Source organism: Panicum virgatum, chromosome 9K (genome assembly GCF_016808335.1).
Source record: "Panicum virgatum strain AP13 chromosome 9K, P.virgatum_v5, whole genome shotgun sequence".
NCBI classification, from domain to species: Eukaryota; Viridiplantae; Streptophyta; class Magnoliopsida; order Poales; family Poaceae; genus Panicum; species Panicum virgatum.
Window position 1 is genome coordinate 37,061,698 of NC_053144.1, and position 72,089 is coordinate 37,133,786.

The following is a 72,089-nucleotide window of genomic DNA, read 5'->3' on the forward strand; positions in this document are numbered from 1 at the left end:
CCCGAGGGCGTCTTCGAAAGACGGCTACTGAGACCTACCGCCCAGCCTACCGAACTGGGTGAAGGGGGTCAAGCTAGCACCTCGAAGCTAGTGGTCCCGGCGGCATACCACCTATGGTGCCCGCTCTGGGTTGAGAGCTCTGTCGAGGATCCTGGAGACCTCGTGGAGTCACTCCCACCTGCTCAGGGAAGCCCCGATGCATGGATCTCCGAGATCCAAGGCTACCTGAAAGACAACATCCTCCCTGATGACGATGTGTCCACTGAGCGCATAGTCCGATTGGCTAAACGCTACGCGGTGGTAGAAGGGGATCTCTACCGTTGTGGCGCTAATGGTATCCTCATGCAGTACATTTCTCAGGGAGAGGGCCGCGAGTTGCTCGCGGAGATCCATGGAGGCAAGTGCGGAAGTCATTCCTCATCTCGCACGCTTGTTGGCAAGGCCTTTCGGCATGGCTTCTACTGGCCGACAGCACTCCAGGATACGGCTGAGCTGGTAAAGTCCTGCAAAGCATGCCAGTTCCATGCAAAGTAAAAAGTTCACAAAGTGGGCGGAGGTTACCCCTGTGGTGAATATCACTAAAAAGTCAGCAGTCGCATTCCTCAAGTCCATTGTGTGCAGATTTGGCGTCCCAAACCGCATCATCGCGGATAACGGGACCCAATTCAAAAGCAGACTCTTTCAAGAGTACTGCGAGGACATCGGCATCCGACTATGCTTTGCGTCCGTGGCACATCCTTGCAGCAATGGACAGGTTGAGAGAGCGAATGCAAAGATCCTCAGGGGACTCAAGACCCGCACATACAACTGCTTGAAGAAGCATGGTGCCAAATGGGTTGATGAGCTTCCGTACATACTATGGGGCAACCGGACCACACCCAACCGAGCCACCGGGGAGACTCCATTCTTCCTGGTCTACGGGGCTGAAGCATGCCTTCCCCCAGAAATTCACCTGGGCTCACCACGGGTCCAAGCTTTTGATGAGTCCATGCAGGAACAGCTGCGGCGCGACGATGTGGACTTCGTTGATGAACGAAGGTGGCGAGCAGCAATCCGAAATGCACGCTACAACCAGGCACTCTGGCGCTATCATCAATGGTTCGTGCACAGTAGGGAGCTCCGGGCAGGCGACCTCGTCCTAAGGCGGATTCTAAACCGAGAAGGGCTCCACAAACTCTCCCCCAGCTAGGAGGGGCCCTTCAAGGTTACAGAAGTATGCCGGCCCGGATGCGTTTGCCTTGCCACAGAAGATGGAGTGCTGCTGCCCAACCCATAGAACATAGAGCATCTGCGTAAGTTTTACACTTAGGCAGAGCGGGGAAATGAATTTTTCCTTTGTAATAACATAGAATCAGCGTGCTCCCCAGAGCGGTTGGGGTTCGCCCTCGTAAACCCGGCCTCTGGCATCCATCGCACCATCGGCAAGCATTAACGCGCGCCCAGAGCGGTAGAGGTCCGCCCTCGTAAACCCGGCCTCTGGCATCCATCGCGCAAGCCATGTACATCAAGTTGCAAAGGAAAAATTACCCCAGTTCTGTCTCTGTGTCAAAATTTAATTTCGCATTTCAATTCTCAAGATTTTACCTTCCTAACCCCCGCGCGGACTTCCACTCTGATCACTACAAATGAGATCTGTATTGAGTTGCTGGACTCCCGTATAGGTCCGGACCCTCTTCCTGCTTGAAGAGGGGTCCGGACCCCTAGGGACCTGCTCTGGAGAGGGGGTACTTGTTCCTGGGGTGGTCCGGAGTCCTGTGTAGCCGCTTAGCCGGTTCCGTACCCAAAGCCTACACACTCCACCACCCTGTAATGGGTGCCCTAGTACCTGGAGCTGGGTAATTAGGGGCCCGGACCTCGTTCTAAGCTCAAGGGTTGGCTTCCTAAGTCCTACACGGCAGGTCCAGCTCCATATCTCAAAGGATCAAGTGCGACAGAGTGACCTCACCCACTGCTAGGAAGAGTCTGGAGCGTTGGAGCCAGGTCCGGAAAAGTCGTGTTGTTTCCTGGAGTGGTCCGGAGCCCTGTGTAGCGCCTTAGCCTGGTTCCGCACCCTAAGCCTACACACTCCACCACTCTGTAACAAGCACTGAATTGCCTGGACCTGTGCATCTGGAGCTCCGGACCTCGTACTAGCCTGGGGGGTGGTCCAGAATAGGTCCCGCGGGCCTGCTACTAAGCTGTAACTTTTGAAGTGGTACACAGGTTAAACCTTGACTGGTGGTGCCTAGTCTCAAATCATTGAGTCTACCTACCAGGGGGTCCTGGCATCCGCTTTAAAGGTTTCATGCAGATCGAGGTCCAGTCTCGGTGGTAGATAGACTCAAAACAACTGAGTCTATCTCCCAGGGGGCCGGGGCGTTTGCTTTGAGCCAGACACCAAGGATCAATCCTGCATGCGTCAAACAGCTAAGTCGCAGTATCATTACTACCAAACAAGCGAGTTTGTTTGTCCTATCTGTAGTTCTTTCTGCTACACAGCGCTTGCAAACTATGCTACACCTATGCGCAAGGACGCTTGCCCAACCTCATACGGGGGTCCGGAGTGTCTTCTACGGCTCGAGTGGCAGATAGGTCCAAACAACTGAACCTATCTGCCAGGGGGCCAGGGCGCTGGGGTGCTACATACCGCAAGCTAGCAACTGACAAACAACTAAGTTGAAATTTTCCTCTATTTAAAATTTCAACCATTACGGTACAATGTTTTGTTACATGACTCAAAAAACAAAGCAAAGGTACAATGTGCAGCTTAGGAGTCTGCAGGCTCCCGCTTGAAGTAGGCGGCTATGAAGTCGACGACCTCCAGCACGTTGTCCCGAGCGGCGTCCTCCGTCTCTGCCATAGGACCATCGAGCACGGGGGCTAGCGAGATGGCCGGGTCGTGGCTCCGGAGGCACGTCAGAATGTGCTCCGCCACCATCCGGATCATCTCGCGGCCCTCGACTTCAAGCTGGCCAGCAAGGATCGGCTCCAGACGCCTGAGCCTATCCGAAGCGGAGTTTAGCACTGGAAGGGCATCAGCTATCGAAGCTGGCGTGTCTGCCACTTGGATTGGGCTCATTCCAAGTGGCACCAGTGCTAAGCTCGCTTCGTTCGCCCAGTCGGCGATCCGCTAGGCCCCCAGGCGCTGATCCTCCTGCAACTTCCGGACCGCCTCCTGGACCGCCTCCTGCACCCGGGTGTCCAGAGCTGCCTTGGCCGCTTCCACCTCGCGGGAGCTCTCCTCGAGCTCGGCCTTCCTCTTCTCCGCCGACTCCTTCAGCCTCTTGAGGGAGTCGCGCTGGCGCCCAAGCTGCTTCTCCATGTTGGCGGCGTGGGACTCCCACTTATCAAGGGACTTCCGGTCCTCCTCCAGCTCCGCCTCGGCAACAGCCAGCTTGCTGGCCCTCTCTTGCAGCTGCTCGCGCCATCCTTGCAGAGTTGCAGAGAGATTGTCGAGCTCCTACTTCCGGACCTCGAGACCCTGGCTGCGAGTCTCAAGCTCAGACTGTTGGGCCGCGAGGCCAGTCTCAAGTTCGGACCGCTGAGCCGCGAAGCTGACAACCTCCAGTGCAAAAGCCTCCTCCCGCTGCGCCAGGGATTTTTCCCGGCTCGATACTGCGAACTCCCGGTCAAACACCTTCTGAAGGTTGGCTCGGTAGGCCTCTTGGTCGGCCTTGAGTTTGGACCGAGCTTCCGCAGCATGGGAGGTTCAGCCTTCGTGTGCGCCTCCAGGCGGGTGTGCCAGTCGGAGAGGCGCTGGCGTTCACTCTCCAGGGCAGCCCACTCCCGCCGGAAGGCCGCCTCGGCTGAAGAGGTTGCCTCCTCTGTCGACCGCCGGACCTGGACCAGGACCCGGGGGAGGGGAGTCGCTTCCTTCTCCAAGGGACCCTGCAAGAGCTGCCTGCCAAAGACCACCTCCAACTCCTCCTCCGCTACAGGATCGGAGCTGGAGGTGGGAGCTTCCGGCGCAAGCATCGGGGCCTCGGTAGCCGTTGTGTTCATCGCTACAGCACTTGTCGCCGTCGCGCTCGCCGCCGCCGCTGCATCGGGTGCGCCTGCGCCTAGCGCTGGCGCCTCCCCCGCCGCTGCGTCGGGTGCGGCTGCGCCTAGCACTGGCGCATCCGCCGCCGCTATGTCGGGAGTGGCTGCACCCAGCACTGGCGCCTCCGCCGTCGTTGCGTCGGGTGCGGCTGCGCCCAGCACTGGCGCATCTGCCGCCGCTGCGTCGGGTGCGGCTGCGCCCAGCACTGGTGCCTCCGCCGCCACTGCGACGGGTGCGGCTGTGCTCGACACTGGCGCATCCGCCGCCGCTGCGTCGGGCGTTGCTGAGCCTAATGATGGCGCGCCTGCCACCACCGCATCGGGCACCACCGGGATAGCAGAGGTTGCTGCACCCGTGGTTCCCGCACCCGCCGTCGCTCCCACTGTCGCCGCCGAGGCCCCGGTCGCCTGGGCACCATCCGACGAGCCGGCGTTGGTGGAAGAACTCCTTGGGCGAGAGGCCCTGGCAACAAAGAGAAGAAGCCTTCAGCAAAAAATAGAGCATCTAGAACAAGGGGAGTGAGCAGAATAACACCAACCCAGAAGCGCCGGGTATCCAGCGACCACGGAGGCCCGACGACTGCTTCTGCTGCTACCGCAGCTCCCGTGGCGGCGACGGAGGCGCAACCCGGGACTGTTCCTGCTACTGCTGGTCCTGTTGTTGCTGCTGCTGCTGCTACCGGAGGGAGCTATCTCTCGGCGGTGATGGTGGCGGCGCGGTCGCCCCGGAGGACCCGCGAGGGCCGGAGGCCCGGGAGCTACCCTGGCCAGCACCCTCAGCGGTCCTCTGGGGTCCCGTCTCCCCTGTGTAACCTACGCAGGCCTGCATCTCCAGACGACGCGCCGGAGCTGCTCCGGACCTGGCTGGGACCGCTTGTGGCGGCGCTGCCGGCCACGACCTGCTTGCCCTTTGAAGTGGGGCCGGACCCCGCGGCGCTTGGCATAGCTAGATCCCCGGACGCACTAGGGATCCGGAGCCCATGGTTCGGGTCGTCTCCGGTCTGGCGTGCGGCCAGCCCATCGTCGTCGAGAGTTGGCAGGGTAGCCGGCACCGCCGTCCTCAGGCGCGAGTCCTCGCAGAGGGGGACGACGCCCTAGGGAAGGATCAGGTGCTCCGGGACGAAAACTTCCCCCGTCACCGCCCGTACCAGGACCTCCAAAGCTTCCTGGGTCAGGTCGCTCCCCTCTCCGCGGTGGGTCCTGCTGCAGTCGTTGAGGCTGGTGAAGCTCCAAGCAGGACGCGGCCGCTGCTTCAGGGGGGCGATCCGGCGCTTCAGGAAATCTCTGAGCACATGCAGCGAGGTGAGGCCGCTCTCCGCCAGTGACCTGATCTTGCCCAGCACGGAGTCGAAATCCGGTGGTAGGGACGGCTTGGCCCTCCAGGATCCCCGGTCGGAGGCGGGTCTCTCGGTCAGCATGACCAGGTGCTCGTTGGCTTCAGTGGTGGCGATGACCCACTCCTTGCGCCACTCCTCCCACTTTCTGCCATTGAGCCTGGGGATGTACGGTGACCGCAGGTCGCTCCTCGTTTGGAAATAGTATGCCCCCACTTCGTCTTTGCTCTTCCTAGACTTCACCAACTGGAAGAAGTGGCGGAAGAGGATGACGCAGGGCCGCACCCCCACGAACATCTCGCACAGGTGCACGAAGATGGCCACCAGGAGGATGGAGTGCGGCGTGAGGTGTTGAAGCTGGAGGCTGAAATCTTCCAGCAGCAGCAGGAAGAAGGAGGAGATCGGCAGCCCCAAGCCGGTGGAGATGTGCGAAATGAACAGCACAAACTCCCCAGTGCATAGGTTGCCGAGGGGAACCGAGCCTGCTCGAATCCCCCAAGCAGTCTACTGTGCACTCCACCCAAGCAGGCAGCACACTGTGCTCAGCTCTTCTTCAGTCTGGAAACGGCGGGGATGAGCAAGGGATGCCATTTCTCCAAGGAAGTGAAATCTACGCGGGGGAGCAAGGGGCGAGGAAGCTCGAAGGCAAAGGGGCGCAAAGGCTGGAAGGGAGAAGGTGAATGTGGGAAAGTAACCGCGGTATGCGGTTCGCCCCTTTATGTAGCTTGACCCAACCGGCGCACCCCGGAACCGTCACTGGAACCCAAGCGACGCCCGCACCTGGTGTTAACCGCCCAGTCTATGACGAGGGGGCCCAGACCCGCCTGTCAGGGAGAGCGGGTAACAAACAAAGGTGTGAAAAGGCAGGATCTGAACCGTCGCCCGCGCGTGAAGCGAGGCAGAAGCTGAGCTGACGTGTGCGTATTAAGCGCTAGCATGACCAAGCTTTTCAGGAACTACGCCGGTAGTAAATATCCCGTTTACTCCGGCCGCAACAATGCCGAGCATCGCGCGCGTGACTAGGGTAATCACTGTGCGTGGGGGCCACAAGTCAGTAAGCCGTTGCGATGTGATGAGGTAGCAACCAACCCGATGGATGGTCAAGGCCGGTCAAGACCCATGCAGTGAGAGGCTTTAAGCTATGCAGGGCCAAATCGCAGTAGTGGCCCCACCTGCGGGTTCGAACCTCCCTCGAGGTGGCCCCGGGGGCCACTGTCGGTACCCTGTAGCAGGGATACCCACTTCTACTGCAGCAAGGCAGGACCCGCGTAGTCATCCGTAACTACGCGGTAAAGGGCGGAGCAACTGGGGCCCACAGGAAAGGCTCTTACCTCACCGGGCCAATGGCCCCGGGCCCGCTCCCCGCTCTGGGATGGGTCCAGAGACGCCACGTGTCCTCGTGGAAGGGAAGCTCCGAGCCAGCCACTGAGATCCCGGACCTCCCGTTGGGGTCCGGGACCTCCTCACACCCGTCCGGACCTCCCACGCGCGCGTAGAGCTAACATACCACCGGCGGGGGTCCGGAGCCACCACGTGTTCCGTGGGCGCGGGCACGAGTCTTCCGTTGGAAGGCTCGCCCACCCACCGCATTCAATGCGGATAGTTGAGACGTGCCCTGCCGCCGCGGCACGCGGGGCAGTTTTTGTCAGTCCTCACTGTAGACCGCGTATTACCAAGGTACACAGTGCAGCCGCCTGCGCCGCTCCCGCACAGAGCCCGTCTGCCACATTAATTGGATACGACGGCACGCTGCCACCCGAGTACTCACCCTCTGGGCTTAGGCGGGTGCATTCCGCCACCCGGCTTGCCACACCACGACAATAATCATATCTACTCAAGTCATCAGTAAAAATTATGAAGTGTTGAAATCCTCCTCTAGCAGTTGAGCTCATTGGTCCACACACATCAGTATGTATGAGTTTCAGCAAGTCCGATGCTCTCTCTGTAAAACCTGTGAATGGCATCTTGGTCATCTTGCCTAGCAAACAAGTTTCGCATGTTTCGTATGGTTCAAAATCAAACGAAGTTAGAAGTCCATCCGAATGAAGCTTCTTCATGCGTTTCTCGCTTATATGACCGAGACGACAATGCCACATGTAGGTATTATTCAAATCATTAAGCCGAGATCTTTTAGCACTTATATTACAGACAAGAGAATCATCAAGATTTAAAACAAATAGCCCATTCTTAATGGACGCAAAAGCCACAAACATATTATTCTTAGATATCGCACAACCATTGTTTTCACTCGCAAAAGAATAATCATCCTTCATCAAACATGAAGGAGACACAATGTTTCGACTCAAATTAGAAATAAAATAACAATTATTAAGCTCCAAAATAAATCCTGACGGTAGGTGAAGTTGCATCATCCCGACGGCCACAACATCAACTATTGCATTGTTGCCGATGCGGAAGTCAACTTCTCCTCTTTCAACGCTTCTACTCGTTGTCATTCCCTGCGTCGTATTGCAAATATGAGCAACCGATCCGGTATCAAATACCTAAGAATTAACATGAGAGTCTGCGAGAAATATTTTGTAATATGAACAACAAGTGTACCTGAATTGGAAGAACGGGTTTTCAACGAGACTAGGTACAGCTTGCAGTTCCTCTTCTAGTGTCCTGGTGGAAAAAAAAATAGCGCGCTATCAAATTTCGCGTTTGCCTGATCTGGACGCTATTGCCGCTATAGCGGCACTTTCACCGCGCTATAGCGGCAGCTACACACAGTAGCGTTACCATGCTTGCCCCGCTATAGCGCACTATTTTATTTCAATCACAGGAAAACATGATTCACAGTCATAGTTCACAATTAGTTCACAGTTCACACTTGATACTTCACAGTTCACTTGAGAATACTTGTCAGTTCACACACATAAGCAGCATACAATACAATTATAAAGGCGTAAAAGCAAATAAGTTCGCATTTCACATCCATAAAGTTGATTAAGTTCACAATTTGCCTTAGCGGCTGAATAGCAGAGCTATACTGCTAAAAGGCCTTAGCGGCGCTTTAGCACGCTATAGCGGCAAAAGCACGCATAGCGCAAAAATGAGCAATTGCGTCGCGCCAGTGTGTTTTTGCTGCTATAGCTCTGCTATAGCGCGCTATTTTTTTCCATGACAGTGAAAACACTCTTTATCTGCAGTTGGTCCAGATTTAGCCTTGAGAGTTGGGTTTGGCTTGGGGTTCACAACCTTAGCATTGCCCTTCTTCTTCCAAGAAGAACCTTTCTTCTTGAAGTTAGGCTTATTCTGGACAGCCATCACATGGCCGCCACCGGTGCTCTTCTTGATGTCACTCTCTGCTGTCTTGAGCATGCCACACAGCTCATTCAGGCTCTTTTCAGCCCCGTGCATGTGGTAGTTCGAGATGAAGTTTTCATAGCTCGGCGGCAAAGAGGCAAGAATGAAATCAGTGGCCAGCTCTTGGCCAAGTGGGAAGCCCAGCTTCTCCAACCTCTATGATTAACCAACCATCATGATTACATGTGGCCCCACTGTTGCACCTTCTGTCAGCTTGGTCTCGACAAAGACTTTGGACACATTGAACCTTTCAGTCATGGCCTGAGTATGGAACATGTCTTGAAGTGCCACGATCATATCGTGCACTTCATGGTTTGTTTCAAACTACATCTGCAGCTCTGGTTCCATCGAAGCGAGCATAAGGCAGCTTACTTCAAGGTTAGCATCAAATGCTCTCCTGTAGCAGCTCTTTCAGCAGCGAGTGCATTTTCAGCAGGCTCTTTTGGTAATGGGGTATCCAGAACCTCTTCCTTTTTATCAGCCCTGAGAACAATTCTCAGGTTACGGATCCAATCCGTGTAATTATTCCCATTCAGTTTTTCCTTCTTAAGGATAGAATGCAATGAAAAAGTGTTGGTACGTGCGGCCATTGATCTACAACAAAATAATAATGCAAAATACTAAGACAAACGTATTCATGATGGAGTAAATGACAATACACATTTAACATAATTTACTCCCACTAAAATCAATATCCCTCTTTTGATTCTTAGTGATTCAAAACCCACAACTATCAAGTTAACTAGTGAGCTTTAGTATCACCGCTAGAAGACAAGATAGATTGGTAAGCAACTCCTTACTAATCATATCTCATATGACTCTTGTTGTTGGGTGACATCTCTATTTCTCGGCTCCCAACCTTTTTGCCACTTAACCGTTGAGATAACCTTGTCAAGATGACCAAACCTTATGCATGTAAGTATCCAATACGAACCTGTCTAGTCAAGAAAAATTGATGGCGACCTAATTTCATAGATCCACCACCAATCGTACATGACTTGGGACAGTGCAAGGTTTAGTTGGTAGGGCATTATAACTTAAAATTTTTGAGGGATCGACCGTTCTACTTCTACCGTATGCATAAAACTCATTATCGCATAATGAAGTAAAACGACAAGAATGGTAGGCATATAGTTGTGAATCAGTATAGCCCAAGTTCTAATGGCGATCTCCATCTCCATGTCCTATGTGCACCATCCTCCGGATGATGAACTCTCCAAGAACTATAACTACCTCAATCTAGTTACATTGTTGGAACAGATCATCACAAGTTGGCACGCAGACCATTACATCAAATGTAACAATTCATATGGCTCCTGCCAAATTGTTATACTCACGACACGCAGACCATGAAACAATTACACACATACATCTCATACACATAGGGGCCATACCGATCACAATATCCTGCAAAATAGAGTTAAATGCTTCCAACGTCTAAACTTAAAACGCAAAATACTCGATCTTCCAGGTCGAATTTCGCAAATCTAAATTCAACGGAACTGCCCATGGCTGTTTCGCAAATCCAAATCACGTGTACAATTTTCTGTAGATGAATTTTCATATAAAAATCGCCTCAATCCGAGTCCGTATGCAAAAGTTATGGCTGTTTTACCGAACAACATATTTTTGCCTCTCTATCACAACTCGGTGAGCAGATCCAATCTGCCTTGTGCATCTCATGTATCTGGCGAACCATCCTATATTTCAATATGATCAATCTCATTGATCTCCTCATGCTGTGACTGGGTTTACGTGTGTCACTTAACTCAGATGGCGGATACCCGACCGATATGAGTAATTCGTCACACGACCATCGTAGCCAAGACATGAAACAAGGATTAGGGTTTCATCTACGCCATGCATATCTCCATATGCATGCACCACTGTAGGGATATGGGCAGCGAAAAACAAAAATTTTCTGCCCATAACAAGGAACTACTGCTGTTATAGATCACGAGATTACCACTAGACGCGCAGGTGCGAAACTTCTGAAGCGCGTTGGTGTCGTGCGGATGGAAGCCAGCAGTGCAATTGCGAGAACCTCCCCACATACGGCTCGTCCTTGTGCAGTAGATGCAGCACTTCCAAGGTATCCACACGTACGGGAAGAAGCGTCGCGCTCCGGACTGCTAGATCCGCGAGAGCGACCTAGGGCTTGGGCGCGCAGGAGGGGCGGCAAGCAAGAGGGGGCGGCAGCCAAGGAGAGGGGCTAGGGTTAATCCCTTGGGCGCCCCTGCTTATATAGCCCCTAGGGGTGCCCCTTATATGGGCTCCCTTTGGGCCCCACCTTAGGCGCCTCCTTTGGGCCTGACGAGGCCTATTAGTGCACCAAATGCCAGTCTAATTTGGATCTCATTCTTATCAGGCTTCTTTCCCTTAAGTGTGTGACCCTATGGGCTCAGATGCGAATAGACATGGCCCGAGTACTCTTACACGGCACAATAGTAGACAGCGGCCTCTTGCAAGACATGTCAACTCTTATACACATGCAAAGATCATATCCGACGAGCTGTCACAATGTCATATTGTTGTCGACCGAAACCCACCGGCGAGCAACGACGGGCAACACGAAGAGCCGGGAGGTTGCTGATGCGCTAGAGGCACTGCTCCCTCGTCGACGGCCCGCAATTTCCGTCACGCGCCCGGAGGAGGTGTCAAAACCGGGCGTGCCACCTGACCTATACCCGATCAGGAGGGTGCAGACGTGCTCCGAACAGTTTCCTGCATACAAAGACACGTGTAAACATAAGTCCGAGCCGTGGTCGGCTCCCCGGGACGACTCTTGCATCGGCTTTGAAGAGCCGATCGAGTCCCGGTGTCAGATGGGATCTGATTGTATCCGGATATGATAAATAGAGCAAATTACTATAAAACTGCTTCAGTCAAATCTAATTAATCTAACCCACGATGGTAACAGCCTCACTGCTAGATCGGAACATCCTACACGTGATTGGGCCTAGCGAACGTAACAGACAACTAAACCACAACCTAAAACAGAGGCCTAAGAACTAGCAAGAGCCGATTCCCGGAACAATCCCTATCAAGGCTAAGATAAAGCATCTACTACGCCACTGGATCATCCAATCCGTTTGCAAGGCCTAACCTAGCAGATATTATGCCAACTCTTAAGATAAGAGCAAACCATAACAGATCGGATCTACTAAACATGAAAGAAGCAGAGTGTTGTCCCTGTGCGACTAATTCTATGCGATAAGAACTAGTAAGAGATTGAAACATGATTGCACAGAGACAACATGATATTCGTAGATGATGAGCAACAAAGTACAATGGATCTACTAAAAGCCATGCTATGAACATCATGATAACTAGTACTACTCGCCATCAAAAACGCTTCAGTACGAGTAATACCAAGGTAAAAGCAAGAATAATTCTGCCCTGATCGCAAGAAGCGATCAGGGCTAGCATGGCACTTACTTGGTTGAAACCCTAGGATTAGGGGTGGCGATGCGCCGGGAGTTGTTGTTTGCGAGTCGTGATGACACTCCTTTTTATGAATAACAAAGGGTACATATTTATAGTCCGGAGACTTGGGAAACAATCTAAACTAATCTTGTCCCGATTGGACTCTATCTCTAATCTTGAACTAAATCTAAGGATACACGGCCAATGTGGCCCATACGCTCACGCAGGAGCCGATTTACAAGCCTTCCTCATCTTTTGCTTTAAGCCCATCTTGATTTCGGCCCATAAATTAACCCTGTTAATTTACCCTGTTAATTTATGGCGATAACACATGCCCCCCTGGTTTTGGCAATGATAGTTCCAAAACCAATCCGTTGCTTCATCTTCCCGTTAATGTTCATTAACCACATTGCAACCACCAAGGAAGACGCAACGTCTCTGCAACTAGCTCCTCGCAGAACGTGAAAACTGCCGATCCATCTTCCACCTTTTCACTATTTAACCTCATCCGGATCGGCTCTTCTCCACAGCAAACTCCTTCTTCTTCCCAAAGCCAGTAGCACAGAAACCACCCCAATCCTCCAACAGCCATGGCCATCTCTTCCTCCTCCGGCTCCAACTCGTTCGGAGACTCCTCTTCTTCTTCCTCTTCCCCTTCTTCTTCTTCTTCTTCTCTCTTGGCCTCCTCCATCGAATCTATCCCAGAGAGCCGAGAGCCGACCCACGAGTGGGACCCAACAGCGGCCTACGAGGCGCTGGCTCCTCTGCACTGGGACGCAGAGGAGTTCGACTTCGGGGTCGCCTCCGAAGAGGACGAACCCATGACCGAAGGAGAAGACCTCCGGCTCTTGTTCCAAGAGGAATCGGAGAAAAACGAAGAAGAAGACCCCTCTTCGGACGGAGTCGACTCTTCCTCGGAAGAGGAGATCGACTCCCCCTCCGATGACGATGAGCCGATGGGCGGAAAGCCCTTCCGGTTCCTCGGGTCCTCCGAAGAGGACAGCGAGGAGGAGAACAGCGGCGATGACGATGGCTGGAGTGACTCCGGGTCTGAAGGCGGCAGCAGCGCCTTCAGCAGCGACGACGACGACGACGGCAGCGACGACGACGGCAGCGGGGATGTACCGGCCCGAAGCCCCAAGCGTCGTAGGTACTAGGTACCTACAAACAGTAGTAGTAGTATCATAGGGATAGGACCTCAAAGCCGAAGGATTAATTCCTTTGTAGATTCGGCTTTCCTTGTAATGATCTTTCCTTTTAATGAAATCGAGTTTCCCCAATTTCGTGTCTTCGTTTACTTCCCCAAAAGCCGATGGCAACGCATCTGGCTTCCATAAATATCCAAGAGCCGATGAAATTCAAACTAGAAGCGACCCACAGAAGAATAACACTTCCAGTCTGAACCGAACTCGACGAACCCTCAAACTCGAGTGCAATTCGAAAACCAAGCTCTACAAATCCGAGCAAGAATTATCCAGGCAACCGGAATTCGAACCAGAATCTCCAGCAATCAAACCCTAAGTCAACAGATCTGACCATGGCAGATTCTACAGCTCAAACGACAAGCTCTACAGTCCACGATGCGGAAATCCACGGCCTAAAGGTAATATACGGCCTAATCTTTCAGTTTTCTTCAGCTCACTACGCTTCTGAAACTGAAACTCTGAAACATGACACCAAATGCATATTTCTGAACTTCTGAACTTCAGGTGTCAGACATCCTTCTGCCGCATCCCTCCAATCCAAAATCATTCTGTCTTGGCCCACAAACCCATGAAACCCCCACAGATTTGATCTCTTGTGAAGCGAATAGGATCCCTTTTGTGAGTCAAAACATTGACTTGAACCTCTGGGCCGACTGCTTAAGAGCCTGGCCTAATCCACCTGAAAGCTGGATAACATGGTAAAACAGAGTAGCAAAAGCCCACATGCCCTTGTGGCAAGATTTGAACATAGCCGATGCACTTAGCTTATCACTGTCACCCCTTGACAAAGATGAAAATCTTCTGAAAACCATCGGCTATTTCTGGTCTGATGCTCTGAATTGTTTCCTTTTTGGTCATGGACCCATGACCCCTACTCTGCTAGATGTTGTCATGATCACCGGACTAGACATTAGCTCTCCTAATCCTGCTGCTCACAAAATGGCAGAAGTCCCCTTTAAACTTTCTTCCAAAGTCAACTACACAAACTGGGGTACTTACATGAATCAGCACATGAAAACAAAAGGTCCAGCGACTGAGAAGGAACACACAACATTTTTAAATCTTTGGCTAGAGCACTTCATCTTCTGTGGCCCTTCTTTAGCTCCAACTAAGAACTATCGCCCCTTGGCCTATCACCTGGCCCATGGTAATCACACTGGCCTAGGCAAACTTTTTCTTGGAGAAACATATAGATATCTCCACTTAATGACATCCCATCTGCTTAACCACAAGAAACTGAGAACTGGAGGCCTTTGGTGGTTCATTCAGTTATGGGCACAGCTGTACTTCCAGCATCATATTCCCAACTTCCAAGGCCTGACCAAGAACTCTTTCCCAGATGAGAGTGGCAAACCAATTAGATGCACAAGCTACGGCCAAGCTTTATTCAGTCTTCCTGGCAGTAAACTAAATTCAGCAGATGCAGCAAACTGGTTCAGAGTCTTCTACAAAGGACTAGATAATCCCCTCTACTTCCCATTTACTGAATCTGAATCCTTCGAAAACCCAACTGCCTTTAGATTAGATAACTTTGCCGATGACGACAGCACTCGGCATCTGTATTCTTTGAGGATTCGACCTAGCTTCCTTCCTGTTGGCATCAGCACTTCTAACAGAATTATCAAGCCAGGCTATGAATCTTACCAGCCAGTCGTAGCAGCTCGGCAACTTGGTCTAGGACAGGTCCCTCCCCACTTCCATATTTACCACTTGGTGGAGAGCAGAGCCGATCTGCCCGATGGTCTCACCAGTTCAAGATGCTACAGCATGTTTGATGACCTCCACATTCCAATACCAGCCGATCTGTTCTTTATCTCTTCATCAATCGGCTTTGATACTTGGTGGAACATGTGGAGAACCCATGTTTTCAGAAAAGCTCTAGGTCCTCGACTGCAGCAAATCGATCTTGAATACGTAATCCTCGAGGAAGAGGTACTGAATTTGTGCATTTAATTCCTCCTAAGTCCTCTACTCCTTTCTCTTGGCTTAACCTGCTCATCCTGTCAGCAGCAACAAGATGGCCCAGAACCCATGACCAGCACTGGGGAGCCATTTCACTTTCTTCCAACTGCTCCCGATGTACTTTTCTGCAAAGGATCACCACCAATGAAGAAAGTGATAATGTCTGTTCAGCCAGACTTACTTCAGTCAGCTTTCAAACGAAGACAAACTTCTGCAGTAGTTGCCCCCCGAGTCTTGACCAAGAAAAGGAAGATGATCACCAGGCGAGTGATCAAGAAACCAATACCAACTTCTCCGAGCCCATCAGAGTCCAACACCAACCAGGTAACTCATCATTCAAGAACTCCCTCTTTATTTCAGACATATATACTCTGGTTGACTGTAATTCTATTTTCAGGATGCAGCTGAAGAAACCTTCAATGCAGAAGGCCTGAATCAACATGAGACGACTGCAACTCCTGATGCACTGATGGATACAAACGAAGAACAAGCTGATACAGTCGATGCTCTTGACGCTAATACTAGCTCTGATGGGACGATTGCTCCTGAACCGACCAACACTTCTTCTCCAGAACAGGTGACATCACAAAACCAATTCTGAACCAGCCGATAACTTCATAAATGCACCTTGTTCTAACTCCAAAGATGTCCATAGAGCTTTGACATTTCAGGTTTGCTTTCCTTTGACCCGGCATCAATGGGTCTGATTGTCCCTGGAGCAGAAACATTATCTCTGCAGCAATCGGCTAACTTGACACATCAGCTTCAACTCATCAAGGATCTTCTATCCGCTCCAATCACCGCTCTGGTTGACGATTCCAGCAAAATAAAGAACATCTTCAAGCAAATAGAATCCCAACTTCCAGAGCCATTGCAAATCAAGCTCTGGTCGGCCAGCAACCTCCCATTCTTTCGAATAGAAGTCAGTAAAGCACAACAAAGGATGGAAGCACGTCGCTCTCAAGCTTCTCTGAAAGCTGACATTACCCAAAAGTGCAAGGCCCTCAACCAGAAGAAGGCAACTCTAGATATCAAAGCTGACGTGTCTGCCAACGTGAACCGACTCAACCTCCTGAAGAAAGAACTGGCGGAACTCGAAGAAAAGGTCCGCACTACCAAAGAACTCATCCAGGCCGAAGAAACCTCCATCGCAAACTCCAAGCAAGAAACCCAGGAAATAGCCAAGCAGATACAAGCAGAGTTTGCAGACATCAGCACCTTGAGTCGGCAGATAGTCACAGGCGATGACAAGGATGACGAAGCGATTGTAGCACGAGCAGACGCCGTCCGTGCTGAAGCCATCCATGCCATAGTGGAGTTCCTGAACCAGTAGATAGGCTCAAGAGAGAATTAGTATCACCTGTTAATTTGAGACTTGTAACTGTTCTTTTAAAACATCTTAAGTCGATGGTCACACATCGGCTGTTCGCTTTTTATATATATATTTTTTTACTAGCCAACTCAAAGTGTTGGCCTATCACGATTTTTCTTTTTTTTTTACTGGCCAACTCAACGTGTTGGCCTTTCATGACTCTTTTTTTTTACTGGCCAACTCAACGTGTTGGCCTGTCATGATATAGCCAGATGGACGTCATCGGCTTTCAGTACTCGCCTTCCCACATGCTCAGGAAATACCTCTTGAGATGCTGACCATTGACAGCAACAGGAAACTTGACACCATCCAATTCCTTGAGCATGTATGCGTTCCCAGGCAAAACCTGATCAACCTTGTACGGCCCATGCCAAGTTGGAGACCATTTACCAAACTTTTTGTCTTTAGTTCCCAATGGCAATACCGCCTCCCAAACCAGATCTCCAACTCGGAAATCCTTAGGCTTGACCTTCTTGTTGTATGCACGGGCAACTTTAGCTTTGTTCTCTTTGATTTTTTCCAGCGACCAAAGCCTTAGCTCTGTCAGGTCCTCCACGTTATCGTTCATCAAGGCTGCATACTGTTCAGCAGATAGATCATTCTGAAACTCGACACGTCTTGATCCAGCCGTGATTTCCTATGGTAGCACAGCGTCCTGGCCGTAGACTAGATGGTACGGTGACGTCTTGGTAGACCCATGACATGAAATACGATATGCCCACAAAGCTTCTGATAACAATTCATGCCAGCGCCTAGGATATTCATCGATCTTTCTCTTTATGAGCTTGATAAGGCTCTGGTTGGATGCTTCAGCTTGTCCATTAGCTTGGGCATAATACGGAGATGATCTGATCAGCTTGATCCCCATGTCATCGGCAAACTTTCTGAACTCCTCTGATATAAAGACCGATCCTCCATCGGTCGTAATGGTCTGAGGAATCCCAAATCTGTGAATGATGTGTTCTTTGACAAAGCTGATCACATCTCTCGATGCTACTGACCTCATGGGCACTACCTCTACCCACTTTGTGAAATAATCTGTGGCAGCTAAGACCCATTGGTGACCCTTGCTAGACGACGGGTTGATCTGTCCAATCATGTCCATGCCCCATCCTCTGAATGGCCAGGGTTTGATGATAGGATTCATCACTGATGCTGGCACTATCTGAATTTTGCCAAACTTCTGACATGCTTGACATCCCTTATAATATTTGAAACAATCCTCAAGCATAGTGGGCCAGTAATAACCCGATCGCCTAATCAGCCATTTCATTTTATGAGCCGATTGGTGAGTACCGCAGGCTCCTTCATGCACCTCATGCAAGAGCCGATTTGACTCTGAAGGCCCTAGACATTTGAGCAGTAGTCCTTCCAAGGTCATGTAGAACATGTTATCCCCTATCAGAACATACTTCATGGCCTTGAGCCTTATCCTTCTGGGTGCCCCCCGAGCCGAATCCTTCAAGTAATTGAAGATATCGGCTCTCCAGTCTCCGGGTTCTAGAAACTGAACCTCCACATCGACTCCATCGGCTGCTTCCCTGTACCCGGAAGCCATCTGTGCCAAATCGTTGGCTTCATTGTTCAGAGTCCTGCGTATCCAGTGGAAATTGATGTATCTAAATTGTGACATCAACTCACGGCACTGCATCCATATCGGGAAAAGAGCCTCGCTCTCACATCTATATTCCTCCGTGAGCTGAGAAATCACCAATTTTGAGTCCCCAAAAATTTCCACCGCCTCTGCTCCAGCTTCAAGGAGTAGTTCCATCCCTTTGTGAACGGCTTCATATTCCACCAAATTATTGGCGCATGAGGCGGTCATTCTGATGGAAAAAGAATATGTCGCCCCACGAGGCGAGACCAACAGAATTCCCACACCGCACCCATCATCACAAGCCGATCCATCAAAGAACATAGCCCAAGCACGAACAAATAACGCAGCAATATCAGTGCTGATCCTGTCCGCAACAAGATCCGCCAGTGCTTGTCCCTTGACTGCTTTTGCAGGCTGGTATTGGATATCAAACTCTGACAATGCAAACATCCATTTTCCAAGTCGGCCTTTCAGGACAGGAGCCGACAGCATGTGCTTTATGACATCTGATTTGCATATAACAATTGTTTCCGCCGAGAGCAAAATATGACGAAGCTTTGTACATGTAAAGTATAAGCAAAGACAAAGCTTCTTGATTTCAGGATACCTGGTCTCGGCTGTCTAACATGCGTCTGCTGAGGTAGAAAACCACCCTCTCTTGGCCATCATGCTTCTGGACTAGCACCGAAGCAATGGAAGTGTCACCAACGGATAGGTACACATAGAACGGCCTATCCTGCTGAGGAGGAACCAATACTGGAGGCTTTGACAAATATTCTTTGATTTCATCGAAAGCTTGCTGTTGTTCTGCCCCCCAGCGGAACTCATCATCGGATTTGATCTTTACTAAACCCATAAACGGCTCAATGCGCCCAGACAGATTAGAGATGAACCGTCTGACAAAGTTGATTTTACCGATGAGCTTCTGCAACTCTTTCTTCGTAGTAGGTGGCTTCATCGTCTTCACAGCCTCTTGACTTTTTAGGCCGATCTCGATTCCCCGTTCATGCACCAGGAATCCCAGAAATTGACCGGCCGATACACCGAAGGCACACTTCTTTGGGTTCATTTTGAGCCTGAACCTTCGAGTCCGCTCCAAAACTTGATGCAGATCTTCTAAATGCCCCGCAACTGACTTGGACTTGACCACAACGTCATCAATATAAATCTCTACCAGCTTGCCAATGAGATCATGAAAAATGTAATTCATAGCATGTTGGTACGTTGCACCGGCATTTTTCAATCCGAAGGTCATAACCAAGTACTCAAACAAGCCAACTGCACCTGGTACTCTGAACGCAGTCTTGTTCACGTCCTCTGGGGCCATGAAGATCTGGTTGTAACCGGCGTTGCCATCCATAAAACTCATTCATTTTGTGGCCAGCAGCGGCATTGATCAACGTCTCTGCAACAGGCATTGGGTATTCATCCTTCGGAGTTGCTCTGTTGAGATCTCTAAAATCGACGCAGACACGCCATCGGCCATCTTACTTTTGTACCGGCACCACACTGGAGATCCATTCTGCATACTGGCACGGCCTGATGAACCCAGCATCCAGCATTTTCTCCACCTCTTTCTTAACTTCTTCTAGGACTTCGGCCTTCATCTGACGTGCTGGTTGCTGAAACGGCCGAAACCCCTTCTTGAGCGGGAGCCGATGCTCGACGATCCTTCTATCCAGACCGGGCATTTTAGTGTAGTCCCATGCAAAACAGTCCCGATACTCTTTCAGTAATGCAATCATCTCCTCACGCAAAACCGGATCCAACTTTTTGCTGATAAATGTCGGCCGTGGCTTATCCCCAGAACCGATGTCAACTTCTTCCAAATCGTCAGCTGACATGAACCCGTATCCTAGTTTGCCGTCGTTTGAGAAACCAGCTGCGAACGCAGGCGAGTCTTCATTGTCTGCAAGATCAGCGGCAATCACAGGGAGATGACAAGAAAAATTATTTGGCCAACCGCATGGGCTGGCCGCCTCTATACTTCCATTATAATTCGAAATCAAATAGTGGATGAGTGGCCAACTGCCAGAGCAGGCCATCGTGTGTACATGATGTAACAATTCCAAACCCAAACAGGATTTTCCTATTTTTTGGGGCCGATCGCTGGGATCGGCCTCTCTATTTCTATTACATCCCGTGGCATGCCAGGATGCATTTACTCTGTGAGGCCAGTGGATAAGACTAGCCTCAATCCGTTTTTTGTCGCCCCGATCCGATCACAGTCTTCAAGGGTGATCCCTAAGATCGGCTCTTGTCCTTCTGCATCCCAGGCGTTCATATCTGCGACCGAGACCTCGCTGGAATCATCTGCAGGTACCACTTCTACTTCATTACCATCCCATTGGACGAGGTACTGGTGCATTGTGGAAGGGATACAACAGTTGGCATGAATCCAGTCTCTTCCAAGCAGCACCATGTATGTGCTCTTGCTGTTAACGATGAAGAACGATGTCGGTACAGTCTTGCGGCCCACTGTCAGTTCCACATTAAGAACCCCCATCGCCTCCGATGGCTGTCCATTAAAATCATTGAGCATCACATTGGTCTTGATCAAGTCGGCAGAAGAACGACCCAATTGGCGCAGCACAGAATATGGCATCAGGTTAACTGCAGCACCAGTGTCGACCAACATCCTGTTCACAGGTTTGCCGTTGATGAAGCCCTTGAGATATAACCCCTTCAAGTGTTTGTAGCTCTTCTCCTTGGGCTTCTCGAAAACGATTGGCCATGGGCCGAGATCCAGCTGCGCGACGGCCAATTCCTCGTGTTGGGGTGCTCGAAACTCTGACGGGAGCACGAACACCATGTTCACGTCAGCCGATGGCTTTTCATCGGCTTTTGTCTGCTTGGGGCGCCACTCCATCCTCTGGGGCGCCTCTCTTCCCTCTGCGGTCGCCTAACTTGCTCCGCAAGATCCGGACGCGTTCTCCTGAGCACGTTAAGATACTTTGCTTCTGCGTCTTCGAGGTTGCGCAAGCGCTGTATTCTGCGCTTCTGCGACCGATTGAGCCCGTCAGGACACCACCGTGGGCGATGGTACCTGTCTTCTTCCTCTAGCTCGGAATCTCCTCTGGATGGTCGCCTCACATGATTGTCCTGACGTGTCCTGCGCCCCAAACGCCGGAACACCGATGTCTTGTCCTGTTGGTGCCCTCGCGGCCTGCACTCTAAGCAATCATCTATAGTAGGTAATCGGCTCATGCCGGAGTTCCAACAGTACCTGAAGAACGGGCAGTGCCAGTGGTCTCGTACAGCCTGGCGCCTTCCCAACGTCCTTCCCGTGCGGTGCTCATACTCGTCTTCTTCCGATTCGCGTCGGCGGCGCAGGTTGTACTGATACTGGTATTTCTCCAGAAGCCGATTAGAAGCTGGAAGCTGATTGCGGATGTGACGCACTTGCTCTTCGGTCACATGCTGCTGTTCCAACTCGTGTTCCTTCTGCAGGCCGCTTGCCAGAAGCGGCCTCTCTCCTCTGCTTGTCATGGCGGCGCATAGGTCCCACCATGTTGATGTGGAATGCCAAGTCCTGGCCCTTGGACCTGAAGTCTGACAGTTCCACCACGTTAGCTTGTGGGAAGGGCTTCGTGTCCACCTTCATAGTGTGCTGAGCCAGGATTAATCGGCCCTGCTCGATGGCCGATTGGATCTGGTGACGCAACTGCTTGCATTCGCCAGTAGCATGAGTAAACGAGTTGTGCCACTTGCAGTATAGTCTTCCCTGCAACTCTTGTGCCGTCGGCAGCTTGTGATTTTCTGGGAGCTTCAGCTGTTTTTCTTTGAGGTGTAGGTCGAATATCTGCTCTGTTTTGGTTATGTCGAAGTCGAAGCCCTTCACAAGCCCCTGCTGCTTGACCCACTTACATGGGACAGGATTTGCCCCCCGGGTCCACTCTGCCACGGCCACTTCTTGCTCTTCACCAGAGTCGTCAGATTCCTTAGCTTGGGTCATGTTTACATGGCGCTTGAACTTGTCCTGGTACAGCTCAGGATGGTAATGCTCGTACGCTGTAAGCTTCTGCACCAGGTGAGCCAAAGATGTGAACTCCAACTGGAAAGCCGCATCTTTGATCGGCTTAGCGAGTCCCAGGACAGCCAGATCGACTGCCTCCTTCTCTGTGATGCGTGACGAGTAGCATCGGTTCTTGACCTCCCTGAAGCGTTGTATGTACTCTGACACGGTCTCTCCTCGCTTCTGCCTGACTTGGGCGAGGTCGGCAATCCCGGCTTCTGCAGCTTCCGAGTGGTACTGGGTATGGAATTGATCTTCAAGCTGCCTCCAAGTCTGAATCGAATCCGGAGCCAGTGATGCATACCATCCAAAAGCTGGGCCTGTCAGGGATTGGCCAAAGAACCGGACCCTCAATGGATCCGATACTAAGATCATCCCAAGCTGCGTTAAGTATCGGCTCACATGCTCGATGGAGCTGGCTCCTTCTGACCCGTTGAACTTGGTGAACTCAGGAAGCCGATACTTGGGTGGCAGTGGGATCAAGTCATAATCACTTGGATACGGCTTAGAATAGCTGATCGCTTTCCTCTTGGGCAGGATGCCGAACTGGTCTCTGAGTATTGCGCTGACCTGCTCCACACTGAGAACTCCTGGGGCCGATGGCTCAGCACTCGGCCCAGTAGCGTACTTTGCCAGCCATGCTTGTTTTTCTGCGTCTGCTCCAGGAGCTCCTGGGTTCACCATCTGCACCGAGCGTGCTGGACTGACGCTGTCAGGGATGTAGGCGCACGTGTAGCCGTGCGGAATCTCCTTAGGTGGCTCGGTGAGGAACTGGCCTTCTCCAAGATCACCGCCGATCTTGTGGACGACGTAGATCGGCGAGCTGTGTGGTCTGGGAGCTGCAAACGAGAACGGCAGTTGCGGCCTAGAATGCATTGCAGCTTCATCTGTGTGACTCCCCAGGGTTGGCCCCGACGGAGAGTACTGATTCTTGATTATCTCCTGGATGACGCGGTGCGCCATGCGCTCAAGCTCGTTCATCAGGCTCTGAGAGTGCCGATGAAGCGCATGGGCCACCATGTAGTTCATCTCCTGACGCAGGGCTCTGGTGCGTTCTTCAGATGGTACAGACAGATCCATATTGTCCAGAGCGCCTTCTGGTGAGAACCCCTTCCACTTGATGCCATGGTTGCGAGTCCTCTCAAAAGAGCCGATGAGATCGGCTTCCAGCAGAGCTTTGATCTCATCATACTTCTTCTTGTGTTCAGGAGGAAGCTCATCATATGTGACGGGCTTGGAAGCAAGTTCTTGATCTTGAGCTCCGGTCATCATGGCGATGGATGCTGGTGCCGAGTGTCCCACCGAGCGTGCCAGAATGTGTTGTCGACCGAAACCCACCGGCGAGCAACGACGGGCAACACGAAGAGCCGGGAGGTTGCTGGTGCGCTAGAGGCACTGCTCCCTCGTCGACGGCCCGCAATTTCCGTCACGCGCCCGGAGGAGGTGTCAAAACCGGGCGTGCCACCTGACCTATACCCGATCAGGAGGGTGCAGACGTGCTCCGAACAGTTTCCTGCATACAAAGACACGTGTAAACATAAGTCCGAGCCGTGGTCGGCTCCCCGGGACGACTCTTGCATCGGCTTTGAAGAGCCGATCGAGTCCCGGTGTCAGATGGGATCTGATTGTATCCGGATATGATAAATAGAGCAAATTACTATAAAACTGCTTCAGTCAAATCTAATTAATCTAACCCACGATGGTAACAGCCTCACTGCTAGATCGGAACATCCTACACGTGATTGGGCCTAGCGAACGTAACAGACAACTAAACCACAACCTAAAACAGAGGCCTAAGAACTAGCAAGAGCCGATTCCCGGAACAATCCCTATCAAGGCTAAGATAAAGCATCTACTACGCCACCGGATCATCCAATCCGTTTGCAAGGCCTAACCTAGCAGATATTATGCCAACTCTTAAGATAAGAGCAAACCATAACAGATCGGATCTACTAAACATGAAAGAAGCAGAGTGTTGTCCCTGTGCGACTAATTCTATGCGATAAGAACTAGTAAGAGATTGAAACATGATTGCACAGAGACAACATGATATTCGTAGATGATGAGCAACAAAGTACAATGGATCTACTAAAAGCCATGCTACGAACATCATGATAACTAGTACTACTCGCCATAAAAAACGCTTCAGTACGAGTAATACCAAGGTAAAAGCAAGAATAATTCTGCCCTGATCGCAAGAAGCGATCAGGGCAGCATGGCACTTACTTGGTTGAAACCCTAGGATTAGGGGTGGCGATGCGCCGGGAGTTGTTGTTTGCGAGTCGTGATGACGCTCCTTTTTATGAATAACAAAGGGTACATATTTATAGTCTGGAGACTTGGGAAACAATCTAAACTAATCTTGTCCCGATTGGACTCTATCTCTAATCTTGAACTAAATCTAAGGATACACGGCCAATGTGGCCCATACGCTCACGCAGGAGCCGATTTACAAGCCTTCTTCATCTTTTGCTTTAAGTCCATCTTGATTTCGGCCCATAAATTAACCCTGTTAATTTATGGCGATAACACATATATATGTTGTTCCTTTTGACTTACGATATTTGGTCTAGCTCTAAGCTGACCTCTCTTTCTCGACACCGTGATTCAGATTCTTGGTTAACACTTAACCTCAGCATGGTCATGCACTTCTTGATCTGACTCACTCGAGGGGCCCAAAGATATCTTTCTCAGATAGAGAGGGGCAAATCCCATCTCGACTGACCATGTCACATAGTATGCTTCTTGGCAAATCCGAAAACCACATTTATAACTACACATTTACAGAGTAGCATTTGATGGCTCCTCTCTCAAACTATGCCTTTTAGTTCAAATTACACCCTAATAAATATGATGGAAATATGTTTCCAATCCAGTTACAGGTTCATCTATGATGGAAATATGTTTCCAATCCAATATTACGTCTACTTCAAAGTCCATCGCCCCTCTCCACAAGATCTCCGTGAGTTCGCGCGCCGAGTCTTGCACAACCCACTAACGTGCACACCCGGATGGGCTCCCTCCCAAGTGAGTGTTCACGAATCTACCTTTGAGTGTTCGCGGGGAGGTTCTAATCCTTGGTTAGAATGTTTTGGCACATGAGATGCTCTGTGCCGTGTGTGAGATATATATATGAAACTTGATTTCTGTAAAATGGAGATTTTGAGTTTTAACCGAAACTACTATTAGTTAGTTTCTGGCATCCGGCTATCAAGTTACAAATGAAACAATCTCCTTTAATTTTCGGCAGCCTCCAGCCCTCCATCATGATCTCGTTCTTGTTATTGTGTGTTGGTATCTGAATTGAACATGAGATTTGAGTTCTCTAGTCCAACACATAATTAATGAAAATAAATTTAATTTATATCATCCAAACAATGTGATATATAAATTAATTCCTAACAGAATAGCAGCATAAAACTAGCTTTCCTGAAAATCCTCTTAAACCTGTATTGTGAAAGTTAAAAATATGTGACCCAAACAACCACTCACTAGTCACTACTTGCTGCTGCGGTCGAAATGTTTTTTTCTTCTTTTTTTGAAAGGCTTCGCGGTAGAAAGTTGGAATAATCGATTACTAGGGCACTCCTAATCAAGAAAAAGTCTAAATTACTCATCTCAACTATAACTAAAGTCTGGATAATCCTGTTTTTTTCTTCTTTTTTTGAAAGGCTTCGCGGTAGAAAGTTGGAATAATCGATTACTAGGGCACTCCTAATCAAGAAAAAGTCTAAATTACTCCTCTCAACTATAACTAAAGTCTGGATAATCCCTTGAACTATCGTTTGGTTCATTTCACCCTCAAACTATGTTTTTAGTTCAAATTACACCCTAATAAATTTTTTCTTTTTATTTCTCTATGCATAGATGGAGTTTTAAGTTGAAAGTGTACAAGATAATAGTACACAACATAACATGTTAGAAAAAATATCATAATTTGTTATCATTATTTTCATAGGTTATAATATTTAATAATAAATTAATCATTGGAGTTCAAAATTATATTAAAACTAATGGTAAAAATTATACTTTTTTCTAAATATTCATCGTGATGTCCACTATTATCTTGCAAAATTTGAAATTAAAATTCAATTTGTGTATTGAGTAAAAAAATAAATTATATTATGGGGTGAAATGAATTAAATAACATAGTTTAGGAGGTAAATTAAATTTAATTATAATTTAAGGAGTTATTCCGTGACTATAGTTAAGGAAAGTAAATTGAACTTTTTTTTTTCCTCTCGTAAAAGGGAGCGTGCGTGCTATGGTCGTGGGCAGGATCCATCTGTAGTACACCAGCATCTAGATCTCAGATCGAGGCCGTGCTGGATTAGACTGAATCACTGAAATATGCCACCTCCGTGCACGTCGTCCTGGACGAACGGGGTGGGCCCTCGCTTCTCCAGTTACGAAATCTGCTCCAGCGCATGACCGGTCCCACCGTCAGAGAGGTGAAGCGGCCCCTCTCTCCCCCATCAGCTCCGCCCGCGTGGGTAACACTCGGCGCGATCCAGGCCGTCTCCTCCGCCTCCCTAATCTCCCCTCCCGCCGCTGCCGCAACGCCGCCGGCCGCTGCGAGCGAAAGAAAGAGGGAGGGAGGGAGGGAGGGAGAGAGATGAAGGGCGCTGGTGTCGGCGCGGCGGCGCCGGGGGACAACGTCTACTTCAAGTCCATCGTCCCTCTCCACAAGATCTCCGTGAGTTCGCGCGCTCCCCGACTCCCTCCCATGTCCCATCTCACTTGTCTAGTCGCTTCCCCTCGAGCCGTCCGGGGTATCAGGGGTACGGGTACTAGGCGTCAGGTGGTGGCGCTTGGTTCGGAGCTTGGTCGTTGTCTGATTCTGGGATGGATTTGAAGCGAATTCAGTGTGAAGAGATTTTCATGCTCCGCGATGGTTGATGTGGATTTGGTGTTTAGCAGACGCATTTGCCGTGGTTTTGGCTTGATCGTTGTGGTGATATTTATTGAGAGTTTGAGACAGTGGCTTTACCCTTTTACCCGAACCTCATGATATGCTAACAGAGATTGCAATATTTATGCTTAATTTTGCGTTTAGGCGCATCATAATGGAAATCCCTGCCCACTGCCGGGTCATTCTTGCGTGGTTATGATCCAACCGTTCTGTAGTTTCACAAGTACCACCTGGTGGCTTGGTGCACTCTTGAAAAGGATTAGCACAAATTTCTCGGGTTATTGTTTACCGGCAACTCCATCTCTCTAGTCGGTTCCGTGCCTCAGTCAACTAATTTAGTAATTGAAAGTTAATTTGATTTGCTGATCAAATTAGGTCTTACCTTAGATACAATACAACAACCTTTATTTCATTGCTTGCTTGGCATTAATCATGCAAATCGTTGTGGATTTATTTTGTCTTGCCCACTTGTATATCCAGTAACAGATATGCATGGTAAACATCAATCTTTGATTACATATCCCTGAGTTTTCCAGTCTGGAAATCGTGCATATCTTTGTCAACTCATTAGATTTTTAATGTGCAACACACCATCTGAAGAAAAAATAATGCTTTAGTGGTTTTTGTTTAATATTTATCATTTGTTCACTATTCCATTTTTTTTGCCTAGTTTCTGAGCTATTCCTCTTCATTGGAGAATTTTGTAGATTGGGCCAAAACTGTGGAGGTACTATGACTTTGGGCCTAAGGTTGTGCCTCCTCTTGTCTGCATCCCAGGAATTGCAGGGACAGCTGATGTATACTATAAACAGATCATGTCCCTCTGTATGAAGGTACATACGTTCAGAAATGAATCTTTTCCTCCATCTGTCTATTCTTATTTCTATTATCTGAAATTTGATATCATGTGTGCCTCTGTTAAATTGCTACCTAAATCATATTTATGTTTAGAGACAACCAAAATACCAAATTGTGTTAGTGTCATGAAGTCCGTCAACTTTCATTTTTGCATACCCTCTTCAAATTTTACTACCAATTTTATTGTCGAGAAAACTATTTATCACTGTTGCCTATGGTGTACTTTGTTGATAACAAGGGGAACTACTTGAAGATTGTTTTTTCAATTTTCTTACAGGGTTATCGAGTGATATCTATCGACGTTCCTCAAGTTTGGAATCACCATGAATGGATTCATTCATTTGAAAAATTCTTGGACTCCATGAACATCCATCATGTAAAGAAGCACACCCAGTTTTTCTTCTGCATTCATGTTCTAATAAGGCTATTAAGTTAATAAGGCACTGCCATTTTGTTTCTTTGCCACTCTTGTTTTTAGCACCCATTGTCTTAGAATTCCTTATGCATTTTTCACTCCCTACTTTTGCATTTGCAATTTTTTTTAATTTTGTTTTTCAGTTTTATTCAACTTTCCATCAGGACATAGACAAATGGAACCAAGATATAATGAGTAATCAGTGCAAAAATGTTTATTATTGTTTAATTCTATTCTTTCTTAAAAACATGAGTACATTAGGGCCAGTTATAGTTATTCTTTGTAAATGTACAGCAGAAGTCTTAATTTTACGAAACTGAACCCTGATGTATTTCATTTCAATTGTGCATAGATTGTGCTGACTGTCTGAGAGTGCAGGTTCACATTTATGGTACATCTCTTGGTGGATTTTTGGCACAAATATTTGCTCAGCACCGTCCAAGGAGAGTGAAATCCTTGATCCTATCAAATACTTTTCTTGAGACACACAAGTTTGCAGCTGCCATGCCATGGTCTCCAGTGTATGTACTATGTATAATCTTTTTGAAGGCCTTCTTCTAAGTCTCCAAGAATCTGTATTACAAAGTAGTTATATACCGTGTATGCATCTGACACGTCCTTTCTTTTAAGTTATGTTGTTTCAAAGGCATTGGCATATGTTTCTTGCTAACACAAGGCTTACATTCTATTATAATTTATCACTGATGGGATATATACACCCATCCTCTTAAAAAAAATTAACGATTTTAAGTCTGAAGCTTCACCGTAAATCTGATGATGCAACAATTTCTGTGATTCTGTATAAGCTAATTGGAAAGTTAACTGAGTTAACCTTAAGAATGTCAAGCCACTTCAAATTTATTTATTGAAACCAGGAATTGATAGAGGGCTAAATAGAATCATTTCTTATTCTGCTGGAGAATATGTTTTTGCTACAAATATTTTTAGGCTACATTTTTTGTGTTCTGTCGAACACAAATGTTACATTAAAACCCAGTTTTAATGCTTAAAGAAAACTTGCCTCTGTTATGCAGTTTTTATGTTCTGCGCTTATTTTTCAATGGTTTGACAGTATGATATCCAATGGTTTGACAGTTAATTTGTTAACTATTCCATGTGTTTGTGTACTTTGCAATGCAGCTGCATCTCCTTTTGCAATTTGGTTTAGAAAAACACTGCTAGCCAGACATGAAGATATGTTATTTGCAACAGTACTGAGCTAAACGAAGCATCTGACCTTCAACTATTGCCTATTGGTGATGCTGTCGCTGTAGCTTAGATGATGTTAAGTGCTGACATGCTGTCTATAATGGGTTGACATGAAGCTGAGTCATGTTCAATGAAACACATGGTGTGATGTGTGAAGAATAAACATAATGCAACTAAGAAACTCGGGTTCTCAGATCAACATAAATAATTTTTCTTAAAAACTGTTTGTTTAATATCAAGCGATAGCATATGTTCAAATTTTGCTGTTTGAGGAAAAGGATTGTTCAAACGTTGACTATATAAAATCTTATTTATACTTGGTATTAACTACTGAATAACGCTATTCAACAATTTTCTTTATATTGCAGTGTTAATTGGACCCCTTCTTTTTTGCTGAAGCGATACCTCTTGACAGGAATCCGAGATGGTCCCCATGAACCATTCATCGCGGACTCAGTAGATTTTGTTGTGGGTCAGGTTCGTATCAACTTTCAACACTTCTTTTTTGTTTTTGCATTAACAGCAGTTTTTAATTGATTTTGATATCTTATATGTACGTTTACTCCAACTTGACGTGATATATGGTTAATTGTTGGTAGTTAGATGACTGATCTGAAGATAACAGCTTGTTCTTTTTTTTCTTCAGTGGTCTTCTCTTTTCTACATGCCTTCTCATTTGATAACACATTCTCCATACCAGGTCGAGTCATTGTCAAGAGATGACCTTTCGTCAAGGTTGATGTTAAATGTTAATGTTGCATCAGTTGGGTCACTGATGCTACCTGATTCACTCATCACAATAATGGATGTAAGTTATCTAAAATTCAACTGACTAGCAGAAACCTCATACATTTAGTTTCACATAGGCTTTTCTTAGTTCTATATTCCATCAATTCGCTGCAAGAAAGCTAGAGCCAAGGCTGTCTATATTGTTATCTTCAATTTTGATTTCCCTATTAATGAATTCCAAGATTAGCTCTTGCCATAATTTATGACTGTTGACACTGCAATACTTCTATGCTAATGGTTACCAGTGAATATCTTTGCACAGACAAACGACTACTCTGCTGTCCCCCAGCAGTTGAAGGACCAGTTGAATGAAAGGTATCCTGGTGCAAGGCGTGCTGTACTGAAGACTGGTGGCGATTTTCCTTTCCTGTCACGTCCAGATGAGGTTAATCTGTACCTTCAGGTATTGTGGACACGTTTTGTTTCCCTTTCATTGTTAGGGGACTTCACTAAAATAATTATCAAAACATTGCCAGCTACATTTGGGGCGAGTTGGTGTAGAACCAAAGCCAGATCGGGTCCAAGGTTTCACAAGAAATGGCACTGCTGGGAGTTCAAACAATCAGAAGGTTGGAGGGGACAGCTTTGGTGATAGCCCTGAAGACAGTGGCCACCTTGGTTCAGGTGGCAGTGATCATGATGCGCGGCATCATCGATCGGAATCACAAGATTCTGATGAGCCGATACCAACAAGCACAATGTACTAGGTTTGCTCGGCCCAATCCTGTAAGCTTCACTATGATGTGTCACAGGTGTTCCATGACAAATATAAAATCATATTAACAATGTACTAATGTCGTTGCATTTTATGTTTCATTGTTTCGTCAAGATAGTTCCATATGTGCAGAAGTGGGTCCGTTGAAAATCATGGAAGCGCATGTCGCACCTGCATTGGAGTCAGTGTTGCCACTGGGAAAGCCGAAACAGCGCCTCTGCAGGTGGAAAGGCACTTTTGTTTGTGTGTATAATATGCTTGCTTTCTGTATTTAAACGATTTTCTGTATATCAGGCCTGTAAATTGGATTCCATCCCGTACATTATATGATTGTGATCACCTAATTTTCTGGGTACCATACATTAATGATTTATTCTGCAATTTCTTACCATTTATTTCAATGGAAAAATTGGTTCTAGCATCTAAAGGCCACGACTTCCTAAAATACCACCAAAAGTGTTCTGTATTGTAAAATACCATTGAAAGCTGCAAACATTACTGGAAAATACCAATCTGTTACATTTTGTCTGCATCTTTGTTAACCTTGACCAAATATTTTCAAACCGTTCGCATCTCCATTCCCAACCTCCTCATCCTTTTCGCCCTCCCCTGGAGATGCGGCGCTAGCGCGCGGGGTCGAGGACTCCGATGGCGGCGCGAGGAACGATGCGACGCCCCACAGGTTGCCGGTGGGTGGGGGTCTCGTTGAGCTTGTAGATATCGTCCTTGATGCTGCTCGTTGTACCGTGGCCGATGAGTACTCCCTCAGCCCCGCCCAGCTCCTGGCGGTGTCGACGGCGAGAAGAGTTTTTTTCTCATCCTTCTCGGATCTCATAAATTTATGTTTCGACAACATGGCCAGCATCTGGCTTGCAGGGACGGTGTCGTCAGTGGGAGAAGGCACGCCGTCGCCAGGGAAGGGCAGGTCCTCGCCAGGGAGGGCAGCGCAGGGGCGGTGGTGAAAGGCGAGGAGTGTCGCTGGCTGGGGGAGGGGGCGCAGGGGTGGCCCCACTGGATTGGGGAGAGGCGACATCAGGGTGTTGGAGAAAGAGGCGCCGCGAGGGGAGGAAAGGAGCGCGGTGTGGATAAGGCTGGAAGTGATTTTTCCTCGGATTCAATAGGCTGGTAGATAAGTCATTTCATTGCCGTGTTATGTGTTGAAAAGAGGAGGTCAAAAGGTTTTCTACAAACAAAATGTAACAGACTTTCCGGAAATGTTTGCATGTTTCTATGTTATTTATTTGTTTTTTTTATCCTCAATAAATGCATATGCATTGGAACTATAGAAAAATAATGTCTACTAATTTAATTGGCTCTATGTGTTTTCCTATACAATGCTTTCTTGATAGTTGATATTGTTTTAATTAGATGGATACCACTACAAGTTAAAACTATATTCTTTGTAGGATAAAATTTGAATGTTAAAACTAGGAGACAAGCTGGATGGAGTGGTAGAGCAACAGGTGGAGGCCACGGCGCCGTCATGGGAGAGCAGCAGGGTGGGGTGGTGGCCGGGATCCTGTCGCTGCCGAGCCCTTCGCGGCTGGAGGGCCATCGCCGGCGCAGGTGGAGGCGGGAGGCGCGCAGCGGGGAGCCTGTCGTCGTCGCGGCTTCTATGCCATCAACGGCCACCACCTCGCAGGTCTCCGGAGCTATTGCGACGGCCCCGTCTGCAGCTCGGCACCGCAGACAGCGGCCCCTAGGCATGCTGCGGCCCGCATTGGCACGATGGGGCATGGCGCAGGGGCGGCTCACGGCGGCACAGGCGGCCCGGAGCGGCAGCATGGCGGCGTTCCAGCCGATTTGCCTGCGAACGCGAGGAAGTAGGGAGAGCGTGAGCATCGTGGGGGAGAGGGGAAATAGTTTCTATGCCTAGCTTGAGCGGAGGAAGGCCGATGGAGCCAGCGACGTGGAGGTAGATCTTGGACGGGACTAATGGCCAGCGGCCGGGGAATGTGGGGGTTGGGGCTATGGTTGGAGGGGTTGGGGAGGGAGCTAGGGACGTGTTTGAGCTCCCAGTGCGAAGGATTTGAAATCCATGGAGATTTGATGGCTGGATTTTGGTACGAGGAGAGTGGTCTGCTTGCTCTGTTACTTGAGTCTGAAGGGTAGAAGAAAGAGAGGGATGAAGGCGACGTGCGCCCCCACCTGCAAGGTTAACCTAACCGGTGGGAACCGGTCCGGTTTGACCGGTTACCGGTCAAACCGGTCCGGTCCGGTTCCGGTTCCGACCGGTACCCAACCGGCCAAAATTCAAATTTTAAATTTGAATTTAAAAAATGAAAAATTCCCAAAAAATTCCTAAAAATACTTCAAGGTGTGATGAATCTAATGGTGTCAAATTTTCTCAAAAATTCATTCATTTAGTATAGTTTGTGGGAATTTAAAGTTAAATCAAAAAAGAAAAAGAAAAAAAATGGGCCGGCCCATGAAGGCCCACCGATCAAACCGGTCAAACCGGCCGGTAAACCGGTTAAACCGGTCGGTAAACCGGTAAAACCGGCCGGTAAACCGGTTGCACGGGAGCGTTTGAATTTCAAACCAGTCAAACCGACCGGTAAACCGGTCAAACCGGCCGGTAAATCGGTCGGAACCGGTTGCACGGAAAAATTTGAATTTATTTGAATTTGGATTTGAATTCAACCGGTTTCCACCGGTTACCGGCCTAACCGGTCCGGTAAACCGGTACCGGAGGGCGGCGGTAACCGGTTTCCAGTTGGGAAATAAAACCCTGCCCACCTGTGCCCGCAGCAGCGCGCCGAGGTGCTCCCGCAGGTTGGGCGGCGGCGGCGACTCGACGGTCTCCGGAGACGCCGCAGTCCGCGAGAGCCGAGTCCCCTGCACAACGTCGAGGATGCACTCGACGGTGAAGCGGTTGCCGCGGAGGTACGGCAACGCCGCGAGCTCGCCTCTCTCGCCATGAACGCGCGGGTGCCCCGCTCGCGCTTCCTGGCCCTGCCCGCGTCAAACGCCACCGGCTCCATGCTCCGGTGCACCGAGCGCGTCAGCCCGGTGGCACGGTCCATCCAGAGGTGAGGATGTTGCCGACGCCGGCGTCCTGCTTCTGGTTGTACTCTACGATGTCGAACCCGCCTCCACGAATTTGGCGCTTAGCAGGAACTGAGCACTGGCTCCTCCTCTTCCTCGGCGACAGACCCGCCCACCGCGTCGTGCTCCTGCGTGGGCAGCTTCGCTCCCAACGACGCATTCGTGGGAAACCTCGAGACCAGGGCCCCGCTGTCGGGTTAGTTCAACATCGCTACGGTCGGCGGCGGTGACGGCGGTGAGTGCACAGTCTCGCGCTCTGCCGCGGCAACGTGGTGCGGGCACCGTGCGCCTGTGCACGTCCAAGATGGACGCGGCGGCATGCTACGGTGGGCGGCTGACCAGGATAGCACACCTCTCCCCATTGCTATCGCTGATGGGGAAGCCCAGACGACGGCATCCGGCACTGGCGCGCAGGAGAGGAAACTATTGATGCTTTTTTTGTCAACACACCAATGCGCTAGAATGCACGGATCGCAAACGATCGTCACCGGTGGGCTTCAGACGAGACCGGTCAGACCGGTTCCTCCAACCGGTCAGACCGGTTGGATGTAGAAACTCGTGAAGATCTAGAACCTCAAGCTTGGGAGGGACCCCACCGGAGCTCGAAGATCTAGGGTTGTCTTGGAGTCGGCAGACCACCCAAGACGTCCTTGAACGCAGTAGAGACGAGGAAAGAACAACAAAAGGGTTGGAAAATCTAGGGTTTGAGAAAAAAAGTAAAAGAGATTGTATTGATTCGATTGTGGTTAAAAAACTCTCAATCGGCCGCAGCCTTTATATTTATAGGCCAGGGAGGACATACCCCTTCTAAATCGGGTTACAATAGACTCAATCATAAACCCTAACCCTACTCGAATTACACAAGCCCAGCAGTCGACCTCGGTTGTTGCCAATTTTGGCCTCCAACATATGCCCCATGCCTTTTTGGTGATCTTTGCAAGCCAAAATACAAGTACCTAGACATATTTTGAGAATATAGAATTGCAAGATCAAGTATCTGCCTAAAAATAATGCTAAGGGCGGTACTCAAATATCGGCCATCTTTATCTTCAAGCGTCTTGCCAAACACGTGGGTAGTATTTTTTCAGGTATCTTTCGTTCAATGCCCTTGGTAGATGTTCTCCTTGCGGTGTCTCCACCATATCCCGAAGATGACTTTAACAATCCTGTACGGTTCTTCCCAACTTGGTGACCACTTGCCAAATTTGTTACTCTTCGTCCCAAGAGGTAGAATTGTCTTCCAAACCAGTTCACCAACCTAAAAAGATTTGGCTCTTACCTTCTTATTATAAGCTCTAGCCACACGAAGCTTGTCCTTCTCAATCTCCCTTAAAGCTTGCAACTGCTTGTCGCTCACCTCATCAATATTATCCATCATCAAGTCATGATAATCAACAACAGAAAGGTCATTTTGTTTAGCCAATCTATAAGCGTCCAGATTCACCTCAACGGACAAAACAGCCTCTTGACCATAAACAAGCTCAAAAGGAGTAACTTTAGTAGCACTATGTCTAGATATGCGATGAGCCCATAAAGCTTCGGATAAAACCACATGTCACCTCCTAGGATTTTTCTCTATCTTTTCCTTGATGAGCTTTATCAAAATCTTATTACTAGACTCGGCCTGACCATTGGCCTGAGCATAATATGGAGATGAATTGACTATCTTAATTTTGTAAGATTCGGCAAATTCTCGTATCTCCTTTGATATAAATGACGAACTTTGATCCGTTGTCAAAGTTTGAGGGATGCCGAATCTATAAATAATATGCTCCATAATGAACTCAATTAGCTCGCTATGTGTCATATTCTTCAAAGGAACCACTTCAGTCCACTTAGTGAAATAATCCATCGCAACTAACATGAAGCGATGTCCCTTTGAAGAAAAGGGATTAATCTGACCAACGAAATCCAAACCCCATCCTCTGATTGGCCAAGGCTTAATAATTGGATGCAACAACGCAGCAGGCACCAACTGAGTATCACCAAACTGATGACATTCTTCGCACCCCTTGTAATATCTAAAGCAATATGAAATCATACCTGGCCAATAAAAACCGACTCTCCTAAGCAACCACTTTATTTTAGGAGCCGATTGATGTGTATCACGGATGCCCTCATGAATTTCTCCCATAGCAACACGAGCCTGATCGGCATCCAAACATTTAAGAAGTAGATCATCGGCGGTTCGACGATAAAGTTCATCGTCAATCAAAATCTATTTAAATGCCAAATGCCGAATTTTTCTATCTGCACCACGACCAGTATCCTTTAAATATGCTATGATAGGCACCCTCCAATCTTGCACTTCGGCCTCAACCTTTTGATCAGAATTTTTAGCCGAACTGCTGCTCTCACCGCCTTCAGCGGAAAAAACGGTAAGACTAGTCTCTGTGACCGCTCGGACCGGTTTGTCCAGAACCAGTGACTCAGCTTTAATCCGCATCGGCTTTCTAATGTTAAAATATTTTTTTGTAACATTATAGCCGGATGCTTGCTGAGCTAGAGCATTAGCCTTTTTATTCTCTTCCCTTGGAATATATCGAATCACAAATTCATCATATCAAGAGCTAACATTAAGGCATTTATTGACATATGCATTTAAAACTCCGTTGTAACATTGGCATACCTTGGATACTTGATGTACCACTAGAAGTGAATCACCAAAGGCTTCAACTTGTTTTACTCTTATGGATTACAAAAACTCCAAGCCAAATAGAAGTGCTTCATACTCAACTTGATTGTTTGTGCAAAATTTATCTAACTATTTTGAGAACTCAAAAATAGCACCACTTGGAGAGATAAGAATGTTACCAATGCCAACTCTTTTCCCACCATCACAAACCGATCCATCAAAATATATTTTTCATGGTGTGCAAGTAACATAGCCGACTTCCAAATCATGCTTATCATTAATATGATGTTCAACAATAAAATCCGCTATAATTTGGCCTTTAACATATTTTAATGACTCATAAGCCAAATCATATTCAACAAGCGCATAAACCCACTTGCCGATTCTTCTACTTAAAATCGGCTTTTGTAACATATGTTTGATAACATCGGCTTGACAAGTAACTATGCATGTACTAGATAACAAATAATGCCTCAACTTGGTACAAACATAGTATAATGATAAGCACAACTTTTCAATAAATGTATACCTTATTTCTACATCAATAAGTCATCGACTTAGATAAGTAATAGTATACTCCTTTCCTTCGGTTTCTTGAGTCAAAACAACACCAATAACTCTATCTTCTACAGCCACATGAAACCTGAAAGGAATCCCTCTCCTAGGCACCTTAAGCACTGGCGGCGAAGACAAATAATTCTTGATCTTCTCAAATGACTCTTGCTATTCTGCCCCCTTAAGTAAATTCGGCTTCTGTAACACCCGGTTTATAAAAGGACATAAACCGAGCAATCATATACGTGCCAGGATCAAGTCACACATATATACAACAGAATGAACAGTATATCACAGCACATATCACGTAAAAAGACATAATAGAGCAAATACGAATGTTATTTATTACATTAATGACAAAAATGTCTGATACAGCGGAAGCGAAGTACAAATACGATAGAAACTCTCGTCGGAAGCTGAGCAGGGCGCCGTAGGGACGTCGACTGGGAGACGAACGCCTAGAAGTCCTCGTACTCCTGGTAGCTCTGGGTGAACTCCCTCGCCTCGGCAGGAACTGAGTAGCAGTAGCGTATCCAAGAGGAAAAAGTAGAGAAGAGGCAAGAGTGAGTACACAACTTGTACTCAACAAGTATAACACAAACTATGAGGCTCTAAGGTTGGCTGACTCAACTGCATTAGCTTTTAAGTGTTGGCAAAATTTTATTGAAGCTATTTACTACGAGTTGATGAATTACCATTAACCCATTTACATAGTAATTAATCAAAATTAATTAAGAAACTACTGAGAACCAAACCGTACCAAGTCACCCGGGGAAACCTGCCTCGTCAAAGGAAGATAACCCCACTAATCAAAAGGAGGATCTGGGCCGCTCATGACCGTGAGCACGGCTAGTATACCAGTTTTACACTATGTAGAGGTTGCACATCTTTACCCACAAGTCGTGAGCTACGCCAGTTGTTCATCACACTTCCTTAGGTGAGATGACTAGCAAACTCACTACGAGGCCTTTACAAATTATCTCGTTGGTAGGGAGTAACCACGAGGGTGGATCGGCGACTATGGAGCAGGTCTAGTGGGCGTCAAGACACAGGTACGCAGACCAAGCACAGACGAGGCCACTCAGTACGAGGGCCATAGAAACTTACCGCCCCTGCCCCGCAGGTAAGTTACTCCAAACCAAAAAGACCTAATTATTACGCCAAGACCGTCCCATTCCAGTCTTGTGGTAACGCTGTTGTCCCAGGTTGTCGCTCTATGAACCGGTCCTTATGGAGAGTGGCCAACCCAGCAGTAAGCACCGTGCTGGCCCCCTAAACCATGTTTCTAACAAAACCAATTTTAACGAGACGTGAGCCACTCAAGCCAACACAGAGGGCCACTCTTAGAATTAAGTTGCATATACCATTAATCAAATTAATTAAAAAGGACCAAGTGTGTTATAGCGTGGCACCTAGCACAACTAACCAGAATGCAACCCAAAGGATATATATATAAAGGATATAAAGTGGCTAGGAAAGTCCTTATAGGCATACAGTATTAAAATGCAGTATGAAAATGTATTTAAAGTGATAGGTGGTGTTCATGTTATACTTGTCTTCCTCAAACTGCTCGTGCTGCTGCTCAAACTGATCCGAAGATGGCTGCTCCGGGTACTGGTACTGGGGCTCCTCAGATGGATCAACGTCTACTCACGAACACATGGCCAAAAACAATACACAACATAAACATACAAGCAAACAATAGCAAAAACTAAGAAACAGTACAACAATACATGAAAACAGCAAACAAAACTAGGCTAGAACTAATCCACGCATTACAACGATCGTGTGGACATAAAGAACGCCTAAAACGGAGCTAGAACGTGTAAACTAGAGCTAAAACAAGGTCCAGGGACCTGTCTTCGAGAAAAACTGAGTTACAAGGGGTTTCTGGGCAAAATCCGAGGACCTAAATGTAATTAATGGGTAGATCTAGGGTCTAACTCGCAAAAAGGCAAGGGCTGGACGGCAGGTTCGATTTCTAAGAAGTTCAGGGGGGTCTGTGCAAGATTTTGGGCCCATCTGGAATTAGTTTTGAATAAAGCTGGACCGCGGGTTGAATACGAAGAAACTGAAGGGCTCTTCGGCAAAAATGCCAGGCACTGACCGGTATATGCCTTAGTTGACTTGGGCTGGATCTGTTTTGGGACGTTCGATTACGATCGGGCGATCCAGATCAAAAGGGGACGCGGGGTGGCGGCAGGAGCACTGGCGCGCGGCGGCGCACGGCGGCGGGGTCGTCGGACTTCACCAAAACGGCGATTCCGGACTCGCCTTCGAGCGGAATTTGATCAGGAAACGAGAGCGAGACATACTAAACCGATCTAGGGCTTGGCGCAGGGCCACGGCACGGCGGAGGTCCGGTGCGGCGGCGAGGCGGGTCGGCCTACGCCGGTGAGCAATCGCGCGTGGTACAGAGGAAAACTATGGCGTAACTGGGCACGAGAGGGTTCGTTACCGTGGCGCGAAGTTCCGGAGATGCGTAGAGGAGGGAGAGCGGTGGTGCAGGGGTGGATCCGCGGCAGCGTGGCGGAGCGGCGAGTCCCGAGCTCGGCCATGGCGGCGACGCGCGGGGAACGACCGCGCAGGACCCCCCGGGCACTTGGATCGGGCGTTGCTCGATGTGTGGTCGCTCTGCGAAGCGAGAGTGTGGGTCAGAGAGGGGAGGCACGCCGATGGCGCAGGGTTTGGTGAGCTCACCGTGCTCAGGCGGAGATCCACGACGAGGGCGATGTTGGGCTAGGGTTTGCGGGGAATTGGAGTGGGGATAGGGTTTAGGGCGGTGCGGGGCGCGTTAAAAAGGGCAGTGGGGGTGATCCTCGGCATGCGAGCCATAGAAATCGCGGCGCGGGCGCTGCGTGCGGGCAGCGGACTCGTGCGCGATTCGAATCGAGTGCGGGTTCGTTCGGAGTGCGGGCTGTGCGCGCAAGGAGCGGGACTGGGAGGCTGCTGGTGGGTCTCGCGTTCGGGCAGAACGGGCGGGACGGTCCACGGGCAGGCGAGGTGACCGGCAGCAGGACGGTGCAGAGGAGCTTGGGCACGGGGAGGAAGAAAGGAAGGGGGAGGAGGGAGTGCCGATAGGTGGGTCCGAACGGCAGACTCAGATCGAGGCGCCGAGCACGCGGTTGAGCGAGTGCGGGGGCGACTGACAAGCGGCCCAGGCGATCCGCGTGGGAGTGGAGCGTGCGTGCGGTCGTGGGCCGTGCGCGCGGAAAGGGCCGAGGCTGAGCGGTCGGAGGCGGGGTGACGTGCGCGGGTGAGGGGGCGCTGGTGAGCTGGGCTGAGCGGCGCGGCCCGTTGGGCCATGCGCGGGGAAGAGAAGGAAAGGGAGCGAGCTGGGCCAAAGCGGGGTGAGGAAGTGGGCCACCGGGTTGGTGCTGGACTGGGCCGCGGAGAGAGGGAGCAGCTAGGCCCGCGTGGAAGTGGGTTGGGCCAGCTGGGCTGAGGGTTGGGTTTGGGTTTCTTTCCTATTTCTGTTCCTTTTTTTTTCAAACTCACTCAAATCTAAATGAATTCAAATCAAATTTGAATTCAAACCCTATGCACTCAACCAAATAAAAGAGATGCTCCAGCATGAATGCACAAACATTTTAACCCTATGATAAATTTTAATTACTTGAGGATCAAAATTATATTAAATGCAAGTCTAAACACAATAAACCTTAGAAATTTAATTAAATCCAATTAAATTTATTATTAAATAGTGAAATTTAAATTAGGGTGTTACAGCTTAATTCTTTAATCGAAGATTAGGAGTAAAAGAATCAATCTTCCCAGATAAGTTAAATATAAATCTTCTCAAATAATTCACCTTGCCTGCAAACTTCTGTAAATCTTTCTTGCAAGTAGGAGCCTCAACATGCCTCATGGCTTCAACTCGCTTTGGATCAATCTCTATGCCTTTCTCATGAATAATGAAGCCTAAGAACTTCCCAGCAGATACATCGAAAGCACATTTAAGTGGATTCATCTTCAAACCATACTAACGCATTCTCTCAAGAACCAATCTTAAATCATCCAAATAATTACCCAAACTGACCGATTTATTTATAATATCATTAATATAAACTTTCAATATAACACCAAATAAATCATAGAAGATTAAATTTATAGCCCTTTCATAAGTGGCACCAGCATTTTTCAATCCAAATGTCATGACAATCCACTCAAACAAACCAACAAAACCTGGACATCTAAAGGCTATTTTAGACATATCTTCTCTATGAATATTTGATTGTAACCCGCATTACCATCAAGAAAACTAATAATACGATATCCTGAAGCTTCATTAATCAACATATCGGCAATAGGCATAGGATATTCATCTTTGGGAGTAGCTTTATTAAGATTTCTAAAATCAATGCAAACTCTAATCTTACCCGAATCTTTCTTTTCAACGGGCACAATATTAGAGATCCACTCCGCATAACGACAAGATTGAATAAATCCAGCATCTAATAAATGATTAATTTCTTCCTTGATTCGGTCATACATAACAGGATTAAATTGCCTAGGAGGTTGTTTATAAGATCTAAAACTGGCTTTAATTGGTAGCTGATGCTCTACCAAATCACGACTCAAAACAGGCATTTCAGAATAGCTCCATCCAAAGCAATCAACATATTCTTTTAACAACTTAATAAAATTGGCCTTATATTCAGCCGATAAATTTGCATTTATAAAAGTCGGCCTATGAACACTACCATCTCCAATTTCTTCATTTTCTAAAGGATCAGCCGGCGTAAACCCCTGACCTAACTTATCTATGTCTTCTAAATCTTCAATGGCCTCACACATATCGTTCATCCGCGCCCAGTTGCGATCAATTCTCTCTTGCAGCCAGTCTGCGTCAGACCGGTCTGACCGGTTGCACTGACCGGTCGGCTCTGCGCGCCGATCTGGTGACCAATTGGACCGGTTTGGGCATCCGGTCTGTTGACACCGTTTTTTGACACATGTCAAGGAAGGTGATTTTCTGAAGGGGAGGTTGCCGATTTGGGAGAAACCAAAAGGTGTACAGGATCAGGATCGGCCGATGATGTGCAGCCGATGGGCCAGAGGAATATTCCATGAAGATACTGATCCGCTCGTTTTGGTGATCGTCCGATGAGGAGTTGCCGATGAAGTCAGGAAGGAAGAAGGAAGTTAAAATCTACGAGGATTCTGATGATTCGGTTGTAATCTTTAATATAGTTTAAATTAGGAAGCCTTTAGCTTTTAGGTCAAGTAATGTGTTTGGGTAATCGGCTAGGACTTGATAGCATAGACTATAAATATCAGTTGTACGGGACGGGAAAAACTTGATACACATCCAATACAACAAACACTTTACAATTCCCTTTGCAATTTTTCGGCAACTTCACCTTTTCTTTTTCTTTCAACGAGTTCTTTCAAGTTGATCAAGGACATCTCACATTCGAGCGACTTGATTTGCTGGTGAGTTTTCGTTTTACCGAGTATATTTGAGCTTTAGCTACTAGGCGTATCGCTGTGGCTTCGTTCAAATCTATTCAAAAGTTATCGAGTTTATCTAGGCTTTGATCTCGGGTGCATCGCTGTTTTCTCGTCTAGATTTATTCACAATTTATCGATATCGGTTAGATTTGTAGGTTTTTTCCTATGTTGTTGGTCATTATCACATCTATCCGCTTAGAAGTATATTAGATCGGCTTTAGATCTTGCAGTAACACTTTTTATCTTAAAAGCCGATTTAGATCTGTTTCAAGCTTACATTATCTAAGTTACACATTCGTAGCTTAGATCTTGTTTTACACGTGCAATCGGCTATCGTAAGCTATTTTTGTCATTTTCCGCATCGGCTGAACCTGCCAACGCGATTGTTTACTACGCACCCGCATTTAATATTCTTTTGTCGTTTTCCATATCGGCAGAACCCGCCGATACGCCTGTGTGAGAGATATTCGAAATCCCAGCCGATATGCTGTTGACGGCTCTTAAGTACCAAATCTAGGCCGACAACTCCTGCATAAATACATAAAATGTTAACATTAACATAGTGGTAGGGGTTTATTACCGACCATTTCCACGAGTGTTGGTAATTATTTGCATGCAGGTGAAATAAGAGTGAAAACACACTTCATGAGCAGGGAAACACACTCCACAGATAAAGGCAAAATGAGCAACCAATCAGAGAACACAAGTCAAGCTCAATTGGATCAAAACAAGCCCATGCACCCAAGCAAACCTGCTTAGGACAGGCCAAGACCCATGGGGTTAGGACAAGGAGGCCCAGGACAGCCTGCTGGACGAAGCTGGGGGCGGATGGAGCCTCAGGCAGGCTGACCGACCTACAGGTCGGCCGACCTGGCCCGTGGGCCCCACCACCTCATACAAGCCACATGTCGCCTCCTCATAGGTCCCCTAGGTCGGTTCTTGGAGGATTAGCTGCTGAAGGACGCCGTGTTGCCCGTGGCTCCCTCCTATATATATGAAGAGAGGGGTTCCATTTGAGACACACCACCAAGTTGGAGTTCACATCCATCCAAGTGCTCTCTCAAGCCTTCTCTTGGTTTAGAAGTGTCTTAGAGTAGGGAGAGGGTAGAGGTACTCAGGAGGGGCGCCGGTCTTCGGCGTTCTTCTCCATTTTGTACCTCTACGAGAGTGAGAGAGTAGTTCGGGAGAAGTGCCGGAGTGTCGGCATTCTGCTCCCAGCTTGTACCTCTACGGATGCTGCTACATTCTTCGGTATTTAGGAAGTATTCGTTGTTCCTATCTCTAGTATTTTACTTGGTTTAGTAGATGCTAGTAGTACTTGTAGTTGAGTGAGATCAGTTTTCTTACTCGCAGGTTCGTCGCTCTGTATTCATACAGAGTGCTGTAGTCTGCTACGGGATATCATACGTAGTTAGATTGCAGTAGTAATCAGTAGCGTAGGTGTTGTGTCTAGGCTAATTGTTATCCTTCGTTTGCCTTATATCCCACGGTTTAGTAGAGGTAGGCCATAGGTGGTGACAGCCCTATTGGTCCTTCGTAATCCTCCACGTTCGGATATAGCGTAGAGCTGTTGGCCGAAGTCGACTGGCAGACCAGTTGTAAGCCGGTGCCCGAAGCGAGTATTGTGCCCGAGAGATCGACCTTTAACTCAGCAGTAGCACTATCTTAGGAATCCTCTCTATCCTTCAATCTATCTTGGTGTGTCCTTGGACCGATTAGAATAGAGGAGAGTGCACACACATTCCCTGTGGATTCGATAACCCTTGGAATACTCTGAGGTGAAAGCTACAACGGTATCCGTGTGCTTGCGGATTTATTCGTGACTCTAAAATACCCAACATACGCTCTCGAATTTGACTTTGTTTTATTCCTTGTCAATTACTGGTCAAATTGACTAGCACGCTTGGTTGACTTTCCGGAGCTTGGCAAACACTTGCCCTTGGATTCTAGTTTCTTGATTTTTGCGTCAACACATCTTTTGGCACACCCGGTGGGACCGAAAGCTTCAACATGGTGGAACTTGGTAATCATTCTAAAGTCAATGAAGACAACTATGTCCCTGTTGGTGAAGACAAGCTCAAAGAAGATCAAAAGCAAGAGTACTTGGAGCTTGTGGAGAAGTTTAAACATGAATGCCTCAAGTCCTATAGCGTTACCAGATCTGGTGACGTAATCAAGAAGTTCAATCTTCCATCCTTCCAGCTGTTAACGGAAGCGCAATGTGACAACAAGATGATAGATGCAGTGTCTCAAGCTGTGGCACAAGCATTTGTCAAGAGCGCAACAGTCATGGGCAACACGGTGCACAATGCAGTGGTCAAGACTTTTGCAGAAGGCATGTTTCCAGGTTGCATGGGTCCTTGCTACGTGCAGCTAGATCAGATGCAGTATATCCCTTTGGAGGTGTCTATGGCAGCAGCTCTGTCGGCTCAAAATAGCCAGGCAGAAGCGAGTAACAGTCAAACTCCACCACGGACTACTACTACAACGTCAACGACTCCAGTTGCTCTGATTTTTTTGACTCCCAAGGCTGTGCCTACAATCGTGCAGGGAGGATCTACATTTGGATTTCCAAAAGGGTGGAATCCAGCTACTGGGTACGGTATGCCACCGGATTTCTACAATTCACATGCCAATGCACAGTTTATTGCATCGGTTACCCAGCCGATGACTCCTCAGCCTGATCCATCGGCTACTCAGCCAATGAGTTCCCAGCAAGATGCATCGGAAACACATCTTTTGGCACAGTTCAATGCATCGGCGCCACCGCCGATGACCCCACAGCCGCATCTCGCAATCCTGCTCCAACCCAAGTCTCCTACATAAATTCTGCTTTCACAGTCTCCTCACCAGAATAGAGTCAATTGGGTTTTTCACGATCAGGCAACTGGATAGTTGTGATATGTCAACGTGCCATACATGGAGTCTACTGGTCAACAGTCAGCTAGTCCATCGACCTAACCACCGGTGACTCAGCAGACACCCAATCAGGTGGCTCAACAGGAACATCAGATACAATCGGCTGGACAGCATATGACCCATATGTCACCACAACTTACGATGATGACAAACTTAGCAAACATGATTTCTTCTCAGCAGATGACATTAGTTGATCTGCAGGTTGATTGGAACGCTAAGATAGCTTAAGTGATGCGGGAACTGTTGACACCGTTTTTTGACACGTGTCAAAGAAGGTGATTTTTGTGAAGAGAAGGTGGCCGATTTGGAAGAAACCAAAAGATGCACAGTGTTGGAATTAGCCGATGGAGTCCGTCCGATGGACCAGAGGAATATGCCATGAAGATGTTGATTTGTCCGTTCTGGTGTTCGACCGATGGATAGTTGCCGATGAAGTCAAGGAAGGAGGACAGGATCCGGACTTTGCGAGAATCTTGATAATTCGGTTGTAATATTTAAAGTAGTTTATCTTTAGATAGTCTTTTCTTTTAAGCCAAGTAATATTTGCCGTAATCGGCTAGGACTTGATAGCGCTAGGCTATAAATATGTGTTGTAAGGGACCGGAAAAACTTGATACACATCCAATACAACAAACTTTACAATTCCTTTGCACTTTTTCGGCAACTTCGCCTTTTCTCTTCTTTTTTCGATGAGTTCTTTCAAGTTGATCAAGGACGCCTCACATTCGAGCAACTTGATTTGCTGGTGAGTTTTCATTTTACCGAGTATATTTGAGCTTTAGCTACCGGGCACATCGCTTTGGCTTCGTTCAAATCTATTCAAAAGTTATTGAGGTTATCTAGGCTTTGACTTCCGAGCGCATCGCTGTCATCTTGTCTAGATTTATTCACCAATTATCGATATCGGCTAGATTTGTAGCTTTTCTATACTAGATCGGCTTTAGGTTTTGGAGTAACACTTTTGTTATCTCAAGAGCCGGTTTAGATCTGTTTTTAGCTTCACATCATCTGAGTTATACATTCGTAGCTTAGATCTTGTCATACATGCACGATCGACTGTTCAAAGCCGGTTTTGTCGTTTAGTGTATCGGCTGATCCTGCCGAAATGCTCGTTTACTACGCGCTTGCATTTAATATCTTTTTGTCGTCTATAGTATCGGCAAAGCTTGCCGATACGCCCAGCTGAGAGATATTCGGAATCCCAGCCGATACGCTCTCGAATTTGACTTTGTTTTCTTCCTTGTCAATTTCAGGTCAAATTGACTGACATGCTTGGTTGACTTTTCGTGACTCGGCGAACACTTGCCCTCGGATTCCAGTGTGTTGATTTTTTCGTCAACACATCTTTTGGCACGCCTGGTGGGACCGAAAGCTTCAACATGGTGGAAATCACAGATAAATCTGCAGTTAGTGAAGAAAACCAGATTCCTATTCCTGAAGATAAGCTCAAAGAAGAACAAAAGAAGGAATATAAAGAGCTGGTGGAGAAATTCAAACGTGAATGCCTCAAGTCGTACAGCGTCAACAGATCTGGTGAGGTGATCAAGAAGTTTAATTTTCTATCTTTCCAGCCATTGACAGAGGCTCAACGTGAAAGTAAGATGATAGACGCAGTTGGCCAAGCTGTGGCACAAGCCTTCATCAAGAGTGCAACAGTCATGGCCAACACAGTGCACAATGCAGTGGTCAAGACTTTTCCTGAAGGCACATTACCAGGGTGCATGGGTCCTTCCTATATACAACTAGATCAGATGGAATATAATCCCTTGGAGGTGTCTATGGCAGCAGCCCTGTCGGCACAAGATAGCCAGGCAGGAACAAGCAACAGTCAAACTCCACCCCAGATGACTACTGCAGTATCGGCGGGTACAACAGATCCTATCTACTCAACCACGCCGCAGATTGCTACAACTGTGCAAGATAGATCTACTCCTAAAGGATGGAATCCTGCTACTGGGTATGGTATGCATCCAGATTTCTTTTCTATGCCACCCAAGATGCAGTTTAATGCGTCGGCTTCTCAGCCGATAGCCTCTCAGCTTGATCCATCGGCCGTTCAGCCGATGGGTGCACAGCAGGATGCATCGGCAACACAGCTGAATGCACAAGGCGCATGGAGTCCACAACAGATGGCACAAGCTAATGCATCGGCGCCATCGCTGATGACCCCGCAGCAGCGTCTTTCTATCCTGCTCCAACACCAGTCTCCTTCAGAAGTGTTGTTGTCGCAATCTCCGCATCAGAAGGGAGTCAACTGGGTATTCCATAATCAAGCAACTAGACAGATATGGTATGTCAATGTGCCATACATGGATATTACTGGTCAACAATCGGCTAATCCATCAGCTACACAGCCGACGATGACTCAGCAGATACCCAATCAGATGTCCCAGCAAGCACAACAGATGCAATCGGCTGGACAGCCGATGAATCATGTAGCTCAGCAACTTGCAATGATGACCAACACAGCGAGCGTGGCATCTCCCCAACAGACGCCAAAAGTTGAGCCGCAAGTTGATTGGAGCACAAAGATAGCTGAAGTGATGAGGGAGCAGTTTGGTTTGAGGCCAAAGCAACAATTCGTTATGTACAAGACTCCCTATCCTCCGGCTTATGATCAGATTCCTCTCCCACACAAGTATAAGAAGCCTGACTTCACAAAGTTCTCAGGGCAGGGTGAAGTTTCTACGATGGAGCATGTTAATAGGTTCCTTCTACAGTTGGGAGAGGCGGGCAACCATGATGCACTCAGAGTCCATTTGTTCTCCTTGTCTTTGTCTGGATCGGCCTTTGCTTGGTTCACCACTTTGCCGGCAAACTCCATATTATATTGGGCCGATCTAGAGAGACAATTTCATCAGTTCTTCTTCTCTGGGATTACTGAGTTAAAGTTGACCGATTTGACCGGCTTGAGACAAAAAAATGATGAATCGGTTGCTGCTTTTATCCAAAGGTTCAGAGATGTCAAGAACCGATGTTACAGTTTGGTTTTGTCCGATCAGTAGTTGGCCGATGCAACATTTAATGGGCTCTTGCCACATATTAAAGATAAATATGCATCGCAGGAGTTTGAAAGTATTAGCCAGATCGTGAGTCGGATGACAGGAGAGACTTGTCGGGTACCATGATTAGGGGCACCCTAATCAGGGGACTAAAATCGCCCTAAAAACGCAAACACATGCTGGGCAACCGGGTCCACGAAGCCCTACAACTTCCTTCCAAGCTGAAAGAAAGAAAAGGACTCAAAGAAGTCCAACACGCGGCCCACGTACTTAGTGCGGCCCGTCCGCACCCCCCTCAAACCCGCAGGATGATCTCCGCCTCGCTCGAGGGCTCCCCGCTAAAGCCCTCGACCACGCCCCGCGTCTCTGCCTCGCTCGAGGGTAGATAGCCTGCCCTCGAGAAAGCGGATCGTCTACACCCTAAGGAGCTGAGCAGCAGGACCCCTGGGGTCCGACTCCATCTCACCGGACCAACGGTCCCAGACCCGCTTCCCGCTCGGGGACAGGTCCGGTGTCACCACGAGTCCCAGAGGTGGAAATGCTCAGCACATATGGCCACGGACCCGGACCCCCGCAAATGGGTCCGGGACCTCCACTTGCCACCCGAACCCCCCGCAGATGGGTCGGGGACGTCCACGTGCCCATCCGAACCCCCGTGAGCTCTCGGCTCAGCTAGGTGCTCGGAAGGGGTCCGGAACCACCACGTGTCATGCAGACACAGGCGCGGGCACAAGGCTTCCACTGGAAGCTCCCTCACCCACCCGTATTAAGTGCGAGTGGTTGAGGCGTGCTCTTCTGCTGCTAGGCAAGGCCACCCCTCGGCAGAAAGGACAAACGGCCCTTCCGCTCACCCGCCCGCCGTATGAAGGCATTAAATGCCAACCACTCCTCCACAGCGCCCGGGTCAGACGACGTCAGGCCGCCACTCCCCACAGTGGTAGTGACCGGAATCCTGTCTGCCAACTCCGGTCACTGCTCCCCGGCACTGTGGGAACCTGCGACGCAGTGCAAGACGTGCTCGGCACTGCTCCAGCTACTATGTTGCCAACTCCTAGTACCTCCTTTGTACTTTCCCTTCCACAGAACCCCCGAACGGCATGGGCACGACTCTCGGAAGCTACTCCGGCCTTGATTAGGACAAGTCCCTGGCCTGCAGGACCCTCGGAACGCCGCCACGCCGCTCACTGGAGCCGCCAGGACACCGGCGTGATCTCCGCAAGACCAAGGACGATGCCCAGGATGACTGCCACGCCCGGCACCATACCCCACAGTGTACTTCCCACAGTGCTCGACCACTGTACCCCCGCGATTCGGGGAAAAGACGACGACTTTCATGACCCCTGTGCATGTACACCGTCCCTCCTTGTGTTTATAAAAGGAGGAAGCGGGCGTTACCTGAAGGGGGTCGGCCCATTCGGTAGAACACAACGCTTTGTACTACTAGCAGAGCACACACGCTCCTCTGAACCCCGATATTGGCACTCGCCTCAATCAACTCCTTCTCTACCAGAGACTTGGGTGCTTCCCTCCCTCTCTCGCCTCGCCTGTACCCCCTACTACAGGCACCCCCGGTGCAAGATAGTACTGTGCCCTCGCACACCCCTTTGCTGGACGTACGGCCCCATGGCCGGAACTAGGATAAACCCGTGTGTTATAGTATTGCCTCTTGCATCAATATCTGGGACGAGGAACACGCAGCATCATCACTGGTTGGGTCCGGACCGCCGGGTCAGGGCACCGACAGTTGGCGCGACAGGTAGGGGAAGCTACGTGACATTTCTCTTTTTGTTCCCATTTGATCTCCAGGGATGGCGAGCAGACCCAACCCATTCCCAATGGGCACCTCCGATCCGCTCCCAGCGGGATACGCGATTTGGTTCGGGAGTCTCGACTTCGTCGCGACCGGCGACGGCCACGGCACGGACATCCTCCCGTCCGGAGTCAACCCCGACACTATGACACCACCGTCCCGGCGCTGGAGGCGCCCACGCCGACACTCGCGGCGTGAGCGCATGGCGCGACGTAGAGTGGCTCGCCTTGCCACCCCCACATGGGTCGAGGCAAGCGGGTTGCAGTCCGGCGCAGAGATGGAGGACGCCGTCACCTCACCATCACCGACTGTGGGAACGGCTCGCCCTGCCTCCCCCACATGGGTCGAGGCTGGCGGGTCGTAGCCCGGCGCCGTGGCAGAGGACGTCACCGCTTCACCGCCACTAACTGCAGTGACAGTGCCTTCCGAGGAGGGCGCAACTGCGACGTCGCCCCTTCCCTCCGGGACGCACACCCCCGCTGCGACCCACACTTCATTCTTCAACACCAACGTGAGTGCGCACGAGGATCTGCCGGGTTATCGCCTCATCTCGATCCACGACCTCGCGGCACCGCCACTTGGCAGCTCGTACCCCGACTCCTCGGATGAGGGGTACATTTTCGTGCGCGAACGCGTCGCCCCGGACTTTTCCGGAGTTCGCAATCGCGAAGCACTCCTGGCGTTCCAGGCTGCGGCAGACTACTGCTTCACTTGCTCCGACGACTCCAGCGAGGAGGACTATGATCTCGCCCGGAAGTTCTCCATGGTCGAGCTGGCGGAGCGGGGCAATGACGCGGCAAACGACACGGCGGACTCACCGACGAACCGACCAGTTGAGCCACTGACGAACTCCGCTGCGCCCAGAGCAGCTACTCCGACGAACCACACCCAAAACTAACGTTTGGAACATTCAGGCTAAGCTACGTCGCTTCTATCCTTGAAATTCAAACCCTTTTGTACACAGTTTGTACTCGTATTTCCCGGAATAATAAAGGAGTACAATTTACTTATTTATTTTCTGGGAACCTTTCCGGACCCTCAGGGGCTCGGATGCGCACAAACACTGAGGTACGCCTGGCTTTACCTCGGCAAAGCTAAGCCTCCCTCGGGGGCTACTAGGGGGAACCCCCGAACGTCCCCAAAGCATTGCCACCGTTTTTCGAAAATTTTTCGTATCTAAGATTCTCGTATACTTAGAAAAATGGATGCGAGGTGTAAGCGACTATGGTATGGGGCCAGCCGAGCCGCGGGACTGCCTACGCCTCCGGGATATGGCATCTCCACTCACCATCCTACGCCTAAGTCGCTTATGAACGCGAAATTCCTCGTAGAAATTTATCTAAGTCACATACGGGAGCACGAAAACTTAGTAACAAAAACGGCGCGCGCGAACGCACAAGGCCTCGAGCGGCCAACACTGTCGGTTTACATTAATCTGTCTTCTCGCATAGAAACATGTTCAAGGTAAATTTCTAATCTGACTGCATGGGCTCTACGAGCCACCGACATTGTACAGGTCCTCCTCTCCATCGCGTGTACCCTCGAGGGTCACCCTCGGGGGCTACACCGTCGAAGGCGACCCTCGGGGGCTACAAGCCGACGAATGAAAACGGCAAAGTCCTCACCAATGCTTGGAACATACAGCAGCTACGTCGCTTCTATCCTTAGAATTCTGAGCTATTCGTACATCATTTGTACTCGCATTTACGATTTCCCGAAATAATAAAGAAGCATGCTTTACTTGTTTATTTTTTGGGAACTTTCCGGACCCTCGAGGGCTCGGAAGCGCACGGACACTGAGGTAGGCCTGGCTTTACCCTCGGCAAAGCCAAGCCTCCCCCGGGGGCTACTACGTGGGGAACCCCCGAACGTCCCCAAACAATCGCCAACGTTTTTTCGAAAAATATCCGTATCTAAGTTTCTCGCATACTTGGGAAAAACAGACGCGAGGCATAAGCAACTACGGTACGAGGCTGGCCGAGTCGTGGGGCCGCCTACGCCTCCGGGATACGGCACCCCCCTCACCACCTCACGCCTAAGTCGCTTATGAACGCGAAATTCCTCGCAAAAGTTTACCAAAGTCGCATGCGAGAACACGGAAATAGAGTAGAGAAAACGAGGGCTCGAACACACAAGGCCTCGGTGGGCCACACTGTCGATTCATAAGTACAAATTACTTAATCCAGAAGTACTATTACGATAAAGTACTAACTCATTACATGGGCTCCGAGGCCCAGACTACCTACAGGTTATCATCCCCCCTTTGCGGGTCTTCAGCGGCATCGAATTCGGCTATGGGGGGATGTCGGCTTCTAGCTTCGCGGCCAGGACGGTGGCGAACTCCTCGGCGGCGGTGTCGGTGTCATCCATGATGGTTGACGCAGCATCTGCATCGGCATCGGTTGGGATGACGTACCCCGATGACACCCTCCGGAGGTCCATGATGTAGTGCGTCGAGGCCACATCGAGGGCTCGTAGGACAATAAGGCGGAAGGTGATCTTGGCGTGCTCGGCGATCCGGCCACCTAGCGCTCGCAGGCGGCTGATCACCGAGCTACCAGATACGGCGCTCTCCCCCTCGAGCTCCTGGCACATGCTCACAGCAGTCCGCTCCAGGTCCGTATATTCACCCTGCGCCGCCATGAGCGCAGTGTTGACTGCCTCCTTCGCCACAGTCTCGTCCGCCACTCTCTGCCTCAGCTCTGGTCAAAAGAACCAAGATAAGCCGCAATGAATTAAGGTCCGACAACAGCGAAATCTCGAGCACTCACCCGTGATATTTTTTTGCGCTTCCTCCTGCTGGACTCAGGCGGCATTTTTGAGCGAGGACAAGGAGTCCTTCTTCTCCTTGAGGGCGGCCTCCGCGTTCCGGATGGCCACCTCCTTTTCCTCGAGGGTTTTGCCCTTTTCCTCAAGGGTCCCGGAGAGCGTGGCGGCGGTCGCTTTCTCGCGTCGGAGCTTGGCCTCCTTGCCTTGGAGTTCGGCCTCCTTGTGCTGGAGCTCGGCGTCCTTCTGCTCAAGCGCCGCTTTCACATGCTGCAGCTCGGCAATCCGCGCCTCGGCCTCCTGAGCTTTCAGCTCCGCCGCGGCCCTCTGGACGTCGCGCGAACCGCCGGCGAGCGCCAACTCTTCCTCTAGTGCCAGCTGACGCACCCCTAGATCTGTCATCTTGGTGTTGGCGTCGATGTTCTTCAGCAGCAAGTCGGCATTGTGCTGCCCAAGCCAGCGCATTTGGGAGCACAGCTGGTTCAGGTCGTCGCTCTTTTTGTGCGAGATGTCCCTCAGCCGCTGCAAGTGGAAGAGCGTGAATGAAATGAACAAAATCAAGGCCAAATACTAACGATTCCGGGGAGAGAGCCACCTATCTGGCTGATCTGGAAATCTGTCGTTCTATAAAGCTCTAAGGCGAGGTCGAGGTGGCCCAGAATCTGAGAGCCGGCCTTGAACTGCGCCTTCCAGATGGCTTCCTCCTCCTACTCGCTGCGGAGAAACTCCAGAGGAACCCTGGACTGGACGATCGCCCTGGGATGGGGCCCCTCGGACGTCCCTGCATTGAGCACCTCCTTGGAGGCCGACGTGAACTCGGCAATCCGGTCGGCGGCACTGGCAGCAGCAGCAGGGTCGATACCCCTTGAGTCCCCGTACTCCTCGCTGCTCTCCGGCAGTTGCACCTCCGGTGCCACGTTCTTCGGCACCGCTTGCACCGTCACCGCCGCAACAACCCTGTCGTCTCGGGCCCCCGCAGGCTCCGGGACGCAGTTTTTCTCCTTTGCTGACGCCCCTGGCGCCGACTCCTCCTCCGCGACACCCTCGACCCCTGCCCTCGGGGGCTCGAGGACGAGGGTCTCCACCTCTATTTGGCTGGCAGGGCGTTCCTGCGCGCCCCCACCAGTTTCCCCTTCTCCTGCGACCGGCCGGATGGCGCTATTCGCGTCGTCCCGACCGGCCCCGACTTCGACGTCCGGCCGGGTGGCGTCATTTGTGCCGCCCCGGTTGACCCCCCCCTCGGCATCAGCCTGAGCGGCTATTACAGCGCCGCCCTGGCCAGCGTCATCCTTGCTCTTCGGCGCTCGAGCCTGTTGGGCCTTCTGGGCCCCTCGAGCCATCGCCTCCTGGAGCTTCGCGGCCTCCGCCACAATGTCCATGACGGGCAGGGGCTGCGGTGCTGTGTGTGGTGTGGCACGCACCCCGGTCCTAAGTTTGGCGGAACCACCCAAAACTACTGGGCCCGGGTGCACTGATCTTTGTTGCTAAGCAACTCTGACCCAAATTGGCACTCACCGGTAGTTCCTCGAGTGAAGCCTCGATAAAAGCCACGCTATTCCAGGATCAGCAGACAACACTCACAAGAAGGTGTGCCCAGAGATTACAACACAGAACATTTCATACATCTCAGAGTGATTGTAGCGGAAAGGAAATTTATTACAAACCATGTTCAGAGTAGCGAAGTACTACAGAGTTCCATACTACACAAATTATTCAAGTGTCATAGTCTCAGCGGAAGCAATAAAACATCTAACGAAAGGAAGTGACGTATCGATACAGCCCATACAAAACACGTCACTCAGCAGGAGGGTGGTCAGCACCAGCTGAAGGGCCATCCCACTCAACAGACCAGCCCGGAGGCAAAGTACACGGCCAAGTATGACTTGGAACCAGATCTTCGAAGTTAGTACCTGAAAAATAGTGCCACAAGCAAGGCTGAGTATATTAATACTCAGCAAGACTAACCTGTCACCGGATGTAACATAGTCCGATAACTAGACATGCAAGGCTTTTTGGTTGGGGGGTTTGTTTTGCCAAAAACGCCACTAAATGTTGATCCTTATTTTTAGATTTTATTTAGCCATCTTCCAGTTGGATTAACCATTCTAAGTTTGCATCTAACTCTACTCAAACATGGTAGAGCAATCATTTATTCAACTAGCAGTATTATCATCATCATGTTCCACTTGTTACTCTGTGTGACCGAAAACATTAAGCAATCTCATGCCGTGAGAGGCGGACGATTCTGAATCGAATTTCAACCTGGCCAGGGGAACCTAGACCACACGTATGGGAACCAAGTCACCCACACAACATTTCCTCTTTCTTTCCAGTCCATGGATCCGGAACACCCTCCCCGACTACAGAGCCCGACGTCTCTGCACCCGTATGTCCGGACAAAAATAAACCTACTTCTACCAGGAGGGTGCGAGATCGTTCCACTCGCTGGTCCAATCAGGTACTTTAGCTTACCGGTTACCATATTTCTCGGTATGTGGCTAGTACTTTCAAACACTTAACGAAATGAGCCACACACCGCGACCTTAACCATTTTTGACTATACCAGCGGGGTATCACAACTACACAACCCCGCCCGTTGTCCTTATATTTCAGCAGGAATTTAAAGTCAGTAAAATTCCTATTTGCTCGCGAGAGGCAGGAAACCTCTCGACTTCTACCGTACCTAATTAGCATGGCAACTAGTCGATAAAAAGATCTGGGTAACAAGCATAGGTACCTAGGGATCATGCACCTAAGGTTTTCGATCAACTCCTAGAAAACGTAAATGCGTAATAAAGTTATTACAACATATATAAATAGTTGGATGAATATAAGGCGTAAAATAATGGGGTTATGCACCGGGGCTTGCCTTCTTGGGCACTGTTCAAAAGTAGCCTTGGGCTCTTCCGAACATTAGTTCGGGTCTTGATTCAAGTCAGTACAATTAAGAGAGACACTCTCCGGAGTGGTAGTATTCGCGGGCACCAACTCATAATCACAGTCGAGTAGATGTACTGTTTCTATATGCATGCAGAAATGATATTGTTACAACATGATATAAACATATTTCTTTCCTTCACTATAAAGTTGTAGTCCAGTATAGCATGTGTTTGTTGTGGTGGTCTTAGTTAACTTTATTTTCTGGGCAATCGTTTATAGAGTAGTTCTTAAATTCACCTTACTTCATAAAAGAGCTGTGTGGTTTGATTTTCATTTTTATCATTAAAACATAGCATACTTTCACTATTTCATAGCAACCAATTTACTCATGAGCTAGTGATGAAAAATTAATGTAACACAGATCCTAAACTTTAGCAACTATGGTATAAATTTCAGCATCTAACCATAAAGCAATTTACCATAACTATTCATGTAAGTAGATTACTCTAGTTGCTTCACCTTTTTGCACAGAAAGGATTACATAGGTTCTGGTGCTACAAATTTTACGGGAGCATCTAAAAATCATCTACTCAGCACTGAAATTTTTCCAGATTTTATATACTTATACATCAGAGGTGACAAAATGAGCAAATTTAGCAAGTTATTAAATAAGATTAAATCTACAGAGAGTTATACTAGGGATATGGTTCTCAAATTTTCACCAGAGCCTATACATGGACTAATCATGCTTCACTAAAATTTTCAGACATTATTTCAAGAAGATTAATTACTCATGCATTAAACTAGATATGAACATGCATATTTATTTGGACTTTAGTATGACCATTACTGCATGTGGACCTTTTACCATAGCTAGAACTCATTCAAACTAGTACCCTGTCAAAATATGAAGGCCAAAAATGACATATTTCTTCCAGAACAAAAATAGCAAAACTAAACATGATATAACATGCATATTTTACATCTACATTTCCGTTCATCACATGAAGCTCAAACATTACAGACATAAGTATATGACTAAAAGAGAGTTCCACAAATATTATTAGATTTTTCTAAGCAAAGTAACTATTTATCATAATTAAAGCTTACTTAACAAGCATTAAATCAAATATATAGTTAGACTGATCTAAAATTTCTCAAGCTTGCGCAACAGTAAGTTTTTAGTGATATGCATACAAGGAAAAAGTTTCATACACAGAATCTCATTATTTCTACCAGCATTAATACATGAGCAATACTAGTAGATTTAGGAATCTTGATCATTTGAGCAAGCAAACGATTTCAAACAGAGCTCATATTTTTAACAGGTGCTTTTAACAGTACTAAGTTCGACATATCCAAAAATCAAGCGTAGTTACTGAACCAAACTCCTAGAACATTTATGTGCCATTTAAAATAGTCTTTTTCTTAGATAAAAATAAAAGCAAAATATGAACATGTGAATGTAACAAAAGTTGTATTTCTTGTTTCAAGGATTCCAAAACATTTTAGTTTGCATTTTTCTGATTTTTATACGATTTTCTAGGAATTTTTGAATTTTGCTGTTTTGAGTTTAAGCACATTTTGCAGTTTGACCCATGGAAGTTTTGGTTCTTTTAACTTGGGGTCCCTGGCGGAACTTCACAGAACAGGGGAGGTTTGGCGCGGCGTTTCCCGGCGATGGGGATGGCCGACGGCGAGGGAAAAGTAGGGGAAAATGGAGAGGGGATCGACAGCTACCCTTGGGCGGTCGTGGGAGGAGCGGAGGTGGTCGGAGCTGGGCTCTCCACGGCGAGGGGCGGACGGCGGCGGGTCTGCTCCGGCACGGCGGTGCTCCGGCGACGGAAGGAAGGGGCGGCCGGGCTGGGAAGGTTCACTGGGTCTAGGGCGATCCGTTCAGGGGGTTGGTTTGGGGAGAGAGTGGCCGGAGAAGGGGGCTCCGCGGCGAGCCGAGCTCAGCAGCCATGGCAATGGTGGCTGGGGCGCTCTAGGCGCGCGCAGGGGGCCGGCCTGGGCTTTTATAGGCTCCTGGGTGTCACTAGAGGCCGGTTTCCTTCGCCTGGGAGGCAATGCGGGGCTGGGGAAGTGCGGAACCGGGGCAGCCGGTCACCGGCGGCGCTGGCGCATGGCGGGGTCTCGTGGCGGCTCTCTGAGCTGGCGAGGGCGCGTGGTGAGCTCGGATGGTGCCAGGGGAAAGCGGCCTGGGGGAGCTCGTGCTGGGGGAGGTGCGGAGCTAGCAGGGCGCGGCGCGTGGCTGGCCAGGTGGCGCCGGCGGCGTACGGCGTCGCCGTGGGCACGGTGCAGGGAAGCTAGAGGTAGGAGAAACGGTCAGTGGTAGTTTTGTAATTTTTTTCGAAATCTAAAAACCAGTTATGTAAATTCAAATTTTCTCCTTCTTCTTGGCTTCAGATGAAAAAGTGTTGAATACCACTTTTGCTCAGTTTTTCGAGATCTACAACTTTCGTTTTATGAACTTTTTCATTCGAGTAATGATTTGAGAGTTGTTTAATAATTTCAAAAGCTGCCATCTCAAGTACTTATCATTTCATGTGAATTTTGGGACTTTAACTCCTAGCCTTCAACTATGTTTTTGTTTAACATGACATGGTGAATATGTCTATTTATTTTCATATGCATGTTTGTATTGTTTTGAAAGTTATTTCAATTTCCTTACCACTAGAAATAGAACTCTTGTTGATTTAATTTGTTCGAATTAGTAGCTCTTCACAAATCAAAGAATGGTTCCATTAATCATTTCAACTGATGGTTTTCCAGTTTAAATTTGATTTGCGTAGAAAATTTATAGATCATTATGAAAGATGTATTTTAGTGTCTTATTACCACACATGTCAAGTCAAGTTTAAAAGTGTACCAAATATTGTTTTTCAAGCTTATTGCACTCAACACATGCACACATACATTTACACACAAGTTTGCAAGAACTAGCCATAGGGTTCATATTTAAGTTTTCTTAGCTCATTTGTGTGTGAAATTCTGTTAATTGCCTGGCTTTGGTTAAACTAACACCAGAGGTGTCACACTAAGGGCCTTGGTCGGCGCAAGCAGGGCTGCATCCCTGGTGATGGCCCCGGAGCTGGTAATCGGGGAAGAAGCGCTGAAGTCAGTAGGAGTGGGGGGCCAATTAAACGAATGCGAAGGATAAAATCAAAATCACTCAACCTGATCGGGCACTCATGCTGCGCTTGCCCGAGCCGCCCCATCGGGCCCGCAACACACTGACACCTCTCGACGACTGACCCGAGGGCATCGTCCTCGGATCGGCCAGGAGCCTCGAAGCCGTCTGTGCGGGCGTCTCCGCACTCGCTGCGGACCCGCCACCACCAGTCGACACCACAGGCGTGGAAGTCCCCCTACCCATCGCCGGTAGAGACGACCTCTGTCCTGTTGCGGGCGCAGACGACCTCCCGCCCGCTGCCGGCGTGGGCGACCTTCGTCCCGCCGCTGTCGTGGGCGATCTCTGCTCCGCTCCTACGAGGGGCGGATTCACCAACGACCCTGGTGTGAGCCTCGCCTCACCCAGCGTCACGGGCACTTCCTCGTCGCCAGCCCCTCGATAGACCGGCGGGGAACCCGCACCTGTCGCCGCTTCATCGTCATCCGAGAAGTTGATCTCGGCATCCGGGGAGTCCTCCTCCTCCTCTGTGGACTCGGGTGTAGTGGGCCGTGGCTTCCCCTCCGCGTGCGCGATTTTGCACGCCTTATCATGCTTTTCCTTCCTCTTCCTCTTCCTAGCAGCGGCCGCCTCCGTCGCGTCCTTCTGCTTCTTCACCGCCTCTGCGTTCAGGCGGTAGACTTCGCGTTCCTCTGGGACCGGAGGCCTCGAGGTGTAGCCCCTGCGGCTCAACCCCTGCGAAACGCAACCAAGTCAGAATAGGTGAGCGGGGAGAGGAGGAGCACAAATCGGCAACAAATTGAAACTGGAACTCATCACAGAAAGGTACCCCGCCTCGGGGAGCATCTTGATCTTCCAAAGATCCTCGGGGTTGTCGGGAAACTCCGCCACCGCGTTCCTTGCCCTCCGGGCAGCGACGTCATGGGGGAGCAGCACGAGCGACGTCATTGAGCCCGAGGCCCGAGCCTCGGGAGTGAGATCAAAAATCGGCAGGCTCCTCTCTGTGAGGGGAATCACCCTCTGCCAGTGAAAGTTCGCGATAAAGGCTGCCGCCGTCAACCCCTTCCTCGACAGGTGCCGCAATGCCTCGGTGAGCACTTCGAGCCTGGCCTGATGCGCTAGGGGCGATACCCCCCAGTCCCACTTCTCCGGCCTCTCCCGGAGCACCTTATTGGTGAACGCCGGGAGCCGGTTGCCGAAGTTGCACAGGTAAAACCACCCTCGAGTCCACCCGGCGTTGTTCGTCGTCATCTTGTTGGGGATATATAAACTCCTCCGTGTTGGGCGCAAATGGAGGATCAGACCGCCAGCGCGGGCAAACCACTTCGGCTGGCCCCGCACGTTCTCTATGAAAAGCTCTCCACGGAACAAATGGATCCACAGATCCTAGTGCGCTTCGATCCCAACATACCCCGCGCAGACAGCGACGAAGACCGCCGCCTGCGAGATGGAGTTGGGACCGAAGTTGTGTATCTCCACCCCATAGTACTCGCACAACGCCCGCATGAATCTACCGACAGGGACGCTGAATCCCCGTTCGTGGAGTCGCACGAGACTCACGACGTAGCCCCCGGGGGGATTCAGTTCGGTCTCCTCTGGCCGCGGGGGGATCCACGCCGGCCGCTCCAAGTTGACGTTCAATGGCAGCAGCCTGTCGTCGACCAGCTGCTCCAAAATTGCCTCGGTGGCGGTGGACTTCCCCCATGACGGCTCTTGGATGTCCGACATCGCTTCGAACCGCTGGGGGTGCGGGAAGGCAAGCTTTACGACGGCTAAGGTGCGCTTTTGCTCTCTCCTTCTTCCTCCTCTCGCTCTCGGCTCTAGGCTCAGGATTCAGGGGAGGCGGAAAAGGCAGGGAAGATGAAGGCAAAATGGCCAGGTAAGCCCAAACGATCCCCCTTCCCCGTTTTTATTCATCAAAACGGGCGGATACGCCACCATGGCCTGAATCCGCCGCATTCAATGCGGTAGATTTTGCCATCGCTGACGGCTGGGCCCCATGATCGCGGAGTCTCCCACGCGCACACTTGGGAATCATTACGGCGCGGTAACCGACGTGCGCGGCGCAACTGTAGCATTGTACTATCCGTCAGCCGCCGCCCACGCCTCTTCGCCTACCTAAGGTAGCCGCCTGAAAAGGCACACCCGCACTGCACCGCACGTACTGGGCCACGTCGCCCACGACTAGGGAAAGACCTGTGCACACGACCTGCGACTCCGCGCCGTTTTCGAACCATGACAGAATGTTCCTTTAGGCAGCTCTTCACCCTCGAAGGAACCTCATTTCGAGGCCTTACTGATCAGGGGTTTGAAGCCTGGCCCGTCGAGGGTTCGACAGGCGCCCCAGATCACTAGAGTCAGGGACTGCATGGATGTGCCGTACAAGCTACCGTCGAACGCGGAGTTCGAGACATCCTACATAGTGTTCAAGGCCAGTCGAGGGTGCCTAGCAGGGGGATCCCATCGAGGAAGAGCATCGAGCCCTCGGACCCTATCGAATGGGTCCGAGCCCCGCCTAGCGAACCTTTGCGAGCGCTTTATGTGACGTGTCCATGAACCATGAGCCGACCCTTATCAAACGGGGCACGGACGTCCACTTGAACTACCCGATAACAGCTCACTGAAGTAGCCATAGCTCGCGGCCCGGGCATGGGTAGCATGGTGCGCTTCACCCCTCCTCCCTGCGGAAGGGCGACGAGGGTTGTAATAAAAGTCGAGGGATCCCCGAACGCCTTTACGCAGGCCGGGGCTCGGGGGCTCCTCACACACCGCGGCTCAGGCCGCACCCTCGAATGGATCGACGACTGTTGATTACGAAGTTCCATGTGTTTAACCAAAACTCCCACTCTTGATGCGCGCCTGCCAGATGGTTCAGCTAGACACTGGGTCGCTGTGCCAGCACGAAAAACGCCGAGGCCGGCTGAAAGGAGTGCCGATGCTGGCTAAAAAAGACGCTGGATGACCACCACAGTAAAGCAACCAAGCAGGGCGACGTTTATAGCCCTTGGACGAGTGCAAACACTCCTCCAAGGCCTCGGGGGCTACACCCGCGAGTGCGCTGACGCGCCCCCACGGAGGAAACTTCATTCATTCGAGGACCAAAATCCTCTACAGGGGTGACGCTCACCCTTACACCCTCGATCATCCTCTCCGCGAAGGAGAAGGAGACTTCATTACTCTTTACAAACAAAGATTACAAAGGGTTACCGGCTCGAAGCTGTCGAAAAGTACAAACACATTGCCACCTGCGTGGCAATTTTCCCTGTCTTGGGGAGGAGCGAGCGCCAATGAAGAGCACCAAGTCCTTGACCGACAATGCGACCAGGCTGCTCGGGATTGCGAGGAGCAGCCCCCAGACCGCACAGGTCCGGCGGGATGCCCTCCTCGCAAGCTTTCTTCTAGCGTCTCCTCCATCGAAGACCTTGCGGGGGGTCAAGCTGGCGAACAGCACCCTCTGCACCATCTCCCCGGGAGCGACGTTGTCGCCAAGAGGGACGATGCGAAGAACGGCCACCAAACCTGGCGCCGACGCCATGTTCAGGCATCTCAACGCCCCTTCAGGCTGAGGGACATCGTAGAGGCAGGACCCCTCGGGCCCAGTGCACTTCTGCTAATCTCACTGAAGCCGAGGGATGGTGAGCACGGCCTTTCCAGCTTTCCCCCACCGCTCGCAAGCATTCTTCTAGCACCAAAGCCTAAAGAAGCCAGGCCACCCCATCCGGGGGACGACCGTGAAAGGCAAAGGGAAACATTACTAGACTTAGGTGATGCTAGAAGTAAGAGCAGCGAAGTTGGAGAGGAAAGGGAGTCCCACGATCCCTATTTATAGCCGCATCGGGGGCCAATCTTTAAGCCTATCACAAGGGGAAGGCTTGGACCGCCCGTGACGGTGTGACAAACCACGAGCAAAAGATGCCATCGGCTACCGTGCCGAGACGTGACCAAACAACACAAAGCCGAGCCCCTGGACGCCGAGAAGCCCTGCATCGACGCTGGCCGACTGCCCTCGAACGGCGCGTTGTAAGGAGATCAAGGAAAGCAGGGTTAAGGCCCTGAATGCAGGACAGCGCGGCAATAGCACCAGCTGCAGGGCAGCATGCACCATCATGGCCTTGGCCTGCTCAGCGCGCTGACGCGACTCGCCACCCGAATAAGACAAGAAGGCACACGTGCCTCAGAGCGCTTCTTCTAGGTGCACTACCCCGGCCGACAAGTTGTCGCATCCACCAGGCCAGCATCCAGATGCATCCAGATCACATCATGGGGTGAAATCGCCGAAGTACCCTTTGGCCGAATCCCCTGACTCAACCAAAGGCTCGGGGGCTACTGTCGGGTACCATGATTAGGGGCACCCTAATCAGGGGACTAAAATCGCCCTAAAACGCAAACACATGCTGGGCAACCGGGCCCACGAAGCCCTACAGCTTCTTTCCAAGCTGGAAGAAAGAAAAGGACTCAAAGAAGCCCAACACTCGGCCCACGTACTCAGTGCGGCCCATCCGCACCCCCCTCAAACCCGCAGGATGATCTCCGCCTCACTCGAGGGCTCCCTGCCGAAGCCCTCGACCGTGCGCCGTGTCTCCGCCTCGCTCGAGGGTAGTGAGCCTGCCCTCGAGAAAGCGGATCATCTACGCCCTAAGGAGCTGAGCAGCAGAACCCCTGGGGTCCGAATCCATCTCACTGGACCAACGGTCCCGGACCCGCTTCCCGCTCGGGGACAGGTCCAGTGTCACCACGAGTCCCAGAGGTGGAAATGCTCAACAACTATCATAGTTTTCTGCATGTATATGTGCAGCCACAACTGAATAAACCACCAGGGGCCTCCCAAGTTGGTGATCGGCTGGTTCTTTCTGAGTCAGGATGATACTTGATGAAGCAAGTGGTAAACTGACCCTAGAAGATGTTTGCCGAGAGGGACAGGATTGCTAGTAGCCAGATTTTCTGCCAACTTGAGATTATTGCTTGTTGGACCAACTGCTTTGCCACAGAAGATGAATTTCTCAAGCCACATATTGAGAAAAGCAGTGTGCTCTCTGACAGATACTGATCCGGTCTTCATATTCTTGCCGATATATCCTTTCCATCCGCTAATGCTTTTAGTTTCAATCTTGAAAGATGATTTTTCTAGCAAACGAAAAGGTCTATCGGTAGCATGAATATTCAGGCCAGTAAGCATCACAACATCCATCAGGGTAGGTGTCATTGGCCCATGATTGAACATAAACTGCATTGATGGCGTCAGACCAAAAGTGAGAAGCCGATATTAGCATCGGCTCATTTCTGATCATCTCCGATAAAGATAAGTTCAGGCATTGGCTGATATCGTATTGTTCCCAGTTGGTTCTCTGAGAATTGGCTATCCTACGGAACCAATTCCTCCATCCGGGAGTGACGCTCGGCCAAGATCTAAAGGCCTGGGAACAATCTAGTTTCATATCGGAGGATTTAAGGGGTATTCTATTGGTCTCCAGACTGATGATATTGGTGGGGTCTGGATTACCCATGGGGCCTAAACAGATCATGCCGGGTTGATTCTCTAGCGGAATAATCATATTACCCCTAAGATTTTGAAAATAAAGACGTAAATGCAGGCGCGGGCACAAGCCTTCCGCTGGAAGCTCCCTCACCCACCCGTATTAAGTGCGAGTGGTTGAGGCGTGCTCTTCTGCTGCTGGGCAAGGCCATCCCTCGGCAGAAAGGACAAATGGCCCTTCCGCTCACCCGCCCGCCGTACGAAGGCATTAAATGCCAACCACTCCTCCACAGCGCCCGGGTCAGACGACGTCAGGCCGCCACTCCCCACAGTGGTAGTGATCGGAGTCCCGTCTGCCAACTCCGGTCACTGCTCCCCGGCGCTGTGGCGGCACTGTGGGAACCTGCGACGCAGTGCAAGACGTGCTCGGCACAGCTCTAGCTACTATGCTGCCAACTCCCCGTACCTCCTTCGTACTTTCCCTTCCACGGAACCCCCAAACGGCATAGGCACGACTCTCGGAAGCGACTCCGGCCTTGACCAGGACAAGACCCTGGCCTGCAGGACCCTCGGAACGCCGCCACGCCGCCCGCTGGAGCCGCCAGGACACCGGCGTGATCTCCGCAAGACCAAGGACGATGCCCAGGATGACATCCACGCCCGGCGTCATACCCCACAGTGTACTTCCCACAGTGCTCGACCACTGCACCCTCGCGATTCGGGGAAAAGACGACGACTTTCATGACCCCCTGTGCATGTACACCATCCCTCCTTGTGTTTATAAAAGGAGGAGGCGGGCGTTCCCTGAGGGGGGTCAGCCCATTCGGTAGAACACAACGCTTCGTACTACTAGCAGAGCACACACGCTCCTCTGAACCCCGATATTGGCACTCGCCTCAATCAACTCCTTCTCTAGCAGAGACTTGGGAGCTTCCCTCCCTCTCTCGCCTCGCCTGTACCCCCTACTACAAGCACCCCCGGTGCAAGATAGTACAGTGCCCTCGTACACCCCTTAGCTAGACGTACGGCCCCAGGGCCGGAACTAGGATAAACCCGTGTGTTACTATATTGCCTCTTGCGTCAACATCTGGGATGAGGAACATGCATCATCATCACTGGTTGGGTCTGGACCGCCGGGTCAGGGCATCGACAAGACTCGATCCTACGAGTCCAAGAAGCCTTTTCAGAAGAAGATCAACTATATGGAATATTCTATCAATGATGAGTCTGAAGAGGAGCAAGAAACGGTCGCATCGGCTGAGTAGATACAGAACAGCAAAAAGCCGGTGACGTATCCGTTTGGGAAGAAAGAGCCCGAATCGTATGGGTTTGACATCACCAAAGCCGACAAGATCTTTGACTTGTTATTGTTGGAAGGGTTGATCAAGTTGAAGCCATATCACAAGATTACGTTGGAGGACGAGCTCAAGAATATGAAGTACTGCAAGTGGCACAACGCCACATCGCATGATACCAATGAGTGCAAGGTCTTCCGACAATAGATTCAGATGGCTTTCGAACAAAGGAGATTGAAATTTGAGGCTCCCAAGAAGATGATGAAGATCGACGGACATCCTTTCACCACGAACATGGTTGATGTGGACAGAGATGAAGGTTCTCCTCAAGCCAAAATTCTAACGCCGTCATCGGCCAAGAAATCTGGAGCTGTTGATCCTAAAGCGCAGATAGTGGCCGATGAGGTCAAAGGAAATGGTCCGATGAAGGATGCTGAACGTTCATCGGCACCACGTAGACATGTAACGTCTCAAATGCTGTTGAACAAATTTCAGCGTGATCGTGAAAGGTGGCAACGTAGAGAAGAAGAGGAGCGACGCGAGCAAGATCATTGGAGGTGTCCTTTCTTTGTCTACTGCTGGGAAGAAGGGTTGACATTGCTTTCGGCATATGATTGTCCCGAGTGCAATGGTCGAGGCAGTCGATCATATGAAAGGTCACGTCATGAGCCCTATCGGCGTGAGCGCACTCCTGTGCATGATCAGTTAGGAAAAAAGGTATCGGTACATGATCGACTGGGGGGCAGGACAATGCTGCATGATCCTGCTGGGAGAAGAGTGCCTGTACACGATCGGCTAGAGCAGATGGCCGATGAAAGAGTGCAAGATGATCAGCCGATGCGAAGAGATCCATAACGCGAGCCTGATCACACGAATCAATTTCAGTGGTGTCCGGATGGTTTGACCAGGTCTCAGAAGTGACGTGTTCAGAGACTACGCCAACTGGAGATCATTGAAGAAGAGCGAGAACAGATTCTGCACAAGAAAGGGATCAAGTCACAAGTTTGGCGTGCTAAGCCCAGGGCTGATAGTGGTCAAGATTCTGGATCATTAGCTGCACCGATTAATATGGTTTTCATAATGCCGAAAGAGTTTATGGCACCAGGCGACGAAGATCATGAGTCAGAATTAGAGGAAGCCACGGCACAGTTGAATTTGGAGCCATTGCCAGCAACATTTGAGAAGCCAGAAGATGATAAGAGGCAGCATCTTAAGGCACTGTTCCTGAAGGAATTCGTTGATGGCAAGCCTGTTACGAAGATGTTGGTTGATGGAGGTGCAGCTGTGAATATAATGCCCTATGTTATGCTACACAAGTTTGGGAAGAATCAAGATGATCTGACGAAGACTGATATGATGCTCAAGGATTTCGAAGGAATCGTGTCTCCTGCTTTGGGGGCATTATGCGTTGATCTCACAATTGGCAGTAAGACCCTTCCCACTACTTTCTTTGTTATTAATGGCAAAGGTTCATACAGTTTGCTGTTGGGTTGGGATTGGATACATGCCAATTGTTGCATTCCATCTACTATGCATCAATGTTTGATTCAGTGGGTTGACGATTCTGTTGAAATAATATCGGCCGATTCGTCATTCAGTGTGGCATCGGCTGAAGCCCATATAGTAAGTTATGATCGGATGAATTGTCTTTCTGGTCAAGCATGGGAGAAGGATTTCTTTTAGATGGCTGATTATGAAGTTACGTCAGAAAAGTCAGGAGATTCTTCGGAAGAATCTTGATCAATGAGGGATATGGCCGATTGTAGTATCGGCCGGATTTTGTAAGTTATAGCCAATACTAGGAAGTATTGCCTTTAGTGCAAAAAATATATAAAAGCTGATTTGCAAGTCTGCATCGCTTGTAATATGGCCGATACGATATGAGTCGCCCTTAGAGCAATAAATCATAAAGACAAATTTCTGGATTAAAATCAAGTTGTCTGGCAATTCTGGAGGTTATAGTACATGAAATGATTTTACAGTAATCCTAGAGTTTCTCGGATTACTTTTATCGCGCGCAGGCAGATTTGATCAATGTTTTCGATTACTTGATTGTTGTCTACTGATGAGCTAGAAATCGGTCGCATATTTCTTCTTGTCTTCCTCGTGTCTGGTGATGGCCGGTGGAATCTGAGAGAGATCATGATCTGTAGTATCTATTGATTGATTTACTTGAATGAGTTCCTGCAGAAGATGATCACGTTTAGCCTCCAATGCAGCCTTGTTTCTCAGAATGCTGGCTCGGGTGTCATTTAGGGATTTGATCTCGCTGATGGCTGATTCTGCCAAAGCTTTGAAGTCGTCCCTCTGTTTGATGATTTCTCCCTGCTGACGACGATCAGCGAGTTGTTTCTGAGCCTTGTTGAATTGTGCGCGGTGGCTCTCGACGAAGGCTGCGGGAGTTAGTGTATCTTCGATTGCTTCTTGGAGTTTACCCTCCAGTTCTTCCAAGATGGCACGGATCGACTGTGCATTCTTAATCAGTTGGCCGATGTCTTGATTCAGAAATTGGAGGGATTCTTGGAGTCTGGCCTTGATTTCATCTGATAGTACAGCTGTATCGGCCGATGTTGTTTCTTCTCCTTCTTCTTGAGAAGTAGCTTCGATTTGGAAGGAGAATAAACTATTATCCGGGGATTCTTGTGCCTGAAAGGAAGATAAAGTTAAGATGGCCGATGGAAACAAAAGAGTAATGAGATCGGCCAACAGAAAGAAAGGTTGTTTTCCTGCTTCAGGCGTATTTCTTCTAGATTAGAGCCAGCAGGGACGAGGGGTTGCGATGAAGAGCTCGGGATTGTAGTGTTTAGCTGGCCAAGTGATTTAGATAGTGCATGGTCGGCAAGCTGAAGGATGATTGTCAGAAATACACAGAATATGTTCATAAGCATGTTCTGAAATCATACCTGTATCAATGGAGAGTTTGCCCTGGATTTCCTAGGAGTTGGAGGTGAATGTCGTATCTGATGAAACCAAAAGGAAATAAAACCAGATTCAGAATCATAGAAAGATTTAGATACTTACTGAGGAAACAGGATCATACCTGAATGATGGGTGATGGAGGAGGAGGTGTTTTCAGATTTTCTTCTTCTTCGAATTGGTGTTCAGTGGTATCTTGATTATGAGGCGAAAATATGATCAGCATTCAGATAAAGTGAAGTCATAAAGGATTCAAGTTTTCTTACCTTCTGAAGAGGAAGAAGGAAGATTGACTGGAACATCTGTTTGAAGTGTTGTTGCTACTGAAGATTGGCCTGGAGATTTCTTTTTCTTATGAGTTGTCACCTTGGTGTAAGATACTTTGCGTTTTCTCCCAGTGGCCACATCTATCAGAGTTGGAGCACCATAGCCGATATTTGGTTTATCGGATGGCAAGGCGTAGTTGATCAGCTGCCCACTCCTGCTGATTGTTGGAGGATTCTAATCATCATCCTGTGAAGAGTAGAAGTCAAAGGCTGCAAGTGAAAAATGTTAGGAAATGTTGTGGGAGGAAATTTGACTTGTACCTCATTCTCGCCTGATTGGTAATTGATGTCCAGAGCCATGCAATATAGATTGGCCGATTTGCAGAATATATGATCTTGCCATTTAGACCACCATTGGATGAAAGGAGTAGTGGCAAAAGGTACAATCTGCCAATCGGCTAGAAGTGTCATATTTACATCAGGCTCCAAATCTTTTAATCGACCATAAGAGAGAGCGCTGTCAAGAGCACCTCTGAACTGAACTTTGCCAACGAAGAAAAGAAAAAAAAGGGGGCACTTGGCCAAATCCCAGTTGTCTGGCCGCCACTAATGGATTATAAAACTCATAGCTGGGGACATCTTTGCCAGCTGTGAAGTTGGCCGGCAGAATTCTTGGGGAGATTATCTCTTTCATAATCTTGGTGGCTTCTTCATCAGTTTTCCACGAGTCAAGCTGGAATTTGAAAGGGTTTTCATATATGACCTTTTCATCCTGGTATGCAAACCAAGTAGTGGAGATCTCTGGGAAACCATTGTAGAAGGATTTGAAAAAATCAGTAATGCCAAGGGTCTTGGGATCATTGGCAATCATGATAGCTGCTTCACCGAATGATGTGCATCGGCGAGTAATGGTTTCTTCTTCTTCAGAGAAGTTTTCTGATGGGAATTCTGTAACACCCTAATTTAAATTCCAGCATTTATTAATAAATTTAATTGGCTTTATTTAAATTCCTAAGGTTTATTGTGTTAGTCTTGCATTTAATCTAGTTTTTGTTTCACAAGTAATTAAAATTTTCTTAGGTTTAACTTTGTTGATGCATTTATGCCGATGCATTGTTTTAATTGTTTGATTTCATAGGAGTTTGAATTCAAAGTTTCTTTTGAATTCAAATAGTTGAGCTTGAGTGAGAAATAGAATAGAAATAGAAAAGGAAAAAACCCAAAGCAAAACCCAAACCCAACTTCCCAGCCCAAACCCACCTCCCTCCCCGCGGCCCAACCTTCTGCGCGGGCCCAGCAGCTTCCCCGAGCCCAGCCCGGTCCGCCTCCTCCTCTCTCTCCCTTCCTGGGCGGCCCAGCCCGCACGTCACCCCTTCAGCCCGCGAGCGCGCCACCCCTCCACACGGCCCACCCGTTCGCGCGCGGCCTGCTAGCACCCCAGCCCCTCTCACCCGCACCGCCTGACAGCCATGACCCACACGTCGGATGTTTCCCCTTCCTCCGCCCGCAAACGCCGCACCTGCTCTGTTTTGCTTCCGCCCCGGACGCCGCTGCGCCGTGGACCGCCGCTCGAGCCTGAATTCCGCAGAACCGCGCCGAGATCCGATTTCTCCGCGCGCACGGATCCGGGCGCAATCCCCGCGGTGTCCACGACGGGCACGCGTTTCCAAGATCTCCGGACCCTTCTTAAGTGGCCGTGACCCTCTCCTGTGCCCCACCCTCATCCAGCAACCACCACCGAACCCTAGAACGTCGCATCCACCCTCGCCACCGCCACCCAGGTCTCTGCGCCGCCGTTGACACGCGGCCACGCCGCTCCGCCGCACCGGAGGCCCGGCCAAGCTGCGCAGGACCTTCGCCGTGGGACCAGCGACGTCCCAGAGCCCACTGCTCCCCACTCCGACCTCGGCATCGACCTCGTCACCGAGCTCCGGTCAAGCGCCACCTCTGCGCCCCGCCCGGACTTCACCGCCAGCCTCTCCGCGCAGCATCTTCGGCCAACTACAGCCCCAGTGAGCTTTGCCCCGTGGCCCTTTTCCTTTTAGGCAGTTTTCCGTAGCCTGTAACTCGCCCCTGTAGCTAGGACACCGACTGCCAACATGGCGCCGCCGCCGTAGGGCCGCCTCTGTAGCAGCGCACGGCCCTCCCCTCCCTGCAACGCCACGATAATGCCCTAGGAGTGTTGCGCGTGCCACGTACGTCACCATGGCTCGAGGACCCAGTCGAATTAGACCCCGGAGCACCAGTTTTGGTAAACTCCGGCAAGCTGCCGCCGCTAGGCTCGCCGCCGGCGCTGCCAGCGCCGCCGCCCGCGCCACAACCGCCTATGGCCGTTAGATCTGGAGTCCACGGCCTAGATCAGATCGTGGACCGATCCTTTTTGAATCGTTAGATCGAGATCCATCGGCTCCCGGGCGAAGATACCGGTTCGCCTGGCGTATTTGTTAAAGAGCCCCTGGGTTTCTTTTAAATCAACCCGCGGTTCTGGTAGTTCAAAAACAATTAGATTTAGGTCCTGTTTTTAACACCCGGACCCCTGAGTTTTTCCCTATTAGAACCCGCCGTCCAGGCCTGCCATTTTTGCACGTTAGACCCTGGAACTAAGGTTTAATTACGTTTTAGCCCTCGGTTTTTGCATAAAATCCCCTGGAACTTCAGTTTTCTTACAAATAAGCCCCTGAACCTTGTTTTTGGCCTAGATTGCGCGTTTTAGCTTCGTTTTTAGCGTTCTTTATGTCCACGCGATCGTTGTAACGCGTAGAATAGTTTTAGCTTAGTTTTTCTTGCTGTTTTTATGTA

At 49.5% G+C, this 72,089-nt stretch overlaps 1 protein-coding gene across 2 annotated transcripts; it reads left to right on the forward strand.

Annotated features, from left to right (window-relative positions):
- Window positions 1-26,678: 26,678 nt before the first annotated feature.
- On the forward strand, window positions 26,679-31,539 carry LOC120651307 (maspardin-like). 2 transcript variants are annotated; one of them, XM_039928773.1, is made up of 9 exons: window positions 26,679-26,936; window positions 27,860-27,985; window positions 28,288-28,386; window positions 28,804-28,946; window positions 30,003-30,111; window positions 30,335-30,442; window positions 30,686-30,826; window positions 30,900-31,149; window positions 31,253-31,539. In XM_039928773.1, exons 1-8 carry the CDS (start codon window positions 26,856-26,858, stop codon window positions 31,128-31,130), a joined length of 1,038 nt encoding a protein of 345 aa, XP_039784707.1. In that variant the 5' UTR covers window positions 26,679-26,855; the 3' UTR covers window positions 31,131-31,149; window positions 31,253-31,539. The 2 variants fall into 2 exon arrangements, with proteins under 2 accessions (XP_039784707.1, XP_039784708.1); XM_039928774.1 differs by having other exon boundaries at window positions 31,257-31,539.
- Window positions 31,540-72,089: the final 40,550 nt, after the last annotated feature.

Coding starts and splice junctions, on each gene's coding strand:
- LOC120651307 (XM_039928773.1), top strand. CDS start 26,856: ATGAAGGGCGCTGGTGTCGGCGCGGCGGCGCCGGGGGACAACGTCTAC. Junction 28,387..28,803: donor ACTCCATGAACATCCATCAT/GTAAAGAAGCAC, acceptor CTGAGAGTGCAG/GTTCACATTTATGGTACATC. Junction 30,443..30,685: donor CACTCATCACAATAATGGAT/GTAAGTTATCTA, acceptor ATCTTTGCACAG/ACAAACGACTACTCTGCTGT.